General features: G+C 40.4%; 1 protein-coding gene across 1 annotated transcript; it reads right to left on the reverse strand.

Annotated features, from left to right (window-relative positions):
- Positions 1 to 23,997: 23,997 nt before the first annotated feature.
- LOC148022948 (uncharacterized) lies at positions 23,998 to 53,171 on the reverse strand. The gene is made up of 7 exons (XM_087695876.1): positions 53,000 to 53,171; positions 51,926 to 52,358; positions 51,550 to 51,827; positions 51,171 to 51,461; positions 25,756 to 26,331; positions 25,510 to 25,621; positions 23,998 to 25,417 (listed from the first exon to the last, which is right to left on the reverse strand). The coding sequence occupies exons 2-7, from the start codon at positions 52,080 to 52,082 to the stop codon at positions 24,567 to 24,569; spliced, it is 2,265 nt and encodes a 754-aa protein (XP_087552002.1). The 5' UTR covers positions 52,083 to 52,358; positions 53,000 to 53,171; the 3' UTR covers positions 23,998 to 24,566.
- Between the last annotated feature and the right edge of the window lie 18,918 nt (positions 53,172 to 72,089).

Here is a 72,089-nt window from a genome sequence, read left to right on the forward strand (position 1 = left end):
ACATGCACTAATAAGAGGAGAAAGAGGTAGGAGAGAATAAGACCAGATTCTATACAAGCGGCGATTGGGGGTGAAAATTTCAAAGATTGCATTGCTAACATCTATTGGGTGGCTTCTTTGTTGCAACCCCACCACTCCAAAATCGTGATGGGAGAGAGAATGCACTGTTTTATTGCAGTCGCAAAAAAACAGGCCTCTCCCCCCTCCAATTCATCAAAGATTTTGGGGGCCTTTGGGCCCCCCAAAGGCCCATGGCCATGACCTTTGCAATCTTGGTCAATTTTGAACCCCAAAGTGCTTGGCCTCAACTTCTCCATCCGACGACCGATTGACAATTCGCAAATCTTGCGCGTCCGGCTTCAAGTCCCAAATGGCCGAGATGTGCTTCAATAGTATGTGTGATGAAGTGGGAAAGAAGGGTGGTGGAGTGGAGAGGGAAGGAAAAATGGTATGGAAGAGAAAAATAATAGATGTAGTTAGAATAATTACAAAGTAGAGTATGTATGTCCTACCTTGAAGGCTCAAAGGGGTCTCCTTTTATAGGTACTTAGTTGGATTATATTATCTATTGAGCTTAATTAATTAAGTATAATCTTGATTAATTAGAGCTCTAAATCAAATGATGCATTAGGTGATGTAAAACAAGAGTATAGAATCTCCCTTCATAATGCATTTTGTTGTCTTGTGTATATAAGTTTTAATAGTCAAGCTTTTGAAATAGAATAATAAGAAAAGGATAGATAAACTACAAAGGTTGAAAAATATGAGGGAGAGTTTGTATGTGAGTTACTAGTATAATGTGAGATTTTACAATATGGAATGGGTAGTCTTAAAAGGGTTTGAATAGAGAATGTGAAAAGGTATATATACTTCTTACAACATGTTTCGTCCTCCAAAAGGAGTGGAAGCTTGCTTTGGAGAGAGATTTATGGAAGAAAAGGCTTTGAATAATAATTGAGAAGAGTCTCAAATCTCCACCATTGTAGATGTGGCCTTTGTTAATGAATCCTTTCATGCACAAATATATTATTGTATTTTTTCCTTTTGGTGATCCAAAGCATTTTTTATGCATATACCATTTATGAAGCTTCAAATATTAAAAAATGAGTATCAAATTTAATTTAATAATAGGCTAAGGAAAGTGACATGCATGAAATGAGTAAATATTATAGAGAAAAAAATCAGATATATACACCACATGAGAGAGTTATTGGAGTATTTTCTTAAAATACTCAAAGACGTGTGTCCAAGCTTGACCCCACCACCTCCTTTCATTTTCAAATATATTGGCTCCAAGTGGCTAACAACTTTGAATTTTTTGTAGAAGGTATCCTCATATCCCCCTTATCCTCATGTTGAGTCTCTTGTATGCTTGGCACCATTTTCTTAAATGTGAGGAGTCCTTATGTACCACTTCAAGGTTTTTTTAATGTCATGTGGCTCACCTTCAAATCCATCCAAGCCAAATGCTAGAATTATTGTAGATAAATATTCCCAAAGAGGATTATTTCTAGAAAGAAATTTCCTAAGGAAAAAATAGATCACTCTTTTTTTTTAGGAATGTACAAGCCTTTATAAATATTGGTTCCTATATAAGTCTTAAACTATGCACCCAAAATCAATGTACACCTTGTGTGATTCTAAGAGGAGGTTCACATGGAAAAATAAAAGGTTGTGAAATGCACCCATTACCACCAGCATCAACCCATCTCAATAGGCCCCCTATCTAATCCAACTATTCTGGTGATTCATGTTCTGTGCAAGGACTAGATTATCTAGATTGTCTTACTCAACAGTGGATTGGGGGTTAATATTATCACATTGACCACTTGCCAACAATTGAGATTGATGGATTAGAAAGAAACCCCCTTTCTAGTGAGGATGGCCAATCAACTAACAACATGTAAGATCTTTGGGTATCATCAAGTCTATACTTCTAGAAATTGCTACAATTGAAATTTTAGTTTCCCTAGTTGTCTTGAATATGGAGCATGCTAGTGAAGATTATTACTTGCTATTGGCAAGACTTGGCTACACCAAGTAAACATAACTAGGATAAGGACAAACTGACCATTCACATGAATCAACCCAAAGTAAGTGTCTTCTTGACCTACCCCACTTGCCTTGCATTGCTAACTAGCTGTAGTTGAAAGGCCCAATATGATCAAGGGTTTAAGTGATGATGAAGAAGAGAAAATCTTGAATGCTAATGTCAATTTGCAACCCTCATATCTTGTAAATATTTTATAGATGAGTGAATAGTACATGCAACCATAGTTTCTATAGTCCCAAGCCCCAAAAGAGGAGGAAAATTACAACAATCCAGACAATTTTGAAACTTAGCATCTAAACTACACAACCAATAATACTAACACTAATCAAATTGCTAATGCTGACATCAAAGAAATCCTAAATCAAGAGCTTGAGTTTGAAGCATTAATGTAGAAAGTCACAAGGGTAAAGGAATATGAATTAGACATAGTATCTCTTGGTTTGAACATGACCAAACTAATTAAGATCACTGCCCCTACTTCCATCAGTAGCTCATCAATTTATTGACCAAGTTCAAAGACATTTTTCTTGAGAATACTCAGAGATGAAAGAACTAGATCCTTGCTTCTATCAGCATCGAATTCTGCTAAAACCAAATGATGTCCTAGTTTGGATGCAGCACTACAGTATGAAGCCTCACATGGACAAATAAGTTAAAGAGGATTTAGATCAACTATACTGAGAGTTTGGATTCATCGCCCTAGTAGATCGAGAGGATTGAATCTCCCCAATTGTCATAGTTTTGAAAAAGAACAAGAAGCTACGGATATGTGTGGAATATAGAAAGCCGAATGCAACCACAATCTCAAATCCCTTTCCCATCCCCTATGTGGATACTATATTGGATGAAGTGGCTAACCACAAGATTTACTCCTTTCTTGATGATTTGAGTAGATACAACCAAGTTCACCTTGCTCCAAAAGATCAATCAAAAACAACCTTTATCACAACATGGGAAGTATAGATATGTACAATCATGTGGTTTTGTCTCAAGAATGCTATGGTCTCTTTTTAGAGGGATATGCAAAAGATTTTTGGGCCTTATCTCATTAATTTTATGAGAGTTTTTTTGGAAGATTTTAGTGTCTTTGGAAGGGCCACACTTCAATTATGCATCTCCAACTTTGCCTCACACAATGGTGAGAGGTAAGTTTAAGCTTTAATCCACTAAATTTTGTGTTTGCTATTCAAGGCAATATTTTACTAGGCTATATTATCTCTCAAAATGGCATTGTTATCAACCCTACCAAGGTGGCAGAAATCATGCAAGACATAGTACTAGATTCATCATTTGTGTTGATTCTTAGGCAAAATCCAATCGCACGGATGCCACGTGTGACTTTTGGCACACTTGGTTGTCCCCCTCAATAAGCTACCGCATGTGGCCAAGCATGACTATCAATGGAATACAAAAGCTAACTTGGCATTTTGATGCCTCTAAAGTCTAGCTATTACTTTCTAGGGCCCCAATCATGATCCCACTAGATTGGGGGGAAATTTCCCATATATTTGTTGATGCCTCTAGCATTGCTATTGGAAGTGTGCTTATGTTGTAGGATGCCAACAGATGATTTTGATCAGTGTTCTATGCTAGCATAAGATTGTCTAATGCGAAAAAAAACTATTCAATCACAGTAAGAGAACGTCTTGGACTGATCTACTCAATTGAGAAGTTTTGGTATTTTTTGCTCATACATGCTTTTATTTTTCATGTAGATCATTCACCTTTGGTTTACTTGGTCAAATGATAAAATATCATTGGGAGACTTGCTATATTTATTCTAATGCTATAGGAATTTAAATACATAATAGTGCATTATCCTTTAATCCATTGTAGATTTTCTATCCTCTACCTTGATTCTGGAAAATCACTAATTGGTATAAAATATGAATTTTCAGATGCCCAATTATTTTCTGCAGATGTGGATGCACCAGATCCAGAGTCAGAAGCAAATCCTTCATGGTCATAGTATGAATAAATGATGACTTTTCTAGAAACTTATATTCTCCCACCCATACATAGAAAGACCAACAAAAACAATTGGCTCTCTAAAACCAACATTTTGAAATTATCATGTGTTAGTGTATTACTGGACTCTCTCAAGAGTGCTACAAAGAGTGGTCCTCCCAATGGAGCTGACTTGTTGTCCTGAAGTCCATCAAGGAATTGTTAGTGGTCACTTCATTGCTAAATTTACAACCCATAGAATCTAGCAAGCTAGTTTATGGTGGTTGACCATGCATGGTGATATCCACAAGTGGGTCTAGCATTGTGATTCATGTCAAAGGATGAGTCTCAAAGCCAAATATCACTTACCGCTTTGGCCAATCCTTCCTCTGGAAACCTTCTAGAAGTGGGGATTTAATTAATTAGTCGTGGTTGTATGGAAAATCTAGAACGGGACACTCCACCTTATCTTCAATTTTCTCAAAAGCTTGCAAATTCAAGTGTGAAAGACCAGCACAACTTATCCGTGCTCCAAGAGTGGCTTCTTGGAGAGGTGATCCACTTGATCTTTCTACCTAGATTGATAGGAGATAGAAACTTTGAATTTGGTTCTCATCTAATTCTACCAAATTCTCTAGTCAAGAAGGGAAGGGATTCTTGTGGAAGAAGGTGATCTTCGATATCAATCTGGAGACTAGGGACTATAAATTCTAGAGGTCTAATTGCCTCAATGCTGAAGGCAAGCTGGTAGGGAGTGAGGCCTATTGCCACTTTGAAGGAAGTATGGTAAGCCCATAGTGTGGGGCTTAGAGCTTGGTATCCCAATCTTTTCTGTGATGCTCAACTAGCTTTGTAAGTATTTTGCATAGGGTTTGGTTGGTGGACTTCGCTAGGCCATTGGCTTGTGCATAATACAGAGAAGATTTCTTATGAATTACCATGAAGAAAGAAGTCATATGCTTGATGATCTTATTTACAAAATGACTCCCTTGTTCCACTGACAAATTTTACTAGACAACCATAGTGGGTGAAGATGTCTTTGAAGAGGCACTTTGCAACTACTTGTATTGAGGTATTGGGTAGGGACCATGCTTCGACCCGCTCGGTGTAGTAGTCCAATGTCATCAGAATATATTTGTTTTTGGTATATGATGTCATGGGTTTGATACAGCTGACAAAGTATAGTCAACATTTCTAAAAGGGTTAATGTGTATAGTATGGATGGCCCAAAAATATTAGATTTTTGGGCAAAACTAGCATATTTTAGATACTTTAGATATTACTTATTGTAAATATCCTAAAAAGCTATGGAGATTTCTATAACAGGATGTCATGTAAAAGAAGCAAGTGGTTTTTTCAGCTTGTTTTGGAGGTTTAATACAAAATAAGAAGGATTAGCGAAATCTCGTGCATCACGATCGCAATTTACAGGCAATAAACAACACTTCAAACAAGGAGAAGGAGTGATCTGGAAGATTTCTAATCAAGTGTCTTAGGGTTTTACCTCCCCTTTTAGAGCCAACGAAACTATCAGAATTGTGATTTGAGCATCAGATTGCTTATTTTTCCAAGATCCCCTCCACAAAGAGCTCTTCTTCTTAGCCACAACCCTTCTTCTCTTGTTTAGCTATAAATATGAGGCATTGGGAGCAGTTAGGAAAGCATAAGGAGACCCCAAGAGGCTGCGAGAGAGAGGTTGAGAGAGGAAGGTAGAAGGATACACCTCCAAGGGATTGTGAGAAGGAGCTTGAGAGAGAGAGAGAGAGAGAGAGAGAGAGAGGAGTTACCCCGAGAGGTTGCGAGGGAGAGAGTTAGCTCAATTCCCCCTATCTCGGTCTTTGACTATAGCCATCTTCTCTTACATTCTCCCATCTCAAATCCATTCCTCCTTCTTTATCTCTCGAATCCACTTGCGAACAATGGCCCCCAAGCGAAATATCTCTCCAAATGCTAAAGCTCCCACCACAACTAACAATATCACGAACCAAGGGACTACAACTACAGGAAACACATCTCTTATGAATCAAGTGCACCCCATTGTATTATGCAAGAGAATTTGGGACAAAAGAACATTTACATTAATTATCGCAACTTAATTGAGCATGTTTCGAGATAATGGCATACTAGGAAAATTTTGTTCATCGCATTCATCTTAGGTGATCAATTAAAATTGTACTTAGAAGCCGTTAAATTGCACATAAATTGCATGGAAATTTTTTGCTCATATATATATATATATATATATATATGAAAAGTTTCAAGAATACGCATTAAAATGAAGCAAATAGATTTTATGCATACGCATCCGTTTGCTTGGTTGAAATAATAGGAAATCCTATTACATCTCACAAAGCATAGATTGAACTTGTGATAGAATACATAGGGTTCCTAGGAAGTTGAAAGAATTTCAAACCCTAAAGAGTTGAAGGATTCTTCTCAAGGCCCATCTTGCTTGAAGATGAAAGGAATTCAAAGTCCTTAAGTAACTATATGAATAACATAACAAACCCTAGTTCAAATGAATATGTAGGGTTTCATTGTAGGAAAGCCAATGTTCCAAATTGCAATTAACATTGCAAGGATACTCCTTCATTCAAAATAATGAGGAAATTAAATTAGGTTATCTCTCAAAATCTCAGACGATAACAAGGATAAAGCCGAGACTAGATGTTATCGTATCAAATCGGAATTTCCTTCGGCAAAGAGAACAAGGAATTGTCTACTACATATTGTGCACTTCTACTTGTGTTTGTACTTAGGAACACCTATTTGGAAAAGGAGTCATCTAACAAAGGAATTGATAAGAAGAAAATCTTTCAAATTGGATTCAGGTTGAAACACCTGGGAAAGGCATGTTCAACACCCTCTGCTAGCCGCCAACCCTATCCAAGGGTTTGTTTTTTTATAACCACATCGGGAATGTGGACCGAACCCATCGTGAGAGGTCTCTCCATAGAAACATATGTTCGTAGGAGGATGCTCGGGTGCTAGGGGCGGCTCTAGCTATAAATCCCCTGCCTCCGGGTCCTACTCAGATGGTCTATGTGACTTGCAAAGGAATCTCGAGGCCCTGTTACTAGTGCAAGGGCGAAAACTTAGAGGAAAATAAGATGCATCCTTACATATTGCGAGAATCGTCCTATGGACGGGATTTGTATCTCACTTGAAATTTTCATATAAAGTTTACTTTCAAGGAATTTGTCTGATCTATTTTCGTGTCAATGCATAAAATTACGTAAAGGAACATGTGACTAATGGGTTAACTAAGGAAGCTGCTTGTATGTGTTACCACTAATGTGCCCTTAGGTAAGTAGGAAACTAAAGCTATCAAGGGAAGAAAGTGGGTGGAACCCCCGATGGCGGGTCCATCCTACAGCAGGATGGTCCCAAAGAACTGGGAGGCTTCTCAACATTCAAATCATGATGACATTTTGACCTTAGATAATGTAATGTAGAACCCTGGTTCATATCATTTTAGGGGACCGTAATGGGACTTTACCCTACATGTAGAGAGGTCGAGCGATGTATCCCTCTCGTTTCCCATTCTCTTTGAACCAAGTGCAAAAGAGTTCACTAGGATGCTCTACCCAAGGTAGATCACAGTGCTAGAAGGCTATAGAATGACTTGACCATTAGAAACCCATGAAGATTCAGGTCGATCATAACAGGGTTGGCCGATACTTTTTGTTGCGGAGTAGACTCAAAAGTTGCTAACCGACAAACACTATGACATTCCGTGGGAGTGCCAAGTGGCATCTTTTAGAATAGACTCCCGATGGACTACTAAAACGTGTGTCGCGACCTAGGCACATTACATCAAGGGGGGAGCTACGACCCAATCGGCTTTTCTGAATGGTTGATATGGCCACTCATTGGAACAATGTGCCTAAAGGGCTCCCCAATTTTTTTAATATTTTTTTAAAGCTCTTGGTACGCATATGTGGCCTTAAAGGCCATATGTTTTGTATGGGTCCTAGAGGTCCTGATAAGGCCATTACAACCAAATAAGGCCAGTAAGTGATACCCCTTTGTTGGCCTATCAGTCGATCATATGTTGTTTGGCCTTGATAGGCCATGGGCCAATTGTATACTCGTTGGCCTTAAAAGGACATTGTTGGTCAGTCGGTTGCATACTCTTTGGCCGTAATGGGCCATGGTTTTCAATGAGTGTGGCCTTGCAATGTCATTGCGGGCAACCTTACTGAAATTTGACTTGCAGCCTTCTTGAAATTCACCTTGCTTTTGGCATGTCGACCAATTAATTACTATCTCAACCAATTGAAAAGGGTGCATTAAGGTCTTTAAGGTCTCTATACTTGCATCAAGTTGACTTATGACTTGCATAACCTTTATGGCTTCAAGTGACGGTCCAAGTCTTACTAATAGTGAAAGACAAGGATAGGCGACAAACATGGAAAGAAAGCCCTTCCAAGAACTCTCAACATAAGGAATCAAGTACACACTCTTTGTGCATGTGCCTATCAAAGAGCAAAGGTCAATCCACATTCCTATGACTTCTTACTCTCCCTTGTGATGCAAGACTTTAACTCTCATCTCTTTCCCTTTTTCTCCCCTATAGTTCTATTTCTTCTATTACAATCCCTTCAAATACCCCTTTCCCCCATAACACAAAATCAAAAGCCAAACACTAAAGCAAAGAGTGAAAAGTGGAGGCACTACAAAAGTGGGAATCAAAAATCATCCCTTTAAAAGATAAGGATTTGTATCATCTATCCATAAATTGTCCTTAAGTCCCCTTGCTTCAATTTTTTTGTTGAAAAACCAATCTTAAAACTTTTATATAATTTAAAAATTATGTAAGGTTTTCTTCTACTTTCCTACAATTTTCACAAAAAATCCAACACACAACCACAAATAAGATACAGACACTCGCGAGAAAATCGATTGCCTTTGGATCTATCCATCCTATGCTAATCCCCACGACATTTCAGAGTACGAACTCCTATTCTATTGTACGATATAGAGAGTATGCACCTAGTTGATCAATTCTATGTGTTCTAAAAATAGAACCAAAATTTTTTCGTTCTCACAAGCTACACCACCAAGCTTCAACTTATCATTTCAAGCATTTAGACCAATGTGGCTATGGCTATCTCTCACCTAGCCATTGCAACTCTCCAAATGATTGTAATAAACTGACTAATTTACCTTCTCATCGTAGTCTATTCGTGGAAATCTCATCAATGGCTCTATGATCCTTGCAACATGCTGCCAAGTGAGCTCCACCTCCTTTGCCTCTATCGCCATACAAGCTCTATAAGGAATATTAATATTAATATTAAGCAAGAGCTTCTCCAACAATTGCTCTCTCTCTCTCTCTCTCTCTCTCTCTCTCTCTCTCTCTCTCTCTCTCTCTCTCTCTCTCTCTCTCTCTCTCTCTCTCTCTCTCTCTCTCTCTCTCTCTCTCTCTCTCTCTCTCTCTCTCTCTCTCTCTCTCTCTCTCTAGCATCAAGCAAAAAGCAAGAAGAGAGATCACAAGATTATATACCACAAGAATGAGCTTATCTATTCACTTTCCAATTTTTATACATAGCCTTAAATTTTGGGCACCCTTCCTTTGCATTTTTTGAGACTTTCCTTCTCTCAATAGCCTATATCATTTACATTCTTTTATTGATTCGCCAACTAGTTTAGTAATGGATACAATTTGCATGGGAGCAAGCCCGACACTCTTGTAAAAACATAATTCCAAGTAAGTTCTAATTTAAAATTTTACCTTTTTTTGCTTTGCTTTTCTTGCATTTTTTTGCCTTAAGTCCTTTCATAATCCAAGAGGCCAAGACTTAAGGCCATTAATATTATTCATAGTCCAATTAGTCAAAAATAGCCCAATTAATATTATTCATAGTCCAATTAGTCAAAAATAGCCTAACTTAAGGCCAAAGGGTGCTTTAATATTTTATTTGGCCAAAATACCTTGATTTGGCCTTATAGGCCTTGTTTGAGAAATTTTGGCCAAACGGCCTTTGATAAAGCCTTATACCTTCACTTTGAAAACGGTTGAATCACCCTTAAATAGCCCCACTAGGCCTTAGCTTAAACCAGAAAAGGCCACGTGGTCTTGATGTCTAGCTATCATGAAGGCTTGTAAAAGTACTTTTAGGTCTAAAGAGTTGACAATTTGGCCATATGGTATGAAAATGATTTGCAAAAGCTTTTTTGTAAGGGTCTTAAGACCTTTGGCTTTGTCAAAGGTTGGAGATTGTAGCAAATGGATGTGAATAATGCTTTCTTGCATGGTGATTTGCAGGAAGAAGTGTATATGGATCAGCCAACAGGTTATGAAGATTTAGAGCATCCCACGTATGTGTGCAGGTTGAAGAAGGCGCTCTATGGGCTCAAGCAAGCACCTAGAGCATGGTCTAACAAGATCAGAGAGTATCTTGTCAATATTGGCTTTTATGTTTCTGATGTTGATCACTCACTTTATGTGAGAAAGGGAGATGCAGGTTTGGTCATCATAGTCATCTATGTGGATGACTTGATTATTACAGGTGATAGTGATAGTGGGATTGTTGAAGTCAAGGACTTTTTGAAGAAGAAGTTTGAGATAAAGGATTTAGGTGAGCTAAGGTACTTCCTTGGCATTGAGGTGATCAGATGTGATGATGGTATATGGTTTTCTCAAAGACAGTATGGCTTGGATATGTTGTCCAAGTATGGTATGACAGCATGCAAACCACTTTCAGTCCCATTGGAGCAGAATGTAAAGTTGAGTGAGCTGATGTTGGGGATGAGATAGAAGACCCTACTATGTTCAAGAGGATAGTGGGGAGTTTGATCTACACGACCATTACAAGGCCAGACTTGAGCTACGTTGTTGGTCTTATGAGTCAGTTTATGCAAGTACCTAGAAAGCCACATTTGGATGCAGTCTGACGCATATTGAGATATGTGAAGTCCACATTACATTATGGACTTTTCTATGAGGCAGGTACAGATGTACAAGTGTTTGGATACACAAATGCAGATTGGGCTAGTAGTATGTCTGATAGAATATCTACCAGCGAATACATGTTCTCTCTTGGTAGTGCAACAGTTACTTGGAGTAGCAAAAAGCAATCTATAGTTGCTTTGTCGAGTACAGAGGCTGAGTATAGAGGTGTTGTTGTTGTAGCATGTGAGGTAGTATGGCTGCAAAAGTTATTGGATGATTTAGATGTGCAAGTGGAAGGTCCAGTTGTCATTTATTGTGACAACATGAGCAGTATAAAATTGGCTAGGAACCCTGTGTTCCATGCCAGGACAAAACATATTGAGGTATACTACCACTTTATGAGAGAGAAGATACTAGCATGTGAGATTGACTTGGTGTATGTCAGCACACAAGATCAGATAGCTAACATCTTCATGAAGGCATTGGATACAGAGAAGCTTCAAAAGTTTCGAAGCTTACTTGGAGTTGCAAAGATGCAGTTGAGCTTGAGGGGGAGTGTTGAGATGACAAGCTCAACACATGTGGACATTAATGATGGACCGCCTAGTTAGATGGGTCCACACGTCTACACTTAGCACGTTGGTGGTCATTATGACTCTCACATGGCCACTGACTCATTACTTATTATATTCAGGTTATTACACCTATTTACAGTTGGCATAGTTATAGCGCTAGTCGACTAGTGTAGTCGGTTATGCATTGTTTGACTTGGTAGACCACTTTCCTTTATGTTGTATATTATCTATACTTTGTGTACATTGTAAAGTGTGTGGAAGAAGAAGGAGAAACCAGCAAGAAAACGTTTTGGCCTCCATCTCTCTTCTTGTCTCTTGAGTGAGCTTCTCCTTGTGCATTCTGTGTGTGTTCGGCGCAGCATCTTGAGCAAGTCCCCCCACCACACGATTCGTGACAACCTATAGTTGTGGCATCTCCTAATCCCTACAAGAGGGCAACAACTTTTAATGCTAATTTATACTCCATATCCTTCAACTTGTTTCTAACATTGCTTTCTATTGTGAACATTGTAAGAGAGTGTGTGGTGGCTATAATTGGAGGGGGATAGGCTTCTAATGAGGATTTTCCCTTACTAGTTATTGTCAGTTAATAAAATGCTTCTTTCTCCTTCCTTTGTTAGAGGTGGTAAAAACTAATATATTTCTTTGCGCTCTCTGCTATTGTTGTTCTGCATAGCTAGTTGTGGGTCTTGAAACCTTTTTCTTCTCATCTTTGGTGGTTGTTTTAATGCTTGAGACTAAAAGATTTCTGCTGCTAAATGTTCTATTTGATTCACCTCCTTTTCCTTGGTTGGACTTCTCTTGGATGCTTGCCTTGATGTTCTTTTGCTAGCTTCTTGCCATGGCTTCATCTTTTGCTACATTTGTAATAGTTTCCTTGTAGCTTCCTCTGCTTCTTGCTACAATTTTCTAACTTCTCACTTCTTGCTCCTTAGATCCTCTACGGACTCTTGTTCTGACGTTCCTTCAAGTGTGGAAGATACTTGCTGCCCTGATACCTAGAAAGTTTTGGAATTATTGATTTTCACTTGCAAGCTTTTGACGGCCTCCTCTATAATTGTAGTTTGAATGCCTCAAAACACCACCAGTGCAGCCTTGGTTGTTCCCCTTTTCCTTTCAATTTCCTTGATTACCACTAGTGTGGATCCACACGTTGCCAGGTCATGTATTCCTTTGTACAGTGTCTTGGCTGAGGTAGGAATAATTTCTCTAACATAGGAAATAAGGTTTCTTTTTTCCATAGTTCATGCTGCTACACGCTCAGAGTATTCCCACCTAGATCCTTATCATTGTGGTATTATACTTGGTGCTAGGGAGAATAGTATGTGTATCAGCTTTGCTTGGCTCTTCATAGCAAGATATGGAATGTCTTCGTGCATACACCATCATTAGTGAGCACTTTTTGCTTGCTCACACACAACTTGATATACACATATATTTTGATTTTTGGTATCCTTTCCATTTTATCCGGCAAGTCCAAGGCCATGTGTACTACATTTGACCATAGTGGTACTTCAAACCATTGTTGGCCTTTGGCATCCTCCATCATGATTATTCCACAGTGCCTATCAGGGTTGTAGGATTGAGGAACTCAATACATTTTTCATAGTCAATCTGCACTTTAAACTTTTCCATTTATGTCTTCAATCCACACGTATCCACTAGTTCTTTTGATAGTGAGTCATTAGCCACTACTTCTATGAGATTGTGAATTTGATGGTGCTACAAGTGGCAATACCCTTCAAATTTCATCTTCAAATTATATTTGGTCTATTCTTCCTTCATGAATGGTAGTTGGGGATTAACAATTCTCTCATGCACAAAATTTTCACCTTGTCCTACCATTTCAAGGTACCTAAAGTAGCACATGATGGTGAGATATTGAGGAAAAAGTATTTTTCATTAACATAATAATCTAAAGCTAGCTTTTTACCCAAAAAAAATCCCCAAAAAATCATGTTTTGACTTCTATTGATTTTTAGCTTTCCTATTGAACTATCCAATTTTTTTATTTTCTTTTCAATTTTGGTTTTTTTTTTTGGCTTTGATTTTAAGGTGTTCCTCCCCCATGAATTGAATATTATACTTCCTAAGATTATGAGGGGTGACTTGCAAATATGTTAATTCCAAGGTGTGCAAGTTTTTGTCATTGTGCTTGCACATTTATTTATATACATGGAAATATGATACATTATTAATGATGCAACAACCAATTGTAGAAGTGAGAGTTACTCGAATGCCACATAATGATCTTTATCATGTGGGCAGATGCCTATATGCATCATGTAGGTCAGGATATCCATTAGGAAATCACATGAGCTTGGTCTATTTGGCAACATGAAGCTCTTCCTTACTAAGGATTTGGTATAGATAAGGGTGGGGCATAATATTATCCTCCAATGATCAATTTTGGGACAAGGTGAGTGCTCCCATGGTCATAGGTGGGATGCACGTCGAGGGGCCATATTTGGTAGTCTTGATAGCACAACATTGTTCGACATTGGTCATATATCTAACAAGCAATCGTTTTTCATTGTGCATGCAAAATGAACCATTTTTGTAAAAAAAGTAAACTCAAATTTTGCAAGAGGATCCAAGTCAGCAATATATTTTGGCATTGTTTGAATGTACTGCACACTTGAAGGAGGTTAGGAGGCATCCTGCAATACCTTTTTTTGCAATATTTGAGTAGCAATGAGTACTTTGGTGATCGAGGGGTGCTTAATGATGACGAGTTCAAATTCCTCCAACGAGCAGGGCAGAGATCTCATAACCTTAACTATATTCTTATCTAGGACGCCTAGATCGATTCTATCATAGCTACGAGCAAATAGGGTGAAGGTGTTATCGACCCATTTAATGCATGATGAGATCCTTACCTATATGCTAATTTGGTGCATATGAAAAGGTTCAAGACCTCTAAGATTCATATTCTCTTTGTGGCCTTTAATGAAATAAAGCAACACCAGGTTACCATTTTTTAAGTCTCATTGCTTAACATGTTTGTCAAACCAAGCTCTTCGTATGGCCTTCTCACAAATTAATGCATGTGTAGCTGTGATAGCTTTGATTTTTATAAGCATTCGAATTCCAACAAATGATTGGTCCAAGATTCTCTACCATCCCATCATTCTTGCACTATTACTCAAGCTAGGGATGAAGAAAACTAGTAGTATAGTGTTGGTTCCATAGGTGAGTTTAAATCGTGTTTGGTCTATTTTTTATCTTGTAGGTCATTCAATAGGCCCACAAGGTAAGGGTGTGTGTTTGCCTTACTGTGCTTTGACTGCTCATGCAAGTGAGAGTGCATTTGGGATATGGGTCAAACCCCAAGCAATCTTCGAGTGTTTTCCCAATAGCCTTGGGATGTATGTCCCTTGATGTTCTTTGAGTCTATGAAGTGGGAAAGGGCTAGGGGGTTGGGATTTGAGCTTGCACATCAATGAATGCCACAAGACATGCCAAATTGAGAGGCCCCTAGGTGATGTAATCATGGGTGCACATGTTTTATGATGGAGCTTTTACTCTCTTTTATTTCATTTCCTTTCTTTTCTTTTCTTTCTTTCTTTCTTTCTTTGTTATTTTTTCCAATTAATTTCTATGGGTAGTTTATCGTCACTCATTTTCTTTCCCTTGTGTTGGCCTAGTAAGTGGTCTCAATGATCTCACAAGAAGGCACAACCTACTCATCATGTAAGTTTTTAATACTACTCTTGTAGCTAGGGGTGTAGTCAAGAGGAAAGGGTGGTTGCAACTTGTGAGCCTATTGGCACTCATATCTTCTAGTAGCTCAAGGTAATATGCTAGTAGTAATGTGCCTTGGAGGAGAAGTAAAACCATTGCATATCTATCAACATTTGCATTTATGTCAAAGAGAGGCAAATTGCTAAGGTTGTTATGCCATTTGTAAGAGCATACAATGATTATGTGAGAGGTATCCATAGCCATATTTCTTGAAGCACTTAAATCAATGAGTGTTTAGTAAAGTCTAGCATTTAAAGCTTTGAAAAGCTATGACAAAAGGCCTATTTACTTTTTAGCCTTCTCTAGTCTATAAGGCACTAGAGGGATGATTTGTAGGCCACAAAGTAGCCTAAGGATAGCCAATATTTGATATGTATCTCAAAGAAAGTACTTGGGATCCTTGGCACAAATGCATCAAGCATGGCTTAGGGAATCAAATTGGACATTATGGTGGAATTATTATTGTTAGACAAATTATCACATTGGATACATTGATCTAGAATATCATGCTGTAACAATAAGCTTTTGTAGACGCATAATAACCCACACTCAAACCACTAGGCTATAAGAACAAACTCTTTTACTAGAATACTTGTATTCAAATATGTAGGTTTTGACAATCGAAGTTAGATGTTGTGTCTTCAAGATAGTTGTTATCAAAAGAAATAGATAAGAATGTATAATTCTCAACCATAACATTGAAGAGTACATTTTAATATATTTTTTCACGGCACTCATGATCCAATTGTTCTAATGAAATTTTTGCATATCGTGGCCATACACTTAGAATTTCTTAGTAGTGTGCATATGCCTTATAATTACATGGAAATAAACATTTTCCTAAATAAAAATTGAATGTGGTCCCAAAGTTATAGATTACATTTTCTTTTCAATATGTTCAAACTCGTACATTGGTATAATGCATGATAAATTGGTATGCTCTTTAGATATTTTTAGATGGCCAAAAAGATACACTCCATATCTAGGCTATGTCATGGTTATGGATTGTAGTGAGCCTTCATAGTTATGCTAATGCTATGGTTAGGGATGATAGTCAAAAATGGAAGAAAGCTATGCGGTTAGAGATAGATTCTTTGATTAAAAATACTACTTAGGAGTTAGTTCATTTGCCTAAGGGCAAACTTGCATTGCAATGCAAGTGGATCTACAAGTTGAAGGTATCTCTATCCAATGCATGTCTAAGTACAAGGCAATATTGGTGACCAAGGACTTCAAGCAAGAGAAGGGATTTCGCTTTAATGAGACCTTCTCACTAGTAGTTAAGATGGCCACCCTTCATACAATACTTGCATTAGTTGTCAAAGAGGATATAGAATTGGTTCATATAGATGTAAAAACAACTTTCTTGCATGAGGACATTTATGTGTAACAACTTGAAGCATTTGTTGTGAAAGAAAGAAACAATTGGTGTGTAAGCTACATAAAAGCTTATAAATTTTGAAACAATACCAAGCCAATGGTATCATAAGTTTGATGCCTTTATGCAACTCAAAGTACACTAGAAGTGAGCGTGAATATACTGCCTATATATTAGGAAGGCTAGGGATGGTAGCAAAATAATTTTGATTCTCTATGTGGATGACATATTGAGTGTCAAGAAGTCAATCACAAATGTGGATTTACTAAAGAAAATGCTGGAAAAAATATTTAATATGAAGGACTTGGGAAATACTAGTCACATCTTGGTATGCACATTATGCAAGATAGAGACAAAAAAAAAATACATTGGAAAGACATCTAAGCATTTCAATATGGAGAGAGGGAAGATAATCAATATTCCGTTACCTCCATATATGAAACTTAGCCAAGAGGACAACCCCAAGTTAGATAAGTAGAAGGCTAAAATGGTGAAGATTCCCTACACATCCACAATTGGTAGCTTGATTTACACCATGGTTAATACATGTCCAACCATTGTCTATGCAATGGAAGTGGCTAATAGAGGTATATGACAAACCCTAGCAAGAAACATTGGGAGACTATGAAGAGTATCATGAGGTACTTAAATGGCACTCAAGCTATGTGCATATGCTTTGGAAAGAAGGGTACATCTATTGTTGAATATGTAGATAGTAATTTTGCAAGGAGCGTAGACTCAAGGAGATCTACTATAGGTTTTATATTTACTTCCACATGTGGTGCAATCTCTTCAATCTCTTGATTATAGCCATGTACAACTTTATCTACCACCAAGGTTGACTATATTGCAACCATTGACTACAAGAAAGCTATATGGCTTACTCATCTAATGGGAGACTTGGGTATTTCAAATGAAGCACCTACATTGCACTATGATAGTTAAAGTGCCATTCAATTTGCATGAAACACAGCCTTTCATACAAAAGCAAAGCACATTGAGGTGAAGTATCACTTCATCAAGGAGGTGCTCACTCGAGGATAACTACATTGCTTGTCAAGGTTCATACGGATGATAACCTTGCAAATCTTCTCACAATGAGTTTACCTTCTAATCACTTTGCACATTGAATAGTATCTTTACTTTCTTTCTTTTATTCCATAAAGACTGATTAGCCTTTAAGTAAGAGGTTATTGGGGTAAAGACCAAACGCCAATAGTTAGGAGAACACCCTTATTATAAGTACACACTATATAAGCATGTATAGGTGAAGCTAACAAAGAATAAGGATACCATTCATTGTATCGGCTAACACCACTAAACTCTTGTCCCTTTCTCTCAACCCTCTTACACTCCATAGCTTTTACCTTGCATCCCACCATTGCTTTTCCCTCTTAGAGGACTAGGAGGAGCTTAGATGGGGGTTATGAGTATAAATCCCCCTAGGAGACAATTACAAATATCCTAAACAAAGTTACATGGTAGGAAGGCCCATCCAAGGTAACAATAAAATAAGCAATCGTGAATATGGTGAAATGATGCAATTCATGGATCAAAATGAATATAAGTGTATGTTGGACATCAAAGCTTTTTGTAAATTAGAGGTTTGCTTTAAAACAAAAAACTTGTGAGATATGAACAAAAATAAAGTTTAACTTAAATACACATGGTAACATAACCTAGTTAGATAACTAAACTAATTCTCATGTGTTGGGTAAAAAGTGAAAGAATTGATTCATCAACAAAACCACACTAAGAATGGGTGGATCACAACCCTTAGGCTTAGAATCTAGCCAAATCCACCTTAAGGGCCATGCTGGTGGTTGTGCCTTAGTTGCTTAAAGGGAAGGGGGGGCGGGGGCGGGGGCGGGGGGCGAGGGCGGGGGCAGGGGCAGCCAAACATCCCCCTCCTTGAACCAAGTGCATAGCTAACTTACCCCAACCATGTGTCTCCCAACCACAAATGGTACAACATATCAAAGGGGCCAAATATTTTAGATTCACAATGTTTCCCTTGCAAGGCAAAGCCTAAGGCCACCTAGTCAACTAAAATCTATACACTCCATTTAGAGTTTTTTTCATAAGACGGTTTATATTAATATAGAAAAAATATTTACATCTTCCCACTAGCATGGGGGACATTCCATAGCTAAATTAGCTATGCTTCCCTAGACCTTTAGCAATTTCTATAAACACATAAATTCTTCCCAAAACTACCTGATTTCGATGCTTCTAAATAAATCTAATGACTGCAACCTTCTTCTTCCAATAATCCATTGTCTTCATCAGGATGAGGCCTTAGAAAGGTTGGATGTCCATTCTCTTCTTGCAAACAGTTAGGTTCTTTCCTATTTCAACTTTCAAACATCTAAGCTACAAGTGGACTTAATTATATACGAGGTGGGCCAATACTCTTTTTTTTAGCAAAAACTTCTCTTAACCATTGCTTCTCCCTATCAATTAGGTTTCACTTCTAAGAAAATTGTTCTTCCTCCAACCATTAGAGGTAAGAAGGATGTTAGAGATCAATCTAGCATTGGATATGCAAGCTCTTAGAAACCTTAGCATCAGTGTTAATCGGCACAAACATATATGTCATATGCTTTGTCATATAGCCATATTGATTGCTTCAATGACATATCCCCTCTTCTATCATTTGATTGATCCCATTCAACTCCTTTGAGTATTGTTTTCCATGCTAATAGTAGGCCATTAACCATTGATGCTTTAACCTTTGTAAGGACTATAGAACTTATCAATAGATCCTACAATGTTAAGTCACACTAGCAACCTCCTTGAATTGAGCAATTTTTGAAGCATTCTATTAGCTCTAGCTTGAAGTGGCTCCACTCCAAGGCCACCTTCCTTCCTATGAGTAGCCACCACATCCCATGAAATGGAGAGCCACTTCTATCCTTCTTCTTCTTTTTCGCACAAAAAGCTCCTAAACATCCTTTCAATTTCATTTCAGGCTATCTTATTGACAGCAAATATGCTTGCCACAAAAATGGCTATTGCTATAAACATAAAGGTCAGAACTATAATTTCACCTCCTAGTGAGACCGCTTCATGACTCCATTTTTGCACCTTGGCTTAAAACCATTGAAAACATTGCAATTGAGAAATGCCCAATTGCAAAGGGTAGCCCATGAATCTAAAGCCTTCCCCTTTTTGCCAAGTACTTTGAATCCATAGGTTACAAGACTCTCTACATGATCATCATAACCAAGATATAGTAGCTCAATCTTGCTTTTGCTCACCACCAAGCTTGCAAGTTCTGAAAATAGTTGGTAAACTTCTAACAACTTATCTAGCTAGTCTTGATTGGCCTAGACAATATTGGAATTATCATTTGTGAAGCATTGAGAAGTGAAATATTTGCCATCTGGAAGAAGCAAGTTCCCTCTTTGAACCAACCAATCAAGTCTTTTGAGTAACGGAACTGTTACCACTGCAAAGAGGAGGGTGAATGGGCATCCTTGCCGAACCAACCTCCTTAAAGCAGAGGGCTTAGACAACAACCCATTAATGTAGACCCAAGCCTCCACATTGGCAAAGAGGGTTTTGATTATGGAAATAAATTTTGCCTCAAAACCTAAGTTGTCCAGAGCTAGAAGAATGAATTCCCATGAAACTCCGTTGTAGGTTTTCTCAAAATCCATTTTCACTAAAATGGACTTCTACCTACTAGCCAATGGCCAATCGAGAATTGCATCTTAAATCTTCAGCCCATAGATGAATCCATACTAATGGAGTGGATTGTATGACTGAAAAGAGTTTTGATGTGCAATGCGAAAGCTTTCGCATCCAATTTGTACGAGATGTTGAAGATGGTCAAGGGGTGCTAGTGTGTTACCTTAAGTCTTTTAGCGAGTTTCAGAATGACTTTGATTAATCTAGTATTAATCTATTTAGTTAATTCTCATTGGCTAAAGAAAAGTTAATGAAATCCATGCAATTTGCACCACGTCTCTCCCAAAGGCTCTTCAAATTTTCAATAGGCAACCCATCCAAACCAACAGACTTCCCATCTCTCATATTCAATAAAGCAAAGTGCAACTCATCTTTTGTAAAGGGTTTGCTAATCCTCTATGCCTCCTCTTTATTGATCAATGCACCATAATAAAGAGGGAGCTCGGTGCCCCTCATAATCCACCCCAAAATGGAGTTGTAGAGCGTATGAATCAGACCATACAGGATAAGGTCTGTACGATGTTGTCTCATGCTGCATTACCCCATGGCTTTTGGGTAGAGGCTGTTATGATAGCCGTTCATCTAATTAACAAGTCACCAAATAAGTCTTTGGGGGGGAAATTCCCTCAGGAAGAGTGGTCGGGCAAGCCACCTTCTTATGCTCATTTGCGAGTGTTTGGCTGCGAGGCTTTTGTGCACATACAGAAAGACGAACGCAACAAACCGGAACCATAGTCCTATAAATCCATATTCCTAGGATACGGTGACGAGGGTGAGGGTGAGATGGGTATAGACTTTGGGATCCCGAGAAAATAAAGATAGTATGCAGCAATGATGTCATCTTCCATGAAGATCGCATGTATAATCTTGAATTTTGACAAAAGAGATTAAGAAATTTCACTACTACTATAGTTTATTTTGCCTTGTTTTAGACAATAGAGATACTTCATATTCCTTTTCTACAATATCAGCCAAATGATTCTCAATGAGTATCATGATCTCCTTATCCCTATGTACGACACCTTCGGCATCCTCTATACAATTGACCATCTCCTTCATCCTTTTCTCTTTAAGGGCACTAAAGTAGAAGGTGGAAGGGGTGTCCCGATCAGCTTCCCACTAGGCTCTTGTATACAATGGGCAATTATCTGAGGCTAATATGTCAACAATAAGGCTAGTTTTGTTGTTCGGCGAGCACCACCAATCACTATGGTTTACATAGAATGTCTAAATTGGTTGCTCTCTAGTGCATCCATGTTTGGTGATTGTGCTGAGTATATGGAGGGGGGTTACCCTCTGCATGAATTAGAGCAATGTCCTAAAGGCGATGAGTCATTTGCAGAGCATTCCAATACTCTTTTTAAAGCCCACTTGAAGTTCTACCTCTTAGGGATCGATCCTCAGCCTCAATAGTCATGTTCCAACCACCTAAAAGCATGATAGGTTCAAGAGATATCTTCAATTCTAGAAACATCCACTAATTGGCTCTGCCAATTGAAACATTATCCTCATTAACAAAGAATAATAATTTTTGCTACCTACCACATTTATTGAGACAACCATTATGGAGCCATCCTCTCTTGCCCACTCAAACTTGGGTTCCGACTCTTTTTGAATCACCAATATTGTACTTCCTCTCCCAACAAACACAACCTTTCACAAAGGTAGCATATCCTAGGATGGTATAGGCATTAGCTTCTTCCTTCCCACTAACCATGATCTCTTGAAGAGCCACTATATGTGGTTTCCTCCTCATAATGTACAATAGATCCTTCCTTTCACATGAAAACACAATGCTCTGATATTCCAAGTAATGGTGTTAATCCTTTTCGACCTATAATGCATCTCAATAGTAGCACTCCATCATATCTATTTGCCCTTCTTATTCTTTGGCTTAGCAATTTTGGGGTTAGCATTTTCTTTGCCATGACCCATATTCTGCACCTAAGCATTTGGTTGGGATTTACTTCCTTGTTGGATGAGCTCGCCATTAGGGGTCACTAATCCTTCTTTTTCTTGTGGGTCCACTAGCTTCTTGACATTGCTTCCTTCTATTGCTGCTATGATATATCAATAGCAATTTGTGTTTCTTTGACAACAAGGCTAGCTTCTTTCTCCAACTCTTCCAACTTCTTTGGACAATCTTTTGCAAAATCCCCTTGTTGCTTCCATAAATATCAAGAGTTGAAAGATCCGAAGCACATGGGCATAACCAACTCAAATCCACAAATCAAAAAGCTCCAAAACATCTAGTGGTTGGGATCTCCGATCCCATAGTATACAAACCTTGTCAAGCTTGAGAGCTCCAACAGATGATGTCACTACTGGTACATAAAGCACTTTACCAACCACACTAACCAAAGTTGTCACTTCTTCATCAAGCCACACTAACAAGTTGGGAAACATAACCCATACAAGGCATTAATACTACAATGCTGAATTTGGTGAGAAAGATGTGGACCACAATATAGTAAGGACCAAGTTCCCCCTATAATGGACTATGCAACCCAAGATCCAATGACATTCAACGACAAATACGAAGCAAACCCATGGAACAACCTCTCCCACAAACCTAAACTAGACAAGCATAGCTTTGCCTTAGCAGACCACACCCAACCATCGTTTGAAGTCTTCTTCAAAGTGTGGTTTGCCCAATTATCTTTTTCCTCCAAAGTTGCCCTACATATTCCACAACTCCCTTTCACTCCCAAAAAGACATCCGAAACCTTGTCTCCACAAAATAATTTTATATGTAGTCTTTTCACAATAGTTAGACCTTGAACCAAGTGCATAACTAACTTACTGCAACTCTGTCTCCCAACCACAAATGGTACAACATATCAAAGGGACCAAATGTTTTAGATTCACCACATTTCCCTTGCAAGGCAAAGCCCAGGTCACCTAATTAATTGAACTCTATACACACTAGTTAGAGTTGAATAGACATTGACTACAGAACTAAAACTAGTCAATTACCAAAGGTTGTTCCCACACCTATGGTTCCTTTGGCCTCATTTTACACTAAAACATGACAAGATACAAAGACAAAACAAATGCATTTCAAGCTCAACAACAGGTCTCCTTTTGAAAACATATGCGCAAACCATTAAGGTAACAAAACACCTACACCAACCTATTGCACCACAAGCTACAAATGCCAATTGCCTAAGAAGTATCATATAGAACCAGAAATATCATAAAAACACACCTTTCATTCTGAAAAACCCAAATCAAATACACAATAACGAATTCATCCTTGCAAAGACCTCCATTTATAGAATCAAGATTTAGTCCAGAACAAATAAGTACTAAAAAGTATTTTGCCTTGAAGAGCTAGGTGTTTGTTTCCTTATGGATTGATGTTATACAAAAACAAGCCTTGTAACCTTGTTGGGCACAATTAACTAGATTGGAATGTTGCACTGTTTTTACCACAAATAGCCAATTATTCAACATATGGATTGATACCTCATGAGATCTCTTCACGACATCTAGTTTCTGCCAGTTAAGGATGAAATAAACAGATATTTGCACATTAGAAAATTCTATTAACCTATAAAATGCAGCTCAGAACACTTTCAGAAAAATCTATTTGCACATTAGAAAATTCTATTAATCCATAAAATGCAGTTCAGAACACTTTTAGAATGTCGCAAGGCTTGCCATTTGACATTTTCTGAAAGCCAAAAAACATCAGACCATCATCATTAAGGTGGGTTGGGTGGGTGGCTGTGAGAGAGAGAGAGAGAGAGAGAGAACAAACTAATATAAGGTCATGCAAATACACCATGAAACTCTTAAAAAGGAAGAGTGTCACTATTGCACTTCTTCAGAGCCACAGGCTGAGAAAACTACTTATGTTGGTAACTACTTAATGCATTTGAATATAGACTTAAGCTGAACTGTTTTGATGCCTACATCTGTAAAAACACTTTACAGATGTAGTATATAGAGTTAAGCTGAACTGTTTTGATGTCTACATCTGTGACTCAGTAGTATATACTTTACAAAGTAGCAGTTTTCTGTGGTGGTCAACACCAACATTAACAATGTACTGGTTGTATAAGTTAATTCCCTAAGTTTCTTTTTGAGGAAAAACTGAGCAAAATACAGAGTTCAAAAGATTTAACCGGTGTCATGGTGTTAGGTCAGCCCTGGACACGCAGTCCCATAAAAGCACCCGATGAACACCCTGGTTCTCTACCCTGCCATTTACCCCTGCTAGATGGGACCAGGTCAACATGTTTATGTACCAGAAACTACAGACATGTCCTAGTGCTAAGATATTACCAACCTGTAAATACCCCCAAAAATCTTCAATGCACCTCCAATGAAGAATAGCCAAAATAAGGCCATCATCACACCAAAAAGTGCCAGTATGCCAATATCTACAGTGGAACCTGCCATACTGTGTCTCCGACTTGAAGTCAAAGAGCGAACAATGGTTTTGCTGCTCTCCAATTCTGGAAAGGAGCAGACAATACAGGAAGATACTCTTTTGGCACAATTACATGTTAAAGTGACAGCACTGACATCTACACTAGTGGCCATGATACTTATAGAATTGACAGGAGAACGAGGATTTGGAGATAAATCAGCTGCTGAAGCTGGCAATATGGGAAGTGTTTCTAAGCAGTTAAAAAGAATGTCGTATGTCTTTACTGCTGATTTCCCTTTCAAGTCCTCGGTCCTCTCAGAATCTCTCTGAGAGTCATTGATTGCATTCTGTTTTTCTGCTCTGCCAGCTACCAGTTCATTAGCAGCCAGTATCCTTGATGACGAATAATTGACACTCCCCTTGCTCAAATCTGGGGTATTAGACACATCCTTCTCATTTGCACTGGTCTCATTCTGTGTGTAAGAAGTCTGACCAGACCCTGAAAACCCAAACCTGTCAAGCGTATGTGAAGATGAGAATGAGATGTCATAGAAGTTCCTACCCTCTGACCTAAAGCCAGGATCTTCAGACACAGGGGCGGGGGTTCCACATTCAGCATTTCCATTTAACATTTCCTTCCAGTCATACTGACTCTTTGTGTTTATGTCATTTGGCCCATCAATCTCAACCATCTCCCCTGCAATGTGGTGGGATCCATCATCCCTTATGCCAGCTGTATCCACATCATAATCTGCATTCATCAAGACAAGATTCAGTAACACAAGATCAAAATGCCACAATTCCTAACTTAAGGACATCAAAGCTAAGCGTTGTAGACTATACCTAGAAAACCCTCCACTACATCTTGGCAGTCTGTATTCAAAGTGCAGGTAATAACTGACGGTTGCATCTTCATAGCCTGTACTAGACCAATCTCTGCAGATACTTCCAGGCCCTAAAGATACATATGTATTGTGTGAGACTTTGGCTTGAGTTCACTTCTTGTGTTATGAACATGACATTTTTCAATGCAGAGAAAACCGAACTTCTCTATTATGGTAAGGAAAGCCAAGTTTAAGTGAAAATTACCTCTGAGGCCAAATCTTTGGGACTACAACCAGTAATATCAGGTTCTAATGCTTGAAGCTTCTGGTCTTTGAACACAAAATTTGACATCAATGGATTGTCATACCCAGAAGAATGTGCACACAGCTCTCTCTGTTTTGTCGCTGGATCACACTGTAACCTACTTTTAGCAAGCCGATCAGATGCTGAAATCTCCCTTTTAGTTATTTGCCTAGGCTCAATTCCTGTATTGTTATCATCAGCTTCGGTAGCGAAATGCAAGTCATTTAATTCCAAAAAGTCATCTTCTCTAGACATCTGTAAGTCAATTTGGTTCCATTCAGGGTCAACAAATGACTCAAAGCCTTTGGAACCCATTTCTGGCTCAAACTTGTAAACTCCTTCAGATAGGCCAGCGACTTCATCATAAAGCTGTAACAAAAGATCTCGTTCATCCGCAGCTGAAGAAAACCAACTGGAGCTATTGAGCATATCTGTCTCAACATAAGTAGAGGAGGCCAGATCTCCAGTATCAAAGGGATCAGTGTAAGTCGTAGGGAGCATTTCCACTGCTGAAAGTTTTTCATTTGAAGGCGACATCTGCAGACAATTTAAGACAATTATACATAATCATACATTTGATACACTATCGCCTTGATGTGATAAACTGCGAATTTTGAGAGTTAAAACGCATCTATAATCCAACAAATGGTCTCTGAAGACTTTATTATCTCAAGAAACATCACTCTGCAGTGATAATATTGTACTTGTAACAACATAAAACTAAACCTATATACAGGTTTTTGTACACAGATAAACAATTAAGAAAAGATACATACAAACTAGGATTCATGTGCATTATGAGCAATAGTTAGTCGAATGCTAAGCAATGCATCCAAATTTCACATCCCCGTGACATCCATGATTAGCCTACTAAACACTTGCATTTCAACAATAATGCTTGGTTATTCAGTACCATTTTGATTGCTGTGGATTTGTACGATTGTGATTAGTTGCATACTAGTGTACTCACTACCTTGGAAAAATGCGCATTGCCAGAACATGAAGTAATAGCAGCATGCTTGGTTACTTCAAAACATGTATGAACAACTATACATCAACAATACATGTAGTAACGATAGTATGCCTAGTCACTAGAAAACATGTATTGCTCATTTTGTATGTCATGTTGAACCTTAACTATATACATCAAGAGGGGGATATGTCATCAAAATGAGAAATACACTTGATGATTTAATTAAACTTCACAAAGACTTTCAATAAAAATAAACTCTAATCTTAGTACCCCTTACGCTTAGCATGGTGACCATTACACAAGCGGTGAAGAGTCTAACACTGGGTATGTAGTAGACAAGTGTACAAGCATGTGGTACAACAGCCAGACAAAAGTAACAAGGTGCAATGTGAAACTTAACGTTAAATTGGAAGTCTGCACCTTAGAATTACATTGAAAGTAAGAAACTCACTTAGAACACTTGAGTTATAAAGCAAACCTTGAGCTAAGTTTCATCCACTAAGCAACTCACTTATGATTAACAATTAAGTCATTTTCTAGCCCTTAATCAAGAACAAGATCCAATTAAGGAGCAAATGGCTACTCATTTTGAAGGATTATCTTGGCTATTTGGAGCTCCTTCTCTCTCATTTGGAACGGCTTGACTTTAAAGGCCACCATTCTCTCTTCTTTGCTGCAGAATTTGCAAGTTTCAACCACGGAATATGAGCTGACAGCATAGATGGAGTATGGACAACAACCAACCTCCTCTTAGCATAAGGAATCCTTGAGGTGTCAGAAGTGGTGCAACAATGGAAGCATAGAGAAGTGCTGAAATGAACTACTGAACACAAGACAAAAGAGTAAGAAAACAAAAGAACAAAAGATCACTGCAAAAGAAGAGAACTTAGAGATGTGCTCGGGAAATGGAATCCATATACCAAACAAGAGAATGGCGCATACAACAACGGTCATTGGCTACATGGGCATCGGCACTCGCTCCTCTCTCCAACAAGACGACCACCTGAAGAATGGTGATAACTGAGAGGAGGAGCCACTGAATAAATAGGCCCAAAATATGCCAAATATGGTAGCTGGTCGACCAGCATAAAGGCCTAAAAAATCACTACGATGACCACCATAACATGCCTAAAATACCTAGTAATGTCAAGCATAGCCCGGACTCACACATGAACTAACTAGGTTGATAACACCCTCTCTTAGATCATGATTGATGATACAATAGAATGATACAATGATAATCATATATAACAAAGAACCGCCAGAGTAGAACCATGGATACCCAAGTACTAGGTGATCAAGCCACCACCAAGGTGCCTCGAAGAGAACCTAAGGTCAATGTCGATCGTACTAGTGCCTGGAAATAGAGAAGAGTCATAATAGATCTCTATGTTTGTCAACAATGTCTCATAGTAGCATATAAGACCATCCTATCAAAAATGCCTCTGAACATGTGTGGCCATGGATTCCCCGCCTTTAGCCAAGACTACTAAAGTGTCTCCTCACGTGAGCTCAAAACTAGGAGCCAATCTTGTTCTCTGTCAAAGAAACGTCGCATCATGAACCTTGATGTCAATCCCAACCCCACGATTTGAACTTGCCAAACTTCGATTGATGTGTCAGGAATGTCCCTCTGTGGAACCTATACACCTATATATCTGTATAGATGAGACTTGACTACCTCATCTCACCATCCTCTCACACTCCCTCTCTGACACTGAAGAGTTGTGAGGGATAGCTACATCACCTGGACTAGAAAGCAGCTGAGGAAGGGGCAATCAAGCCCTTTCCGCAGTCTAAAGAAGTGGATCCCTTTCGCACTGCAGACTTTCCCTTGGTCGAAGGATCAAAGTCGGAGTCTGAGGAAGGGAATGACACATCGGAGGAGTCTGCATCCCACTTCTTATGCTTCTCCTTCTTATTCCCTGAGGCGGCTAACTCCTTACAATCCTTCTGCAAGTGGCCCTTCTTACCAGAGTGATAACACTGGACCTTCGACTTCTTCTTCCTGTCACCCCCCTCTAATGCTGTAAATGCCTCATTGGAACCTCCATAATGAGAGCACAGGGGATATAGCTCAGTTGGTAGAACGCCGCCGCGGATATCAACCGTGTCTGTCGTTCCATCCCCCCGAGGAAAGCCTCCCTTGTAAACACAAAGATGTCTCATACTCAAGTAGCATTGAGGACATATGTATAAAGCTCACAATTGTAGAGGATGTTTGCACCCTCAAAGCATTTGCCACTCCATCAAACTCGAGGGGAAACTTATAGAGTACCGTGCCCACTAGATAGGCCTCTAGAGAATCAAACATCATGTGCCAAAGCTAGTCTTGTACCTGTGTAACACGAAGTAAAAATGATTGAATGGTGTCCTTCAACTCATACTTCATCTGCTGAAGTTGTCCATAAAGGGTTACAAATACGCATGCTTGCTTCAGTGGTTTTTATTCTGCCTTGATTGCTTCAGGACAATCTAAGACTCTTCAATGGGAAGATTGGTTCCTATGGTCTTGGACCAAGAGGAGCAACTGAAAGGAACCGATGCTTCAAAATTTGAGGCCTTGGTTGTCAATCCTCTCAAAAGAAGGGGAAGGACCAAAAGAAGGAGGAGGACAAATCTAAGAAGGGCAAAGACAAAGAGTCTACTTGTCACATTTGTGGCAAAACAGATCACTAGAAGAAGGATTGCCTCAACAAGGAGAAGAAGGAGAAATCTTCAAAGGATTCCGAAGCGATGGTTGTTTCCTCATCATCTGCTTTCCTCCATTTGGAAGTGGTTGAGGATTCAACCCTGATGGCTTCTGATGTTGCATCGACGGTCCCATACACTCGAGAGTGGATCGTTAACAGTGGTGCCTCCCTGCACTTGACTCCTTCTTCAAGAGGTGTTGCTCATTTGCAGCCTTCCCATGGTCAAATTCTCATTGGTGATAGTTTATCTATTCTTATTCAAGGACAGGGGAAAATGCATCTTATTCCACATCGACGTGGTGGTGCCCATGCATCCGAGGTACTTTATGTGCCGGCTTTGGGGTATTATCTTCGAGACAGGTTCTTTCTTCACATTACGAGGAGAATGGAGTCTACAAGTTGCGGTCTTCTTCTGCCTTCACTTCTCTTCTTCTTACGGTCTAAGACTCTTCACTGGGAAGAGTTGGTTCCTATGGTCTTGGACCAAGAGGAGCAACTGAAAGGAACCAATGCTTCAAAATTCGAGGCCTTGGTTGTCAATCCTCTCAAAAGAAGGGGAAGGACCAAAAGAAGGAGGAGGACAAATCTAAGAAGGACAAAGACAAGGAGTCTACTTGTCACATTTGTGGCAAATCAGGTCACTAGAAGAAGGATTGCCTCGACAAGGAGAAGAAGGAGAAATCTTCAAAGGATTCCAAAGCGATGGTTGTTCCCTCATCATCTGTTTTCCTCCATTTGGAGGTGGTTGAGGATTCGACCCTGACGGCTTCTGATGCTGCATCGACGATCCCATACACTCGAGAGTGGATCGTTAACAGTGGTGCCTCCCGATACTTGACTCCTTCTTCAAGAGGTGTTGCTCATTTGCAACCTTCCCATGGTCAAATTCTCATTGGTGATAGTTCATCTATTCTTATTCAAGGACAGGGAAAAATGCATCTTATTCCAGATCGACGTGGCGGTGCCCATGCATCCGAGGTACTTTATGTGCCGGCTTTGGGGTATTATCTTCGAGACAGGTTCTTTCTTCACATTACGAGGAGAATGGAGTCTACAAGTTGCGGTCTTCTTCTGCCTTCACTTCTCTTCTTCTTACGGTCTAAGACTCTTCACTGGGAAGAGTTGGTTCCTATGGTCTTGGACCAAGAGGAGCAACTGAAAGGAACCAATGCTTCAAAATCCGAGGCCTTGGTTGTCAATCCTCTCAAAAGAAGGGGAAGGACCAAAAGAAGGAGGACAAATCTAAGAAGGGCAAAGACAAGGAGTCTACTTGTCACATTTGTGGCAAAACAGGTCACTAGAAGAAGGATTGCCTCGACAAGGAGAAGAAGGAGAAATCTTCAAAGGATTCCAAAGCGATGGTTGTTCCCTCATCATCTGCTTTCCTCCATTTGGAGGTGGTTGAGGATTCGACCTTGACGGCTTCTGATGCTGCATCGACGGCCCCATACACTCGAGAGTGGATCGTTAATAGTGGTGCCTCCCGACACTTGACTCCTTCAAGAGGTGTTGCTCATTTGCAGCCTTCCCATGATCAAATTCTCATTGGTGATAGTTCATCTATTCTTATTCAAGGACGGGGAAAAATGCATCTTATTCCAGATCAACGTGGTGGTGCCCATGCATCCGAGGTACTTTATGTGCCGGCTTTGGGGTATTATCTTCGAGACAGGTTCTTTCTTCACATTACGAGGAGAATGGAGTCTACAAGTTGCGGTCTTCTTCTGCCTTCGCTTCGCTTCTTCTTACCTCCCAAACTCAATCTGAGCTTTGGCATGCTCATTTTGGCCATCTCAATTATGATTACCTTCACAAGGCATCTAAGAGCCACGTTTACCGAATATTGTGGTGAGCCAACAGCCTTGTGTATCCTGCATCCATGGGAAGCAAACTCTTGTTGTTGTTCCTAGCAAGGCTTCAAGGTGGTCTTCAGCACCTTTGGAGCTTGTTTCTACCTATCTTTGTGGACCGATGAGGATGGAGTCCCTTAGAGGGAGCTTGTATTTCATGCTAATTGTGGATGAGTACAGTAGGATGACATGGGTCTATTTCTTGAAGCTGAAGTCGGAGGCTTTCTCCAACTTTTAGAATTGGTTGCTCTTTGAGGAGAACCAATTGGGGTGGAAGCAGAAGACCTTTCAATCAGATAAGGGCAAAGAGTTTGTTTCTAATGAGTTTGCTCGTTTTTTGACAGACTGTGGTATTCACGAGGATTTTGCCAATACAAACACCCCTCAAGAGAATGGCATTTTGGAGCAAAAGAATCACAAAGCGATCAAGATGGCCCCGTACCATGCTGGAACATCGTCAAACACCTCAGTGTCTAAGGACTGAGGCTGCAACTACTACTGCTCACATCCTTAATCGTTCCCCTACTTCTGTTGTTGTTGGTACGACTCCTTATGAGGCATACTTTGAGTCGAAGCCAAATGTTTCTTATTTCAAGGTCTTTGGATGTGATGCCTATATTCACATCCCAAAGACACAACATGACAAATTTGAAGCGGCTTCCAAAAGACAGGTGTTTGTGGGCTATAGCTTGCAATCTCAAGGCTACCAATTGTATGATCTTGTTAAGTGGGATGTCTACACAAGCCCTGACATTTGGTTCATGGATGTTTCAATCCCAAAGGGGAGTGAGGACTACCCAGTTCTTGGAGATCCCAGTGATAGCTGGGCCTCGACAATTGTTCCTCTAGGACTCTTCTTCAGATGAGGAGCTTAGTCCTCAACCACTGGATTCACCAATTGCTCCTACACCGTCGGTGGACCTTCCAAAAACTTCAACAAATGGCGAGCGACAAGGTGAGATTCGGCCTCCTCGTTGGGCATGTGACACGCTTCGAGATTCAGGGATCGAAGGGGTCCTTGAGAAGTGGCAACAGAAAGATGGACTGCGGAGGTCACGAAGGCACCAGGCACATTCTACAGAGCTTGTTTGCTCTAACTACTTATTATGTCTTGTGTTATGCAGGATAGAGAGCATACCTCCGTGAAGAAGGCTTTGTTGGGATATAAAGGCCCGATAACCTCCAAATTTTCCCATCCCAACTCCAATAGAAAAAGTATCCCAGACATACAATGATCAACACCTCATTGCACACACATACAGAACACCCCCTGGTGGCCGATTGTTGTGGCTCCTACTACGACTCTCCTACACCCTCGGGATTAGCCCCATGATGTGTTTTCTTAAATATAAAACATGTGTAAAACTGTACACTCTTTTGATAAAATATTTCAAGGGATATTTTCGTTTCCTTACTATAGTACACGCACATTGTATATGTGAACGCACCCTTTACGTGCCCTAAGTATAAATACATTTTATTCTTTGTGTACCAACACATTGTTGGTACTCTTATCGTCTCATACTTTCACTCTGCTCATACTCTCTCAACCCGTCACACTCACTCGTTCACTCCTGCTCGAGCTGCGTCCCTATCACTTCCAACAACTGGTATCAGAGCCAAGACTCTGCACACTTTCCAAGATTGAGGCGACGGCTGCTGGGCTTGCGGCAATAGGCGTGTAGCAGCAGTCAGCAGGCGACTGTAGTAGAGAACCAACAGACCAGCGTGACGAAGTGCAAGCGACAGCTGTGCAGTGCAACGACTAACTGGTGGACGGAACCAACGTTGGCGGATAACAGCTGTGCAGTGCGACGACTGACTCGCGACAAAACCAACGTTGGTGGACGGAACCAACATAAAGGCGGGCGCAGAGATCGCGTGACGGGCGACAGGCAGGCGGCGCTGACGGGCAAGCGTCTGACGTGATGGGGCAGGGTCAAAATCTATGCAAATCTGGCCACTGAATTTGGGGCTTTTCCTAGATTTGGCATCATTCATGCCTGTAAATGACTTTTGAGTCAAAAATTGCAAACATCACGAGCGGTGACCTCAATTAAAGTGGGGATTTTGCCGATTTTGTCGAAATTTTGCATTTTTTGGTCAAATTACCTGACATTGGATCCTTGAAATTTAGGGCTTTTTATGTATTGGCAAAGCTTTACTCAACTGGGTCAGATTGACTGACATTCATGCAATTTTGGGACTTGGAATTTTGGGGATTTGCGTAGAATTTTGGTAAATTTCTGCATCTTTTGCCCGTGCATTGGCTGGTTAATGTATAAACAGCAGAGATTTATTTCTGGTTGAGAAAAAACAGCAGAGTATTTTACTGGTTCAGCTTGTGCTTCCGCAGATTAGTGCATTTACTCGTGTTCGTGATAAAATGGCTGCAACTTCTTCCAATTCAGACATCAAGAGTTTGATGGAGATTAAACGGTTTGATGGTCATGGATTTAACCTTTGGAAAGACCGTATGCAAGGCATTTTGTTTCTCAAGGATTGTGAGGATGCTTTGCAAGAAGATAAACCCGCACTAATGTTTGATGCACATTGGGTCAGAGTGAATAAAAAGGCTGTGGCTTACATAAATATGGGTGTCACTAATGACATTCTGCCAGACATTAAGGGTTTAGACACAGGTTATGCAATATGGGAGAGGCTGAAAACTACTTATGAGATCACCACACCTGTTAATCAGGTGCATTTAATGCTCAAGTTGGTGAATATACGACTGGATGTGTCAAAGCCTGCAGCTGAGTACTTGAGTTCATTTACAGGGATTCTAAATCATCTCAAAGATGCAAACTTGGACTTTGATGATAAGCTGAGGGCGATCTTTTTTATCATGACACTACCGGACTCCTGGGAAACCTTGGTGGTTTCACTCAACAATAACCCCAATCTCTCATATGATGGGGTGAGGGGTTCTATCTTGAATGAAGAAATTAGACGTATGTCTAGTGGAGAAGGCAGCAACTCAGCTTATAATGTACGAGGCAGGGCTGAAAAGAAAAATGCAAATGCAGGGCAGAGAAACAGGAGCAAGAGCAAAGGAAATGATAAGAGTGACATTACTTGCTATCACTGTGATCGGAAGGTCCACAAGAAACCTAATTGCAGATATTATAAGAAGGAACAAGAGAGAAAGAAGAATGCATGAGATTAAAAAAAGAAGGAAGAAAAGACAAATGCATCGGAGACAACCAAAGGCAAAGAGAAGGCCAATGTGGCCTCCAGTGTGGTCATAGAAGAGCTTTCAGATACAGAGGCTGATGTATTATGTGTAATTTATTATGATGCCCTTGTATGTCGCATGCAGGATATGCAGATTACCAAGGCTGATATGATTGATGCACTCTTGTCAATTGATGATGGTGTCACTCAAACTTGGATTGTAGACTCCGGTGCCTCTTTCCATGTAACTCCTTGCTTGGAGTGTTTTGCTATGTTCAATGCAGGCAATTATGGAAAAGTGTATCTTGGAAATAATCGTGCTTGTAGCATTGATGGGATTGACACAATACACTTTTCTTTAGACAATGGTCAAGAGCTTGTGTTGAAAGATGTCAAATATGTGCCTGACATTAAAAAGAGTTTACTATTTGTTGGTCAGCTTGACTTACATGGCTACACCACATTGTTTGGTGGTGGTTTGTGGAAAGTGAAAAAAGGGTTCCATACTAATTGCAAAAGGAACCAAGAAGGGCACATTGTATTGTTTGCACTGTAAAGCCTTAAATGGCAAGTTTCTTGCAGTTGCTGAAATTTGCAGCCACTTCCAGTTATGGCATAAGAGATTAGGCCATATGAGCCAAAAAGGACTTGATGTCCATACCTCTCTGAAGAGGGTTGATGGAAAAGGCTCTAAACTTGATTTTTGTAATGAGTGTCAGTTTGGAAAGCAAATAAAAATTTCCTTTTACTCTGGTGTCTCTCGTAAGTCCAATGTCTTGGACTTAGTCCATTCTAATGTATGTAGTATGCCTGTGAAATCCTTGGGTGGTGCTGCATATTTTGTCTCCTTTATTGATGATTGTTCCAAGAAGATGTGGGTGTATTTGCTGAAAAAGAAAAGTGAAGTGTTTGCTGTTTTTAAAACTTTTCATGCATTTATGACCACTCAGACAGATAGAAAGCTGAAATGCTTAAGAACTGATAATGGGGGTGAGTTCACATCGACTGAATTCAAGTCATTTTGTGACTTACATGGTATTAACAGGGAGCTTACAGCCCCTTACAGCCCTTCTTCAAATGGGGTGGCTGAAAGATAAAACAGGCCTTGATGTGAAAGAGTGCGGTGCATGCTATCCACTGCTAATCTCCCTCATGCATTTTGGGGAGAGGCACTCAAAACCGCGGTTCACATTTGCAACCGCTCTCCAAACAAGTCCTTAAATAATGGCATCCCTGAGGAGCTTTGGTCTGGCAAATCTGCCTCATATGACCATTTACGCATATTTGGCTGTGATGCTTTTGTGCATGTTAGGGATGAGTTGAGGAATAAACTTAACCCAAAATCCACCAAAGGCATTTTCATGGGCTATGGTGATGAGGGTGAATTTGGCTACAGAGTGTGGTTACCTCAGTCCAAGAAAATTATACGCAGCCGTAATGTTGTGTTCAATGAGGCAAAATTGCTGAAAGCCACTTTAGCCTCTAATGAAGATCTGAAAAAGGTGAAATTTCAGAGTTTGCAGCCACCCATTACTTCAAAAAATGAGCCTCAAGGTGTTGTACCACAGGCTGAAATTGATGATGAGTCGGTTATTTTTGAGCCAGATGACGATGGACAGCAAATAGAAGCACAAGGAGGTCATGGACTGCAAGATAGGCTTGCTGATTATGAAAATGCAGGTGCTGGAAATGAAAATGAAGGTGCTGTACAGCATGAACAGCATGCTGAAAATGGTTTACAGCAGCAAATGAATGCTGAAAATAATATACCTCCAGATGTAGACCCAATTCCTGAAAATGTTGATCATTGGGTACGCAGGTCTACACGCGTAAGAAGGCAACCACATAGGTTTGACCCCTCCTTGCATTATGTGATGCTTACAGATGAGGGTGAGCCTCTTACATACAAAGAGACCAAGTCATGTGAGTTCAGCAATAAGTGGGAGCTAGCTATGCAGGAAGAGATTAAATCTCTATATGCAAATGATACTTGGGATCTTGTGTCATTGCCAAAGGGAAGGAAGCCACTTCCAAACAAATGGGTGTACAAAGTCAAGACAATTGATGGGAAACCCAAGTACAAGGCAAGGCTAGTTGCCAAAGGTTATGCAGAAAAGGAAGGGATTGACTTCCAAGAGGTCTTCTCACCTGTTGTGAAAATGACCACTTTACATGTGCTTTTTGCTCTTACTGTTGTTTTGGATTTAGAGCTGTATCAAAAGGATGTAAAAACAGCTTTCTTGCATGGTACAAAAAGTTTGATACTTTTATGCTATCTCATGAGTTTACACGCAGCCATGCAGATCATTGCTTGTACATGAAAAAGGATACAGATGGCAGCCCCATGATACTTGTTTTGTATGTGGATGATATGTTACTAGCTAGGAAAAGAAAGACTAGCTTGGATGCTCTCAAAAATCAGCTGAAATCAGCTTTCTCCATGAAAGATTTGGGGAATGCAGAGCATATTTTGGGCATGAGGATTCGTAGAGATAGAATGCAGAAATTGTTGTTTTTATCTCAAGAAAAGTACATTGGAAAGGTATTGGACAGATTTAACATGGCTGAAGCTAAGCCTATTGGGGTACCATTACCTCCTTATCTCAAGCTTAGCAAAGCCAACAGCCCGAAAGATGACGTGGAAGCAAATGCTATGAAGGGAGTTCCTTATGCATCAGCTTGTGGCTCTCTTATGTATGCTATGGTTGCCACTCGTCCAGACATTGCTCATGCAGTGGGAGTTGTTAGCAGGTTTATGTCAAATCCTAGCAAAGCACATTGGGAGGCTGTCAAGTGTATTCTTCGATACGTTAAGGGTACACAAAGAAAAAATATTTGCTATGGGCAAGGTGCACTTAGTTTGTAGGGTTATTGTGATGCAGACATGGCAGGTGACTTGGACACTCGTAGGTCCACCAGCGGGTATGTCTTTACAGTTGCTGGTGGGGCTATTTCTTGGTGTTCCAGGTTGCAGAACATTGTTGCACTGAGTACCACTGAAGCTGAATACATATCAGCTACTGAAGCTTCTAAGGAAGCTATATGGTTGAGCAGACTTGCAGATGATCTTGGCATGTCTATGGGTACTGCAGTTTTGGGAAGTGATAGCCCGAGTGTTGTGTATCTGGCTAAGAATGCCATGTATCATTCACGCACAAAGCATATAGATGTGCGATATCACTTCATCATGCAGATTCTGAAAGATGGTCAAATCACACTGACCAAGATTAAAACACAAGATAACCCTGCAGATGTTCTCACTAAAAGTCTAGGCAGAGATCAGCACGAGCATTGCATTCGACTAGTGGGAGTTGGTTAGCTAGAGGTTAATATCGAACCTTTAAGTGGGAGGTTGTTGGGATATAAAGGCCCGGTAACCTCCGTGTATATAGTACATGCACATTGTACATGTGAACGCACCCTTTACGTGCCCTAAGTATAAATACATTTTATTCTTTGTGTACCAACACATTGTTGGTACACTCTTATCGTCTCGTACTTTCACTCTGCTCATACTCTCTCAAGCCGTCACACTCACTCGTTCACTGATGCTCGAGCTGTGTCCCTATCGCTTCCAACAAGCTTTACAGTCTGACCATTGGCGAATAGCGATGGAAGTGGAGTTGGAGGCTATTGAGCGGAATGGCACTTGGTACCTTGTGCCCAATCCCTCTCATAAGAAGGTCATTGGTGTCAAATGGGTCTTCAAGACCGAGTACCATAGTGATGGCTCTTTGGACAAGCACAAGGCCTGCCTTGTTGCTAAAGGTTTTGCTCAACGCCCAAGCATTGATTTCCATGATACTTTTGGCCCCACTGCTCATATGGTGACGATCCGTGTTGTTCTTGCCTTGGCTGGTCATAGACAATGGTCCATCTTTCAATTGTATGTAAAGTCGGCCTTTTTGGACGATGATTTGGAGGAGATCTATGTAGAGCAACCTCCTTGCTTTGGTTACTCAGATGGGCATGTTTACAAGATGAAGAAGGCCTTGTATGGCCTGAAGCAAGCTTCGCGTACTTGGAACAAGAAGATTGACTCATTTCTTCAAGCAAAGTTGGGATATCGACGCTCTAAGGCCGATCCGCAACTTTATGTGCACACTTCTAATGGTGGTCGTGTATTGTTTGTTTTGTATGTTGATGACTTGATTGTTACAGGTGACTGTGCCTAGAGGGTCGCAGCAATGAAGGCAACCTTACATCAGAAGTTCGAGATGATAGATTTAGGACGTCTCCATTTCTTTTTGGGCCACAAGATTTCTCAAACTCACAAGGGAATTTTCATCTCTCAACATAGATATGTACAAGAGCTCTTGGTGACTTTTGATATGGAGGATTGTTGGTCCATTTCTACTCCTATGGATCTGAACTGGAAGGCCACTTCACACTCAGATTCTCCTTTGGCAAATGCTACCTACTACTATCAACTGATTGGATCGCTGATTTGGCTCCTCCACATGCGGATTGATCTATATTTTGTTGTAGGTCTCTTGGTTGGGTTCATGAATGCACCTCAATAGGTGCATTGGCAAGCTGTTCAAAGGATACTACAATTTCTGAGGGGGAACCTCCGACCTAGGGATTTACTAACCAACCGGTACAGGTGCTTCCGATCTTGTCCTTGAAGGTCGGAGTGATTCGGATTGGGCTAGCGATGTGGACCATATGCAGTCTACTACAGACTATTGTTTTACCTTGGGTGTAGATATTCTCTTGGAGTAGCAAGAAGCAGCCTACAGTAGCCCTATCTTCGACTAAGGTGGAGTATCGGGCCGCATCTTCTACCACATGTGAGACTGTGTGGCTTTGGCAATTGTTGAAGGAGCTTGGTTGCCTCCAAACTCGTCCTACTATTTTGCGGTGCGACAATGAGAGTTGCATTGCCTTGGCACGAAATCCTGTATTCCATGTCCGGATGAAGCACATAGAGATCCAATACCACTTCACACATATTTCAGGCTGCAAACTGTGGAGACTACCCTTGAGGCTAACAAAGACCGAGATCTTTGAGGTGAAGACATACGCAGATATTCTCTCTGCACCTGTATATAATTTTGCATCCTTATACAGCATTTTTCAGTGCAGATTTTTTGTGTCTCACTGTCTCTTTCTCTCCCTTCTCCCTCTGTTCACTCTTTGTCTTGGTCATTCACTTCCACATTGCTTCACTCTGACACCTATACCAACGCAATTATTGCATTTATCAATTGCACCCAAAGCATTGCATTTGTATCATCTTCTTTCAATAACTCGAGTTCCACTAGAAAGAGATACGTTCACTTATGTAGTATCAATTGTATTAGTGTGTTGATATTCAACATTGAGATATCCTTCAATTCCACCTACCCTATGCAACGCACAATCGAATGATTCAAAAACAGCTAATTCATATAAATTCATTGAAACTACTACTCAACAAAGGATAATGAGTTGTCATCAATTGCATCTCATTCCCTGTGAGACATCTTTGCTAAATTTCCAAAAATTCACTATTGTACACTGAATTACAACAAGCCAAAACTTGTATGTGAACCTCTAGACAAATAGAGCACGCCCCCTTAGGAAAGATGATGATATCCCAACGATGGCACCATGAAACCACCCTATAGATTTGATCTATAGGGCACTGGGCATAAACTTATAGCGTAGACACTATTCAATTGAGTAAAGAAAATAAGTGACACAAAGAACCTGCAAGGTAGAGAGCTCTTGCATAGTAGACTACACCTAATTGATCCTCAAGGTAAGCATCCCTTATAGTATTTCTTTAATATTGAAATGAGCCTATACATAAACCACTTGCAATCTATCCATGTGATCAACACAATTGTCACAAATCAGCACTCTTTCTGCTAATGATTCCTCATATACCTAGCTCTTCAATGGACCAAGTTTGCTCCAACTACTATGCCCTTAATTGCTCTCACCAACTTTAACAACAAGCTTTGAATGTGGCTCAATTGCAAACTCAAACTAGTGTGTCTTCAAGCATACATAGTTACAATCACTCCAAGGTTGACCAACATGACATTGAGAAATGCATCCCTACACTCTCACTACTGCTACTCTGCAATCAATGCAGAATTCACGCAAATCTCAATTCAAAACTGATCCAATTGGTGGAATGAGACCTTATCCATTATTGTCCAACAATCTTAGAGCTTTACCCTAACCAATGCACCTTTGATTCACTATCAAATTCAAGTAATTCAAACCTGTTAACCTACTATCCATAAACCGTAATCTCTTGCATGCATTTGTCTGAAATGTCTTCAACAAGCAATTCCACACCCAAAATGATTGATTTTTCTAAACCCTAGCCACTGATCTACTATAAACAACACACATTAATTTACAGCAAAACAAAGCTTACACAAACTAAGAGAGGAAAAAGAAGAAATAGATTGATTCCCAATTGTCCAGCACCTTGGGATAGCTACAAAACACTCTCCTCTTACTGTTCATCGCAAGAAATCAACAAGCATGCATCTCCTTCTGCTACTATAGCTCTCCAAACTTGGGATGCTTCAAAAATATGAGAGAGAGAGAGAGCCTCAAATTGTTAGCCAGTCATTTCCTGGACAGTACAGACATCAGTGCCACGTCAGTAGGTGCCACATCAGCGCCTGAAATCGGACAAGTTACTGCGCTCGGACAGTTTTACTGCAGGGGGCTGCATTTAATGCAGCCGACCTGCTGCAGTTATTTCCTATTTTTCGGCTATTTATAGCCGGTTTTGTGGCACACTCCAGCACACATTATTCAGTGATTTCAGATTCTGATCTTGAGATCTATTGGCTGAGACAAACTGTGCTCGGGCTGATGGAGATCGAGGTCATCAAGTCGGAGACATACGCAGATATTTCCTCTGTCCCCTTGTGTATTTCCATTGCAGATTTTACATTTTCATCGCCTCCGGCGGGTGAAGAAGATATTGCAGGTTAACATGTCTACAGAGACCGATTTGGAGTTCCAGGCGATCATGGATAGGAAGGTGCCTGTCCTACCGGCTCTTCCATCAGATCAAAAGCTTGATGGTGACAATTACCGCATCTAGCGGGTGATGATGTTGGCCATTTTAGAGTCTTATGATTTGGCGGAACTGGTGATGGAGGAGATTAACAAGCCCTCGGTGAGGGATGAGTCCAAACTCTCTTCCAATGCTCTTGCGGAGTTGACCAAGGCCCAGTCTCATTGGAACAAACTGAATGCCAGGATTCGATCTTTTCTATTTCTGTCTTGCACCACAGCCGTGATAGCTCACAACGAGCACTTGACGGTGGCTCGTGAGATATGGTTGGAGCTCGATCAAATATACAACCGGATGACCCTGATGAAGAGGGTTTCTTTGGAGGTGCAGATGCGGACTATGTCCATGAATAAGTCTTCTTCGCTTTGGGAACACATCAACAAGCTTCGCCAGCTTCACATTCAAGTTCAAAAATGTGGGAAGCCTATTTCCTCTGAAGACATGGCAATCACTTTACTATCCTAGTTACCGCCACGATTCGGTACTTTTTATTCCGCTCTTATTGCTTCACGGCAAGAGTCGACTCTTTGGTGGGAAGAGTTGGTTCCTATGGTCTTAGACCAGGAGGAACAATTAAACGGACAGATGCTTCCAAATCGGAGGCATTGGTTGGTCAAGCCTCTCAGAAGAAGGGGAAGGACCAAAAGAAGAAGAAGGAGGACAACAAATCCAAGAAGGACAAGGAGCAGGAATCGACTTGCCATATTTGTGAAAAGACCGATCACTAGAAGAAGGATAGCCCTGACAAAGACAAGAAGGATACCAAGAAGAAGGACACGAAGGACTCTGGAGCGGTGGCTCCACCCTCCTCAGCTGTTTTCTACACTTAGCAGTCATTGAGGACTCTACACCAACAACTTTTGATGCTACGATGACAGCTCCCCAAGCTCGAGAGTAGATTGTGGACAGTGGTTCCTCACGGTACATGACTCCTTCCGTTCGTGTTGCCCATTTGCGACCTTCGCGTGGGCAGATTCTTATTGGAGACAGCTCTTTTGTGTCTATTGCTGCGCGGGGTGAGATGTAGCTTATTCCAAATGGACGTGGTGGTGCCCACACCTCTGAGGTGTTGCATGTGCCAAGATTGGGGTATCATTTACTTTCGGTTCATAAGATTTGAGCTCTTGGCCTCTTGGTGGAGTTTGACAGTGATACTGTTCGAGTCCTTGATCATGGATCGAGGAAGGTTCTCTCTGCAGGGTATGAGGAGAATGGAGTCTACAAATTGAAATCATCTTCAACTTTTACTTCTCTTCTTCTTACTTCTCAGACATAGTCTGAGCTATGGCATGCTCGGTTTGGTCACCTGAACTACGAGTACCTTTGGAAGGCGTCGCGAGGGTCGTTTGTCCCAGGCTTGCCGGACATAGTGGTGAGCCATCAGCCATGTGTCTCCTGCATTCGTGGAAAACTGCATCGGGATGCGATTCCCGACAAAGCTTCTAGGCGGTCTACTTCACCCATGGAGCTTGTATCTACGGATCTTTGTGGCCCAATGAGAACTGAGTCCCTGAAGGGGAGCTTGTACTTCATGTTGATCGTAGATGACTACAACATGATGACTTGGGCCTATTTCTTGACTTTGAAGTCGGAGGCTTTCTCTCATTTCAAGGATTGGCTTCTCTTTGAGGAGAACCGTTCTGGCGGACAACTGAAGACCTTGTGTTCAGACAAGGGAGGTGAATTTATGTCTAATGAGTTTACTCGTTTTTGTGTAGATAGGGAAATTCGCCAAGAGTTTGCTAACGCCAACACTCCCCAAGAACATGGCATTTTGGAGCGGAAGAACCAAAGTGTGATCGAGATGGCATACACCATGATGGAGCATCGACAGACACCTAAATTTCTGTGGCCCAGGCAGTGGCTACCGCAGTTCATATCCTTAATCGATCTCCCACTTCGGCTGTTGACAGGATGACACCTTTTGAGGCTTACTTCGAGACTAAGCCTGATGTCTCTTATTTCAGGATCTTTGGGTGTGACGCTTATGTGCACATTCCGAAGACGCAATGTGATAAGTTCGAGGCGGCTTCTCGACGACAGGTTTTTGATAGCTATAGCTCCCAGTCCCAAGATTATTGTTTGTTTGATCCTGTCAAACAGGATGTCTACACGGGCCGAGATGTGCGGTTTGTGGAAGTATCGGCCACAAAGGGGGGTGAGGAGCACCCCGTCCTTAGAGATCCAAGGGAGAGTTGGGCTCCCGAGACAGTTTCTTTGGAGCCAAAGCCTCTTGATGGAGATTCTTCTTCTAATTCAAAGTTTTCCACCAACAACCCTCGAGGAGCTTCCACCGGTGGATGTTCCTGAGTCTTCAACAGATGGAGAGCGACAGGGAGAGGTTCGTCCTCCTCGTTGAGACCGTGACACCCTCCGAGATTCAGGGATCGAGGGGGTCCCTGAGGAGTGGAAACTGCAGGATGGACCGCAGAGGTCACAGAGGAACCAAGCACATTCTTCGAAGCTTGTATGCTCTAACTATTGTTTACTGACTCATGTTATGCAAGATCGAGAGCCCACTTCAATGAAGGAGGCTTTGCAGTCTGATCATTGGCGGAAGGCCATGAAAGCCGAGTTGGAGGCTATTGAGAGAAATGGCACTTGGTCTCTTGTGCCTCATCCCTCTCACAAGAAGGTGATTGGTGTCAAGTGGGTCTTCAAGACCAAGTACCTTAGCGATGATTCTTTGGACAAGCACAAGGCTCGCCTTGTTGCTAAAGGTTTTGCTCAACGCCCAAGCATTGATTTCCATTATACTTTTGCCCCCACTACTCGTATGGCGACTATTCGAGCTGTTCTTACCTTGGCTGGCCATAGGAGATAGCTTGTTTATCAGTTGGATGTGAAGTCGGCCTTTCTGAATGGTGACTTGCAGGAGGAGATCTATGTTGAGCAGCCTCTAGGCTTTGGATCCTCGAATGGGAAAGTGTATAGGTTGAAGGAGGCCTTGTATGGCCTTAAGCAAGCTCCGCATGTATGTAACGAGAAGATTGACTCATTTCTTCAGTCAAAGTTGGGATATCGGCACTCCAAGGCCAATCCGCAGCTTTATGTACACACTTCCGAGGTTGGTCGTGTGTTGTTCGTGTTATATGTTGATGATTTGATTTTGACAGGGGATCATACCCAGAAGGCTTGAGAGACCAAGCCAGCTTTACATCAAGCATTCGAGATGACGGATTTGGGGCTTTTTCATTTCTTCTTGGGTCACGAGATTTATCAATCTCGGAGGGGGTTTTTCATCTCTTAGCAGAGATACATTCAAGAGCTCTTGGTGACTTTTGAGATGGAGACTTGTCGGCCCATTACTACTCCTATGGATCCGAATTGGAAGGCCACTTCACACTCAGATTCTCCCGTGATGGATACTTCATGCTACCGTCAGTTGATTGGATCCTTGATTTGGCTTCTCAACACTCGTGTTGATCTTTGTTTTGCTGTGGGTCTTTTGGCAAGGTTCATGTTGACAGAACCCAAACAGGTGCATTGGCAAGCTCCCCTGAGGATTCTTCGGAATTCGAGGGGGACCTCTGACTTAGGGATTTCTTATCCTGCATGTACAAATGCTTCAAATCTGGTTCTTGTAGGTTGGAGTGACTCGGATTGGGCTCGCGATGTGGACCACCGACGATCTACTACAGGCTACTGTTTTTTCTTGGGTACAGGTGTTATCTCTTGGAGTAGCAATAAGCAGCCCACAATAGCCCTTTCTTCTACTGAGGCGGAGTATCGGGCTGCATCTTCCACCACGTGAGGTTGTGTGGCTTCGGAGATTGTTGTAGGAGCTTGCTACCTCCAGACTCGTCCTACTCTTCTGCGGAGCGACAATGAGAGTTGCATTGCCTTGGTACAAAATCCAGTATTCCATGCCTAGACGAAGCACATTGAGATCCAATATCACTTCATTCGGGAGAAGTTTTTGGATGGGACCATTGATGTGGAGTATTGCAAGATGGAGGATAATCTTGCAGTTTTGTTCACGAAGGAGCTTCCCCAGGCTCTTCTTCGGTAGCATTCCCAATCCCTCAATCTTTTGACTCGTCCAGGATCTGAGAGGGGGTGATAGCCAATCATTTCTTGGACAGTACGGACGTCAGTGCCACGTCAGCACGTGCCACATCAGCACCTGCAGTCGAACACGTTACTATAGTCGGATTACTGCAGTCGGCTACATTTAATGCAGCCGACCTGCCGCAGTTATTTTCTATTTTTCCGCTATTTATAGCCAATTTTATGGTACACTCCAGCACACATTATTCAATGATTTCAGATTCTCATCTTGAGATCTGTTGGCTGAGACAGACTGTGCTCAAACTGACGGAGATCGAGGTCAAGTCGGAGACATACGCAGATATTTTCTCTGCCCCCTTGTGTATTTCTGCACTCTTATACAACATACTACACCGCAGATTTTCTGCATTTACACTCTTTTTCTCTCTCTCTTCTCTCTGTATTCACTCTCTCTCAGTCGTTGTCCTACGCTTCCGCATCGCTGCACTCTGACACTAATAGCCAAGATCAAGTTTCCAAGCGAATAAACAGTTGCTTCTTAATCATATCACATTTTTTACTAAGGGCTAATTGATAACTTGATCGTTAATCATAAGTCAGCTGCTCACTGAACGAAACTTTAGCTCACTGCTTGCTTAATAACTTGAGTGCCCTAAATGAGATACTTATCAAGCAAAGCTTTCAATGTAACTCAATTCTAAGCTACAAACTTGTAATTTAATGAAAATTTCACATTGCACATTGTTTCTTTTACCCTCGCCTTATACCACATAGCCTACTCACTTGTCCACCACATGCTCAATGTCAAATTCTCCACTACATACCCAATGTCAAATCCTTCACTACATGTATATCAATCACCATGCCAAGTGCTAGGACTATCAAAATTAAAGTTTATTTTAATTTAAAACCTTCGTGAAGTCTAATTAAATCATTAAGTTCATTTATTATTCTAGTGACAATTACCTCATATAGAATAGCTTCAAAAGTGTAGAAGAAGCTACAAATGTTATACCAGGCTCCATCAATCATGCGAGTTGTAATACACTATGGTCAAATCCAACAAATGAAGTTCAATCAAAGGATACTATCTAGTATTTTTCTACTTTGTGTTACACAAGTCAAGAATCAACTTTGGTACACGTAATCCTCTTTCTAGAGGCTCATCTTGTTGGGATTATACTCTATAATCTCCCTTGAGGATTTAATAGACTAGCCAATGCTCTTCAAGCCTAGATATCATCAACACCAGTGAGTTTAACACATATGTCCTCAATGTTGAGCATGAAGCATCCTTGAAGTAACAAGAGGGGGCTCTATCTTGATATGGTGGTCATGCGAAGATATTTGCAGCTTTAGAGAGGAGTGACAAGAAGCAGCTAAAGATGTAGTGTTTTCACAATGAAAAGAAGGGGCGTCTCTGTAAGGACTGCAAGGATCTAGTAGCACCACGAAACATGAAGAAAAAACAAAAGAAGCAAAATACAAACTCGTTTGATTAAACATGCTCCTCAAACTCTAACTCCAATTCACATCCTCCAACCAAAGGCGAAACTCAAGGCACAAGACTCATCTTCTGCCGAGAAGAAGGACACGGTTGCGCCTCCTTCTACTACTTTCTAGTGCTAGTGATATGGTCATTCCTTACAATTGTCCAATGCTAGAGCGGGAGTGTGAGAGGGTAGTGAGGTGGAACAGTCAAGCCTTTCAACCAAAGTCTAGCAATTTCAAAATCCTAGCGTTGGAATTGGCACCCAAGTCCATGCTGACTTAATATAATATTTGTCGATACATTTATCAAGGCTAATTTATGGCCAACATGGCATTTTGTAGCTAGCCGACTTTATTTCGACTCTTGTAGCTAGCCGACCTAATCATGATCATCTGGTTGTTTATGGACTGAGCTCCCTCCTCAATCATCATCGTCAAAATACTCACATCTATAGGAACTATTGAAAAGAATGAACTAGTGACAATGCTTTCTCAACCAATGATTCTTCATTATACTACTATCGTATCTTTATAGGGATTCCATTTCTTGAGAATTCTTCTGAGGTCTCTTTGTAGTGTGAACAAAACACAATGCACGGAGGTAGAGCTTGCTCCCTCTGACCACCTCTCTCTCTATTCTCATAAGAAATGCTTTGCATGATGGATTGATTCCATCGAAGGTACAATTCTGTGTTTTCTCTGTTAATGTTGAATAAGAACAGTGAACTCTGCACATCCAGAATCGTAAGAACAGTGAACTCTGTTCATGCTGAATAAGAACACTGAACTCTGCACATGCTGAGTAAGAATAGTGGACTTTGCACATGCTGAATCGTAAGAACAATGAACTTTGTTCATGCTAAATAAAAACTCTGCACATGCTGAAACGTAAGAACAATGAACTCTGTTCATGCTGAATAAGAATAGTGAACTCTGCACATGCTAAATAAGAATAGTGAGCTCTGCTCGTGCTGAGTAAAAACAGTGAACTCTGCACATGCTGAATCGTAAGAACATTGAACTCTGTTTGTGCTGAATAAGAACAGTGAACTCTACAATGCTGAATCGTAAGAACAGTGAAGTATGCTTATGCTAAATAAGAATAGTGAACTCTGCACATGTTGAACAGTAAAAACAGTGTGCTCGGCAATAAGAACAGTGAATTCTACACATGCTGGACAGTAAGGGATGTTGATCCGGACATACTGTACTGTTACTATGCAGCTGGGATTTACTTAGAAGAGATGAAAACCAACTGTTCACAAGTTATGTATTTTGGAACATTACCATTTTTGTAATTTTCTATCTTTTAATTGATAAAGAAATACCGAGAGGGGCGCTGGTCTTCAAGGCCAATCTGGTGTTGAGCGAGGGAGAGAGGTCTCTGTTTATATGTGTGTATGTAAAGTCCAGGTGTTAATTGAAGAAACTACCGCTTTATATGAGTCATAGACCGGTTGCACTAACATCATCTTTGACTCAACCAAATCTATGTTTTCCATAGTTACCTGGAATGGAAAATGGAAACGGGAACGAGACCTTCTAGAATAAGGGGAATGTCCAAGGCCTAGGAAAGAGAACGGGGGGAATGGCACATGTCTTAAGTGCCCCAAATATGCCCTGCATGACCCAAGTTGCCCCAAAGAATATCCCTCTAGTTACCCCAATATCCCTCAATGCTCCAAATTAACCCAAATGTCCCAAAATTGACTCGATTATCCCCATAGCTCCAAATTGCTTTGAATTGCCCCAATTATCCCAATTTCCCTTGAAATTAGACAATATAAATGGATGATTACCTTGGAATTGAGAATAGGCTGAAATTTGATTGTGATTTGCAAGAGTTCAGAATACATCAAATTTGAACTTTGCATGGACTCTTGGTTGGTTTGTGGGATGTCTTGACACTTCGAATCTTCAATGAGAGAGAAAGAGAGAGATTAGGGTCTACACATTAGGTGATGGAGATGGGTGAACATGTGGTAGGAGTGTGATACAAGCAAAAAGAAAAAACGTAAATTTTTTGTCAACAAGCTTGGAATGGCCGTTCCAAACAAGTAACGGCAAGGAACGGCAAGGAACGGTAAGGAACGGCCTTGGAAACAACAAGGAATGTTCCCTAGCCGTTTCACCTCCTTCGAGGGTTTGGAACACGCTAGGCCATTCTTACAGGTCGGAACGACCGTTCCCCATTTCTATGACGTTTTCAAAGTATAGAATGAAACTCAACTAATGTTGCCTTCATTCAAACATCATCAAAGACTCCCTACTATGTTTCAAGAACCATTTGGAGTACCACACACTCTTGGAGCTGTCATCGGTGTAACCTCACTTCTAATCCACCCCAAACACAAAGGTCTAAGTCCCATTCTATCATGCCAACATACCAAACTTCAAAACCTACCAAACTTCAATCGTTGCGAAAAAAAAGTCCCTTTCTCAATTCTTTGCATCTGTATTCCTATATAAATGGGGCACACCTGCCCACCTCAGCACCCTCACACTCCCTCTCATGCTAGAGAGAGAGAGAGAGAGAGAGAGAGAGTAGTCAAGCACAAACTGCACTATTCATGAGTTCATGCATCGTATACAGAGGAGTTGATCACAAAACAGCTACTGAGTACAAGAAAATCTAATCAAAATCAGCCAAGAAAGACTAGTAAGTCAGTCGTCCAGCTGGCAAGAGGTAGAAAAACTGAAAACGCTGATGTTGGACAGCAAAATGCAGATAGTAGGAGCATTAAATGCAATAGGACAAATAGAATAATGCAAAAAATACAAACACAAGCATTTGAGAACAAAGCACAAGCTACAGAGGAAGAGAAACAAGCCATTCTGGAGTGCTTCTCCAAAATGAGGTCGCCATGACAGCAGCTGGCAGGTAAAAGGTTGACGAACACCAAGAAAGTGTGAGGGCAAACTGGCCACAGCAGAAAACAGCACCCAAAGCGATGCCATGTCAAAAGTGGGTACGGCAATGGAAGCATTAAAAACTGCCGTAGTAGATTGCACAACACAAGAAAATAGAATGCGAGAAAACAAAACACTGCAAAGAGATAACTCGAAGATATGCTCAAGAAATGGAATCCATAAGCCAAAAATGAGATAGTCATGTACAACAATGAGTCAATGGCTGTACAGGCACTGGCACTAGCTCCCTCTCTCCAACAAGACCTGCTCTAGAAGACTTCAAGTAATGAATGCCTTTGGAGAGAGAGCCAAGCAATAAGTAGACCAAAACCAACAGAAAGTTGGCCAACATGTATAATAATAAAAAATGCAGGTCAGGGAGCTAAAATGCACAATCGACCATAAATCAGGCTCCAATAAATCAGGCACCTACAAAAAATAAAGCACAATAATGTGCCCACCCGACAATGCATGCAGAGGGTCTCTCATGAGCTGACTAATCTGCTAACAAATCGCACCTTTCATGTCATCCATTATCTTGCAAAAATATTCCTTTAAAATTGTGAGCTCAAGTTATGTAATGCCTACATAACAAGGATGATCTAGCACTAGTAACTCCCCTTGTTTCCCTCTAAATTCGAGGACTCTCAAGATCTTGGAGTGAAATGAAAATTTACCTTCGACATTTTTGTTTTTGTATCAAACATTAAAACACTTCTCTCTAACATACCTGCCATTCACACTTCCCTTCTCCTTCCTGCCCTCTTGCGAGCAGCATTACTGCTTGCACGTTTAGTGTACACCAACAATCTATGACAAAATATCAAGCAACACATTCAATTGGAGTTCATAGGTTTGAATTCTGGACTTTGAAAGTATGGTACAAACCACTCTTTTACATCTCATGTATGCACATAAAAGCATACACTTCTTTGGAACGCAGATACATCTCGAGAGAGACTCCGAAAGTATCTACGATCAGCTAGTGCAGTTGTCAAATATGCATGGGAAAAGAATTCACACATCTTCTACCAATAAATACATATGGAAACAAAAAACCAGCAAATCTACTACCTAGACACAGGTACCTCAGTTATTAATTAAGCATGAATGAAAATTGGTAATTAAAACCGAAAAATCTGGTAACCTTATCCAGCATCCTACCTCTTCTGGCAACTAACTGATAGTAAGAGAAAATAGAAAACACTTTAGAATGCCAGCATGTGGAGGTAGTAAACCTTGATGTCTTCTGGCTCAACCTTCACAGAGAGCAGCTTTGAGCTTGGTGGCCTTTGTTCCTCCATAAAATCACTTCCACATGCTGCAACCTGCTTTGATTGAGAATGTGACGGTGAGGTTATAACAGGCTTCAGCTCTATCATGTCAGGCCTTGATTTTGAAAGGTCCTGAGTGGAGTCATCGTCTTCAGCTGTCTCCCAACCATCATCTTCTACGGGGGCACCATACTGTTCTCCATTTTTTGGGCCTGGCCCACTTTTTTTATAAATTCGACAGAGCACAAATCCATTCTACAAAACCCAAAGTAACATCTTAACTTTTAGGTTTACCTGATGAGATAGACGTAATTGGAAGACACAAACTGACAAGAAAACGCACCTGAAACCCAGGAACTTTGTCACACTCTGCATCCTCAATCCGATACTCATGCATAACCCAATTCGTTCTCTCTCCTCTTGGTGCTCGCCCTTTGTAATAGACCAATGTTTTCTTCATTCCCACACTTCTACTCCCTGATGATACTGATCTATCTTTTCCTGTAGCTTTCCAGTACCCAAGATCTGTTGCCCTATTGGTGCGAGTTCCATTAGCATATTTCTTATCCCTTGGACTGAAAAAATACCATTCCAGATCCTCTGTCCGAATGCGAGACTTATCTGCACAATTTAGCAAAATAGGCTTTGATCAGAAGTGTTTGGTATACAGACTTGGTGAAGCGGAAAGTTTTTTATTGTATCTTACCGAATCGGCGTACCTGGAAGATCCCATGGCTCATGTCTGTACAAATCAACCTCTGATATGGCATCAAATTTAAATTTTTTCCCATGAACTTTACGCTTCAAATAATAACTTACAAGCTCCTCATCAGTAGGATGAAACCTGAAGCCTGGAGGCAGTGAAAGTTTACCCATAGTAGTAAACACCCTACCAGCAGTCTTGACTATAGCAATTAAGAATACTTGCAGGCTGTCACTAATATCTAGCTCCACCAGGGGTAAAAGCACTGAACGCTTTTCATTCTTACTGAATGCATCCACCCTTGAGGGCTGATATAACCATCACTCAGGCCTGCCTTCAATTGCCCAATAAGTTTTTGGAGCTTAAGGTGCACCGCTATTGCGCAGCAAAATTCAAGCTACGTTCTGCATTTGAATGTGTCGGCATGGACAATATGGATTCTGCATTACCTGAGCACAGCAGAACAATCAATGGCCGGAAATAAAGTGACCAAGTTAGCTGTGAGACAAGTTATATACAGGCCCCAATAAAAACAACCAGAATAACACGGGCATTGCAATCATATTCAAATGTCTAATCGAGCCAACTGGTCCAGAATTCTGAAAGTGAATATCTGAACTATCGTGCAGCTCTGTAACAAATGGGTCAAGGGCTTGATGGCAATATCAAGTGCAGACTACAGTAGTAGTAAGCGATGACCACATATGGTGCCTTCGATCAAACCCTGTAAAGGAAGAACGAATATAGTGCATATTGTAGTATATCAAACACTGTATGCGACAAACTTATGTAGTGCCTTTAATCAAAACCTGTAAACCAAAAACGTGCGTAGTGCCTTTGATCAGACCCTGGCAGCACGGCCAGACTGATACCTCGACAAATTGATTGGGACCTTATAAAGACCTCCCTATGTCAAAGTAAAGTAAGCAGACGCTCTCCTGCAGAGGCTGAGAGCCTCTGACATTGCGTTTCAGTGACCTTAGACGGTGTTCAGACTATGAATGAACCCTTACACGCACAAAAACGTCGGCATCGCCTGATCTTGCCTGGACTGAGATGCAAGGATAGCGCGAGGGTTTTGATAGCGCACCTGATGTTTCTTCTTCCTGTATGCGACAAGAAACTTAATCTCCTGTCGTCTCTGTGGCGGTTATGGCTGCAAGGAGTAGGAGTACTCTTTCCTCTTCGTGGACTATTGTGGTGTATCTCTCTGGGCCATGGCTGCAGCGAAAGGGGGGGAATAATAAGAGTCTCTGCGAAGCTTCGGAACTCGCAGTCAAGATTCTAACCCGAGTTCCAACCTTTGGTAAAACCTTGTGGTGTGCCCACCTACCGCCCCCTTCTCAAGGGCACGGTCATGTGGGCCTAAGAGTCAGCTCCACACAGTTTCAGCATCTAGAGTCCTTGGAGGGGCTCGCCAGGAAACCTGTTGGTAATCCAAGAATCTGCGCGCATGAAGGGTTGGGTTCAATCCCAATAATATGCCAACCTTGATTGTGGCCGAAGAGTCAGTTCCACACACGGTTTCAGCATCTAGAGTCCTCAAAGGGGCACGTATGATGAGTAAATCTATTGGTAATCCAACAATATGCATGCATGAAGGGTTGGGATCAATCCCAAGGATATACCAACCTTGATTTGCCTTGCCTTTATCTAGGGATTTGGCACCTTACTAAAATGTTTCATTATTTTGCTTACACAAGCATTACAACCATCGGAACAACAAATTGGTTATGATGACAAGATTGTGAAGCTATTTCCATGAGAGGGATTTTTTTTGGAAACTAGTTTTCTAAGTTGTTTCTAGTTTCCCAAATATGTATTCTATTCAAAAAAGTGAGACCTTTCCTCAAAATAAGGTTTGACTATGGTCATGGTTTGGGATCTTTCCTAGGATAAGTTGTGGTTTTCTAATTAAAAAACCACCCAAGGTTTGTTCTCAAAGGAGCAGGGAGGTTTCACCAAGAACCAAAACCCACTCCATGTGACTTGGAGGGGTTTCTAGTTTTTGGTGAAAAACATCGAAAATGGTTTTCAAGAAGCAACTATGTTGACAGGTATAACAACGTAGTTGGGTTTGAATGTTTTGGAGGAGGAGAGGAGGATTGGACTTTAATTTTTGTTGTTCAAAAAAGACGGTTGATCATAAAACACTCTTTTTGAAAAGTTGTGAATCTTCTATGAAGCAATTAATATGAAACGAATGTAATATATTCTATTCATAGATATTAAAGAAATAGCAATTTTGTTGAAGATTATTGAATATTTGACTAGAGTTTAGCAAATGATGAATGTACTAAAATTTGAAATCTTTGAAGCGCATGTATCATGCAAAAAGCTGAAGAATTGTACTTATTTATTCAATGTCAAGAAGCATGAAATAGATTATTTACAATGTATTCTTATGCTAAATCAAGTTTCTTCTCTTTTAAAAACTTATTTTTTACATCTCACTGGGTGTCCATATAGGTTGTTGTAGCCTACAGTAGTTGTGCTCTTTTTCAAGATCGTGTTGTCCTACTCCAAGTTCTAGGTCTTGTGTATGCTATCAGTTGTCATGATAATGTTAAGCTCAAATTTTTCTTCAAATAGCTAGTAGGTTTGAATATATTTTCTCATTTTTTCAACGAGTTTTCTTTTGTGTTGCTAAAGTTTTTTTTCAATGTTCGTAGTATAGCCTACGTAGACTTTTTTGTTTTGTTTGCATTTGATGTTGTAGACAAAGTGCTTGGTCTTGTTTCTCTTTATTGCTGCTTTTGAATTGGTTGGTAGGTGTTGCTTGGAGTTGGTATTGGATGATATAGCTATGCTTGAGCTAGTGGCAATATTCATAATGGATGAGGTTGGTGTTCTACTATTGGTAGCAATGTGATTTATTGTTTGCTTTGGGTACCATGGATTAGGTTGTAGACCTCTTGGTTGAGTAAGTAGGTGACCTTTTCAATGCTCACACGACAAGCTTTTCATGGCCATGAGTGTAGTCATTATTTTGCATGTATATTTTCTATGGTTTTTTCAACTTCTTTTTTTTATTACTTTCGCCAATGCTTGGAGTGAGATGTCTACTTGTTCTTTAACATCTCATGCATACAATGTTCAATTTTTGACTTTGGCTTTTCTAATTATTATTGTTGTTGTTTGTAAAACTTTTAGTACCATGAGTTTCTTTGCTTTCAAAAATATATTTGTAGTATGATTTGCAAACCAACGATCTATATTCATTAGTTCCCATTTTGTTTTTGTGACATATGAAATCTCTTTTGTGTTGTCATTATATCGCTATACATTATTGAATAATATTGGATAATTTAGCTGTAAAATTTATATTGGAAAAATCCTAGTGGAATTTGTCCTTCTAAAGGTGCAACTATTGTGATTTCGTTTATAAGATCATGGCATTCTTGAGCACTACAAAATCCATGCAACATCGCCTCAACTTTGTCTTCTAATGTTTTTGAAATATTAGTTTGATTGTGATATCTTATTAAAGATATATAGTTAAGTGAATTCATGTGATTGTTGATGTCATTGTTTTTGTATGTAGTTTCTGGATTCAATATATTATTATCTTTCCAAGTTGTTGATACTTTGATTTTAAATCTCTTATAAAGTTCTGTGTCTTTTAATATATCTACTATACTTGTTATGATTTGTGGCCTTATTGTTTACTTGTGTAAACTTATTTGTATGCTAATTTTCATTTAATTGCATGGTTGTTTTCAAAATCTATTGGTAGAACTTGTTGTATGATATCAATGTTTAAAGGTATATTGATTATTCCACCTTTTAAGATTTCTTAGCCATAGTTTAGGTATTGATGAATTTGTGCAAACATTACTCTTGGAGCAACAAGAAGTAGTTCTATTTTGTTTATTTTGTTACACATATAGACTTAAAGTATTTAGTATTATATTCATTTGAGAAGCTGGCTCTGGAATTTTCTTATTTTTCAAGTATTTATTACAAGGTCTACATAGCAGTTAATCTTGTTTTTTGTAATTCTTATTTAGTAGTTTAGTTTGCATCTAAGATTTGTTTTGTTCTTTTTGTTATGTTTCACGTGTTTTGAAAAAAGTTCTTTTACAAACTTGATAGAGGGGCGTTGGAATTTCTGTATTTGTTTCCAAATATTGTTGTGTTGTCTTCATGGATGTGTATTGTGATTTTTTCCCCTTCTTTTTGCTTTTGAGTTTGAGTCAATAGTGATGAAGTTCTTATTTATGAACTATTGCCATTTTTTTCTCTATTTTTTTGCATTTGTTTTATCGTACTTGCTCTAGGTGCCTAAAATTTTTAGCAATTTTAGATGTTTGAGTAGTTTATTTGTTATCAATGATTTCTAATAATTGTTTATATTGCTCTTTTGTAAATCTTGGTTTTTATATAGTAGATTGATTCTTTTTCTTGGTCACGGTGTTATTTTCATGTGCTCAAGATGTTTTATTTCTATAATATTTGTTTGATCAAGAATTAGCATTATAATTTGTACATGGTTTTCATAATCTTGTATGTTTTTGTTTGTTGATTGAATATTCAGTAGTAGTAGCATTAGAATTTGTTCATGGTTTTCATAATCTTGTATGTTTTTGTTTGTTGATTGAATGTCCAGTAGTAGTTCGAAATGGGTTGATAGAGGAATGTTAACATGGAAAAGAATATTGCATATCTTATTACTATTACTGGAAGGGTGTGTACAGTACACTTTCTTATAATTGATAGACCAAGTATTTACAATTGAACCAAAAAATTGTGATGTTAGGTATATCCAAAAATGATCTCCCCTAAGGTCACCTTTTGAAGCTAGTTGACTCGTTCTTTGCAAATATTTGTTTACTGAGCTTACATTATGTAAATAGCTTAAGAAATCTAAAGAAATATATGTGTATTATCATTTTTACACATTTCTATAAAAGCATCTATTAAAGTTTCTTGTAATCGAGTCGCCTTCATATTCAAGTTCAAAACTTTTAATAGGCAATAAACAATCACCAGCATTGTAACTAAACGTAGTATCACATACAAGTCCTGTAGTGACCAAGATATGGTCTAGGTTGTGGAACTCTATATTAAACTGGTATTGTAATAGCGACATTTATATGTGCATGTTATGATTTTAAAAGTTAGAAAAAATAAAATTTGAATTGAATCTAAAACAATGATAAACACTACAAGATACATGCCTCGTATCGATGTTCAAAGTGACACTAATACTCATTTTAAAAAAATGCCCCATTGTCACTAAAAGTGTTGGTATAAGCATCTCTACAAATTCATCATAGAGGGCATCGATATTTGCGTTGTATTTGCGACGCTAATAGTGAAATGCGATGCAAATAGCGATGTGTGCAATAAATTTGCAACACAAATAGTGATGGTTACATAGGGGAAAAATTTTGTGCATGGCAGCTATTTTGCAAAGCAATTACATATTGAATACACAATCGTCGTCAAGATGAGCGCAAAAACTACTTAAAACCACAAGAGTAACAACTCATAAAATTCGCACAAGACTAGCGATGACAACTCATGAAATTACATGGAACCATGGAGATGAGAGCCAAAACAAACAGGAAAATCTGCATTTAAATATCGTAAAGTGTAAATTTATACAAAGGATGATAAGTACATCAAAGGAATGCTGCTTCGTAAATCCAAGAGAAAGAGTTATCTTAGTGGATTATCATAGCTTCTCCATGATTACATTCAACATACAATGGATTAAAGTGGTGTTGGAATGAGATAGGGCAATCATTCGGCGAGGTCCATTTGGATTTTTGAAAATAGATTCAAAGAAAAGATAGATGGATTTGTGCGACACGTTTATCCTACCATGTCATTGTAAATAGGTGCATGTCCTATTTTTTTAAATTTTTCATGACACGAAACAATCTCAAATTTTGATTCACTCTTTTACATCATACTAAACATGCAATCTTCTATCCAAATCCCTGACAACCTCAATGGTGGTATGTTGTGTCGTTAACTCCTCTGAGTGCACAAGTGTATGATGAAAGCAATGTTCCCAATGTAGACGAGGAGAGTATGCAGATGGAGGAGTTGATATTGCAGGGGGTGGAGGGCGAAGAGGGCTTGGAGTGTGCAAGGGAGGCACACATGGGTAATGTAGATGAAGAGACAGGAGGCCAATAATTTTTTGAGAATGAAGTAGACTCCTCTTTTTGTGGTGACCTATCTATAGACCTTGCAGTGTATGCCGAGTTGTGCCAAGAGATTGACATGGGGCCATAGGCCAAGTCATATTTACATTCACTTACTCAATTTGTTGATGATTCGCTTTTAAGGATACTTTAGTATATGCGCTTTGATCAGTAGTATTTTTAAGAGTTATATTGTCGTGCTTAACCTGAATCTTTATATTGATTATGCTAACATCATTTTCTATTTACACAAGTTACCTCTAATGATACCCATAGAGTAGAATGGACGAGGAGGAGTTGCAGGAGATATTCACGCGTATGTCTCCAGATTAGATGGTCCGATTTAGAGATATTGATACCAAGAGGCATATTCCACAGTGGATTCTATGAGGTTTTGTGGTGGATTTCGTAAAACATATTTATTTGCCAAGGCTCGTACACAAGGTGGATTCCTTGTGCGAAAAGTTGATGGGGACGCTTGTCCTTTTTGGGCGTCACGTTAATTTAATATGCAAGTGGGTAATTCTATAGCGGGTGATTCTGCAAAAATACATATTTAAATTAATGGACGTTTACGAGTTTAGAGTGTGCACTCGTATTAAATTAAGGTTAGGACAGAGTTCCAACCTATTTATTTATTTTGTAGCTAAAGGATGCTAGGTATTCGCTTTTGTCAATTTAATTTTATTATTTTCTAACAATTGTGACTGCTTCAGTTGATGTGTAGAGCAGGCGGCGGTGGCACTGGGAAGCACTGGGCGATAGCGTGTATTCAAGCTATTTAGAAGAAATTATCATTTTTTATGGGCGCGCATCTTAGGCGTGGTGCCAAAATCTATTTTTGATATGCTTATTTATTGAAGTGCTTGATATATATTTATTATTTTGTATGCACATGGGTGCACGATTTAAATATTCATTATTGGTCATTGTGTATGGGCATAGCTTGACTCTTGGGGCGCCCAACCAATTTATTATTTATTTGGACAAAAGCAAACACAAAAGCTAAAGCATGCTCATTGTAAATTTGGGTTATTTTTGAGCTTAGAGATGAATAAAATATTAAATACATGCTTTGTGGAGTGCTCACACAAGGCATGGGGGGAGATTGTACCCAATTAGTCTTTTTGATTCATGTCATACAAGTCTATTCTCTTGGATTTTGAGCTTAAAGTAGAGTTCTTTGTTATTGGAAACTTTCCAGCACTCACTACGTACGCATATGGCATCTGATTTGCGCACTAGATATGGCGAACTAGGAGCTATCACGGACATCATCAAGCCGTTTTGTGAGATCTACTTCGGCACGCTTTTGATGCTTCAATTTCCAGTAGACAAGGTTGATACTCTAGACTAGCCCTGGATGGAGGGAGTGGTTTTGGGGGGTGTTGCGAAGATGTGCATGCAGTGAGCCCATGGTTGGCGGTTCCAGAGAGGGTCGCTACTCCACTCTTTTGTACCGATTCCAGAGAGCAATATCTACTCCCGTGACTTTGGGTTTTGTTCAACCGTCCGCACAGGTGGCACCCTTATAAGTGCTACTGAGGGATACTATCCATGCAGGCAGACCAGATATACAGGGGTCTCCTGGTTATGCCTAAGAGCATGGTCACATGTGGGAGAGGCCACACCTTAGACATATCCCAATAGGGTACGACTACCTCGTAGATGATAGGATAGTGTATTGTAATCATGAATGATGAGGGGAGAAGGGTGATGTCTCGCATGAGGGAGTTGTGCCAACAAGTATTTAGGCACAATGTTCTGGACCACTAGAAGAATATACCAGAGGGGCGTAAGGACTATGTAGTGGTATCCTTGCACGAGGAGTTTCTGGTATCTACAACGGCATAGAGGTTCTCCACTAGGTGGATGATGGAGTGTACGCATGGGACACTGATGATCAAATGCATACAAGGTAATTAAGAGTGGCGCCTTAAAGCCCGAGTGGCTAGATGCATAGGATTCGCAAAGACTCAGGGAGGAGGCCACATATTCTTCGGGATGATGGTGGCAACAGCGAGAGGCAACGAGGGCACAATTAGAGGCAGGGGTCATGCATTATTTGGGGAGTGGTGGTTACAAGACTTATCTAGAGAATTTTGTAAGTTTTCTTTTGGTTCTTCTTGCTTTCTTATTTGGAATGTCACTTGTACTAACAATTGTGTTTCTAACAATGCTATTATATTTTATTTGTAGCACTCCATCAAAAAACCGCGATCCCACAGATTTGGAGACTCACTACACTTATCGATAGATTGCATGTGCATGACGGCCTAGTAAGTCAATTCTCTTTCTTGTCAAGAGTGACTAGTTTTTTTCGTGATGCATTATGTATAGGGAACTAATTGTCTTGTTGTTCGTTTTGCAAAGTATATTCAATGCTCATTTGCATCGTGATGAGATTTCAAATGGTGAGGATCTGTACATGGTCACTCAAGGTGGCATTGCATGTGGTTTTGGTAACTAAATCCAACAATTTCCAGCATAAAACCCGTTAGCACGTTGTCGTGATGTTATGAGGACACGGTGTGAAAAACTATGGAATGCATCATCATCCGACTTCTTTATTGATCTAGAGAGTCAATGTGAAGTGAGCCATTAGTACTAATGTGAGTTGCATGGATTATCTGAAAATACTAGATTTTTGGATAATTTTAGTCTATTTTTTATATTATTTATTATAAATATCCACATAATTTAGAAAAAGCTTCTAGATTAGTATGGCATGTAAAAAGCTAGTTGTTTTTTCAGCCAGTTAGGAGATTTTTCATAAGAAAGACAGATGGACAAAATTGCACGCGTTGCGATCGCTGAAAGCACGCTGTAAACTACAGATTGAACTGAAAGAAGAAGAAGGAGTGATCTGGGAGATCCATAAGCAGGTGCCCTGCAATTTTACCCCCCTTTGGAAGCCAACGAAGACATCAGATTTGGGTTCCGGACAATAGAGAAGGAGCTGGTTTTTCTGATCCACGTTTTTGGTCTACGAAGGAGCTTCACGAGAACTAATGCCTGGAGATTGCTTCTGAGTAGTGCAAAGATTCCAGATTCTTTCAATACATATTGATTCAATTCATTGTGATTTGTTTTTGTTGTGTTTACCACTTGTATATTCTCTTTCTTCTCTTCCATCTCCTATCTCTACTTCCTTCTACTTCTGAAAGTCAGCGGAAGGCGGGTAGACATGGGTGACTTATCACGAGGCACAATTCCAGCTGTGAGTTCTATGGCAGATTTGAAGCAGTTTATTGACATGTGTTCTTGGATAATTGAATTTGGAGATGCTGATATTGGTTTCAAAAAGTTTTTATTGGACACATGTAGACAGCTGTATGAGCAACAGATGCAAATAGAGGAGTAAGGACAAAGCATGCTGGAAGAGGTGAAGACTGAAAAAGAGGACTTGATCAGGGATTATTTTTAGTGGATGACACAAGAATTGGGTTTCTTTGATGGGTCATATGCAACAACATATCTCAACTATTTTGACATAGCGATGCAAAAGCGTGATGTGCTTGAGGTACAAAGTGTTGTCTATTTTCTCCAACTGGTGCAGCAAAATCTTAAGGACCGAATTGAGGGTATACAGCGAAGGCATGGTGCAACTTGGAAAGGGTTCAAGGATGCCTTGAAAGAAGAATTCTTTGAGTCTCACATTGTTGATACGCATGTGCATGATAGCAGTGATGGAGATGTCTTGCCTACTGTAGTTTCTGTTGATGTAGATGATACTGGGAGTTTATCCAGTGATACTTCTTTACAAGTGAATGACCATGTGCATGAGGCACATTCCTTACTTGAGGCTCTGGTTGATGAGCATTTGCAAGAAGATGTTACCCAGTGGAAGGCTTCTGATGAAGCTATAGTCGAGGTTGTCTATTCAAAGTTGGTGGTTGAATTGTTTGCTCTAGAAGTGAAAGTGAATGCAGCTTGTGATTCTATGACAGGTTTCCAAGAGACTACTGAAGATATAGAGATCCACAAGGAAGAGACAGAAGTGTTAGACCAAAGGACTATGCAAGAAACATGAGACTCTCTGGCTGCTTGTTTGCATGCAGATGACAAAGAGAATGTTCGCAACATTGAGGTATTTTATGAAGAGGCAAAGGAATCCACGTGTGGTTCATGTGAAACTCACTTGATTTCTAATGCAGATGATGACTTTGATACTCTTGATATGGATGAGGCTTCTGCTCAAGAGGTTCCACCATATTTGGAGCAGGGTAGTCAACAAGATGAGAAGGATGCACTAGATGATTGGACAAATGCATTGGAGGATGCACTGGTAAGGGATGATGAGGACGCACAAGAAATTATGAAAATTTTTATTGATGTGCAAGAGGCAGAATCATTGTTTGCTATTGAGCAGTCAGTTCTTGATGCTTTATGTGTTACAGGTAACACAGGAAAAGATGGTTTGGAAAAGGAAGTATCAAAGCCAGGGGATGCCGAGGAGAGTATGCTTCAAGGAACCATGCCTATGGCTCTTACGTAGTCAGAAGACCTTGCTAATGAATGCAGGATGCCATTTGATGCTTTGCCAGGAACTACAGTGGATACCTTATTTCTGGATGCTCATGATGCTATGGATGGCTTGGATATGGATGATGTTCTGAAGATCTTGGATGTGAAAAATCAAGAAGTAAAGTATCAACATGGGTTGCTTCCAAAGCAATGGATTCAAAAGGAGCAAGGGTATTGTTATGCCTATGAAGATGGGCACATTGTGAGTATGTTTATGGTATCTAGAGGGTTGACAAAAGCGAAGCTATGTGGCTTGAATACTTTGATAAAACCTTATGATCCAGGAGGGGCGAGTTTGGATGGTGAGATGTTCCTATGTTGGATGGAAGAGCATTGGATTTTTTATCCTAGAGGTGGTTTGTCTATGCGGCAGTTACTTTGGAAGATAATGTTGTGGCCCTTCGATGCACGAGGACTATTTTGTGGCGCATACCGGAGGATGCGCAGGTTCAGAGGGGGTGGATGTCCTGATGTTATGAGGACACGGTGTGAAAAAGTATGGAATGCATCATCATCCGACTTCTTTATTGATCTAGAGAGTCAATGTGAAGTGAGCCATTAGTACTAGTGTGAGTTGCATGGATTACCTGAAAATACTAGATTTTTGGATAATTTTAGTCTATTTTTTATATTATTTATTATAAAAATCCCAAAAATTTAGAAAAAGCTTCTAGATTAGGATGGCATGCAAAAAGCTAGTTGTTTTTTCAGCCAGTTAGGAGATTTTTCATAAGAAAGACAGATGGACAAAATCGTGCGCGTTGCGATCACTGAGAGCAGGCTGTAAACTGCAGATTGAACTGAAAGAATAAGGAGGAGTGATCTGGGAGATCCGTGAGCAGGTGCCCTACAGTTTTACCCCCCTTTGGAAGCCAACGAAGCCATCAGATTTGGGTTCCCGACAGCAGACAAGGAGCTGGTTTTTCTTATCCACGTTTTTGGTCTACGAAGGAGCTTCAGGAGAACTAATGCCTGGAGATTGCTTCTAAGTAGTGCAAAGATTCGAGATTCTTTCAATACATATTGATTCAATTCATTGTGATTTGTTTTTGTTGTGTTTACCACTTGTATATTCTCTTTCTTCTCTTCCATCTCCTATCTCTACTTCCTTCTGCTTCTGATCCCTGGTGGGTTCGACCTTTCGACAAAAACCCCTCCCAAGTTGGTGAACCCGACATGAAAGTCGGCGGAAGGTGGGTAGACATGGGTGACTTATCACGAGGCACAGTTCCAGCTGTGAGTTCTATGGCGGATTTGAAGCAGTTTATTGACATGTGTTCTTGGATAATTGAATTTGGAGATGTTGATATTGGTTTCAAAAAGTTTTTATTGGACACATGTAGACAGTTGTATGAGCAACAGATGCAGATAGAAGAGTAAGGACAAAGGATGCTGGAAGAGGTGAAGACTGAAAAAGAGGACTTGATCAAAGATTATTTTCAGTGGATGACACAAGAATTGGGTTTCTTTGATGGGTCATATGCAGCAACATGAAACATGAGACTCTCTGGCTGCTTGTTTGGATGTAGATGGTAGACATGGGTGACTTATCACGAGGCACAGTTGCAGCTGTGAGTTCTATGGCGGATTTGAAGCAGTTTATTGACATGTGTTCTTGGATAATTGAATTTGGAGATGCTGATATTGGTTTCAAAAAGTTTTTATTGGACACATGTAGACAGTTGTATGAGCAACAGATGCAGATAGAAGAGTAAGGACAAAGCATGCTGGAAGAGGTGAAGACTGAAAAAGAGGACTTGATCAGGGATTATTTTCAGTGGATGACACAAGAATTGGGTTTCTTTGATGGGTCATATGCAGCAACATATCTCAACTATTTTGACATAGCGATGCAAAGGCGCGATTTGCCTGAGGTACAAAGGGTTGTCTATTTTCTCCAACTGGTGCAGCAAAATCTTAAGGACCAAATTGAGGATATACAGCGAAGGCATGGTGCAACTTGGAAAGGGTTCAAGAATGCCTTGAAAGAAGAATTCTCTGAGTCTCACATTGTTGATACGCATGTGCATAATAGCAGTGATGGAGATGTCTTGCCTACTGTAGTTTATGTTGATGTAGATGGTACTGGGAGTTTATCCAGTGATACTTCTTTACAGGTGAATGACCATGTGCGTGAGGCACATTCCTTACTTGAGGCTCTGGTTGATGAGCGTTTGCAAGAAGATGTTACCCTGTGGAAGGCTTCTAATGAAGCTATAGTCGAGGTTGTCTATTCAAAGTTGGTGGTTGAATTGTTTGCTCTAGAAGTGAAAGTGAATGCAGCTTGTGATTCTATGACAGGTTTCCAAGAGACTACTGAAGATATAGAGATCCACAAGGAAGAGATAGAAGTGTTAGACCAAAGGACTATGCAAGAAACATAAGACTCTCTAGCTACTTGTTTGCATGCAGATGACAAAGAGCATGTTCGCAACATTGAGGTATTTTATGAAGAGGCAAAGGGATCCACGTGTGGTTCATGTGAGACTCACTTGATTTCTAATGCAGATGATGACTTTGGTACTCTTGCTATGGATGAGGCTTCTGCTCAAGAGGTTCCACAATATTTGGAGCAGGGTAGTCAACAAGATGAGAAGGATGCACTAGATGATTGGACAAATGCATTGGAGGATGCACTGGTAAGGGATGATGAGGACGCACAAGAAATTATGAAAACTTTTATTAATGTGCAAGAGGCAGAATCATTGTTTGCTATTGAGCAGTCAGTTCTTGATGCTTTATGTGTTACAGGTAACACAGGAAAAGATGGTTTGGAAAAGGAAGTATCAAAGCCAGGGGATGCCGAGGAGAGTATGCTTCAAGGAACCATGCCTATGGCTCTTACGTAGTCAGAAGACCTTGCTAATGAATGCAGGATGCCATTTGATGCTTTGCCAGGAACTACAGTGGATACCTTATTTCTGGATGCTCATGATGCTATGGATGTCTTGGATATGGATGATGTTCTGAAGATCTTGGATGTGAAAAATCAAGAAGTAAAGTATCAACATGGGTTGCTTCCAAAGCAATGGATTCAGAAGGAGCAAGGGTATTGTTATGCCTATGAAGATGGGCACATTGTGAGTATGTTTATGGTATCTAGAGGGTTGAGAAAAGCGAAGCTATGTGGCTTGAATACGTTGATAAAACCTTATGATCCAGGAGGGGCGAGTTTGGATGGTGAGATGTTCCTATGTTGGATGGAAGAGCATTGGATTTTTTATCCTAGAGGTGGTTTGTCTATGCGGCAGTTACTTTGGAAGATAATATTGTGGCCCTTCGATCCAAGAGGACTATTTTGTGGCGCATACCGGAGGATGCGCAGGTTTAGAGGGGGTGGATGTCCTGATGTTATGAGGACACGGTGTGAAAAAGTATGGAATGCATCATCATCCGACTTCTTTATTGATCTAGAGAGTCAATGTGAAGTGAGCCATTAGTACTAGTGTGAGTTGCATGGATTACCTGAAAATACTAGATTTTTGGATAATTTTAGTCTATTTTTTATATTATTTATTGTAAAAATCCCAAAAATTTAGAAAAAGCTTCTAGATTAGGATGGCATGCAAAAAGCTAGTTGTTTTTTCAGCCAGTTAGGAGATTTTTCATAAGAAAGACAGATGGACAAAATTGCGCGCGTTGCGATCACTGAGAGCAGGCTGTAAACTGCATATTGAACTAAAAGAATAAGAAGGAGTGATCTGGGAGATCCGTGAGCAGGTGCCCTATAGTTTTACCCCCCTTTGGAAGCCAACGAAGCCATCAGATTTGGGTTCCTGGCAGCAGAGAAGGAGCTGGTTTTTCAGATCCACGTTTTTGGTCTACGAAGGAGCTTCAGGAGAACTAATGCCTGGAGATTGCTTCTGAGTAGTGCAAAGATTCGAGATTCTTTCAATACATATTGATTCAATTCATTGTGATTTGTTTTTGTTGTGTTTACCACTTGTATATTCTCTTTCTTCTCTTCCATCTCCTATCTCTACTTCCTTCTACTTCTGATCCCTGGTGGGTTCGACCTTTCGACAAAAACCCTCCCACGTTGGTGAACCCGACGTGAAAGTCCGCGGAAGGGGGGTAGACATGGGTGAGTTATCATGAGGCACAGTTCCAGCTTTGAGTTCTATGGCGGATTTGAAGCAGTTTATTGACATGTGTTCTTGGATAATTGAATTTGGAGATGCTGATATTGGTTTCAAAAAGTTTTTATTGGACACATGTAGACAGTTGTATGAGCAACAGATGCAGATAGAAGAGTAAGGACAAAGGATGCTGGAAGAGGTGAAGACTGAAAAAGAGGACTTGATCAGGGATTATTTTCAGTGGATGACACAAGAATTGGGTTTCTTTGATGGGTCATATGCAGCAACATATCTCAACTATTTTGACATAGCGATGCAAAGGCGCGATGTGCCTGAGGTACAAAGGGTTGTCTATTTTCTCCAACTGGTGCAGCAAAATCTTAAGGACCGAATTGAGGATATACAGCGAAGGCATGGTGCAACTTGGAAAGGGTTCAAGGATGCCTTGAAAGAAGAATTCTCTGAGTCTCACATTGTTGATACGCATGTGCATGATAGCAGTGATGGAGATGTCTTGCCTACTGTAGTTTCTGTTGATGTAGATGATACTGGGAGTTTATCCAGTGATACTTCTTTACAGGTGAATGACCATGTGCGTGAGGCACATTCCTTACTTGAGGCTCTGGTTGATGAGTGTTTGAAAGAAGATATTACCCTGTGGAAGGCTTCTGATGAAGCTATAGTCGAGGTTGTCTATTCAAAGTTGGTGGTTGAATTGTTTGCTCCAGAAGTGAAAGTGAATGCAGCTTGTGATTCTACGACAGGTTTCCAAGAGAGTACTGAAGATATAGAGATCCACAAGGAAGAGACAGAAGTGTTAGACCAAAGGACTATGCAGGAAACATGAGACTCTCTGGCTGCTTGTTTGCATGCAGATGGTAGACATGGGTGACTTATCATGAGGCACAGTTGCAACTGTGAGTTCTATGGCGGATTTGAAGCAGTTTATTGACATGTGTTCTTGGATAATTGAATTTGGAGATGCTGATATTGGTTTCAAAAAGTTTTTATTGGACACATGTAGACAGTTGTATGAGCAACAGATGCAGATAGAAGAGTAAGGACAAAGCATGCTGGAAGAGGTGAAGACTGAAAAAGAGGACTTGATCAGGGATTATTTTCAGTGGATGACACAAGAATTGGGTTTCTTTGATGGGTCATATGCAGCAACATATCTCAACTATTTTGACATAGCGATGCAAAGGCGCGATTTGCCTGAGGTACAAAGGGTTGTCTATTTTCTCCAACTGGTGCAGCAAAATCTTAAGGACCAAATTGAGGATATACAGCGAAGGCATGGTGCAACTTGGAAAGGGTTCAAGAATGCCTTGAAAGAAGAATTCTCTGAGTCTCACATTGTTGATACGCATGTGCATGATAGCAGTGATGGAGATGTCTTGCCTATTGTAGTTTCTGTTGATGTAGATGGTACTGGGAGTTTATCCAGTGATACTTCTTTACAGGTGAATGACCATGTGCGTGAGGCACATTCCTTACTTGAGGCTCTGGTTGATGAGTGTTTGCAAGAAGATGTTGCCCTGTGGAAGGCTTCTGATGAAGCTATAGTCGAGGTTGTCTATTCAAAGTTGGTGGTTGAATTGTTTGCTCTAGAAGTGAAAGTGAATGCAGCTTGTGATTCTATGACAGGTTTCCAAGAGACTACTGAAGATATAGAGATCCACAAGGAAGAGATAGAAGTGTTAGACCAAAGGACTATGCAAGAAACATAAGACTCTCTAGCTACTTGTTTGCATGCAGATGACAAAGAGCATGTTCGCAACATTGAGGTATTTTATGAAGAGGCAAAGGGATCCACGTGTGGTTCATGTGAGACTCACTTGATTTCTAATGCAGATGATGACTTTGATACTCTTGCTATGGATGAGGCTTCTGCTCAAGAGGTTCCACAATATTTGGAGCAAGGTAGTCAACAAGATGAGAAGGATGCACTAGATGATTGGACAAATGCATTGGAGGATGCACTGGTAAGGGATGATGAGGACACACAAGAAATTATGAAAATTTTTATTGATGTGCAAGAGGCAGAATCATTGTTTGCTATTGAGCAGTCAGTTCTTGATGCTTTATGTGTTACAGGTAACACAGGAAAAGATGGTTTGGAAAAGGAAGTATCAAAGCCAGGGGATGCCGAGGAGAGTATGCTTCAAGGAACGATGCCTATGGCTCTTACGCAGTCAGAAGACCTTGCTAATGAATGCAGGATGCCATTTGATGCTTTGCCAGGAACTACAGCGGATACCTTATTTTTGGATGCTCATGATGCTATGGATGGCTTGGATATGGATGATGTTCTAAAGATCTTGGATGTGAAAAATCAAGAAGTAAAGTATCAACATGGGTTGCTTCCAAAGCAATGGATTCAGAAGGAGCAAGGGTATTGTTATGCCTATGAAGATGGGCACATTGTGAGTATGTTTATGGTATCTAGAGGGTTGACAAAAGCGAAGCTATGTGGCTTGAATACGTTGATAAAACCTTATGATCCAGGAGGGGCGAGTTTGGATGGTGAGATGTTCCTATGTTGGATGGAAGAGCATTGGATTTTTTATCCTAGAGGTGGTTTGTCTATGCTGCAGTTACTTTGGAAGATAATATTGTGGCCCTTCGATCCAAGAGGACTATTTTGTGGCGCATACTGGAGGATGCGCAGGTTCAGAGGGGGTGGATGTCCTGATGTTATGAGGACACGGTGTGAAAAAGTATGGAATGCATCATCATCCGACTTCTTTATTGATCTAGAGAGTCAATGTGAAGTGAGCCATTAGTACTAGTGTGAGTTGCATGGATTACCTGAAAATACTAGATTTTTGGATAATTTTAGTCTATTTTTTATATTATTTATTGTAAAAATCCCAAAAATTTAGAAAAAGCTTCTAGATTAGGATGGCATGCAAAAAGCTAGTTGTTTTTTCAGCCAGTTAGGAGATTTTTCATAAGAAAGACAGATGGAAGAAATCGTGTGCGTCGATATCGTCGAAAACAGCCTGAAAAGTGCAGATTGAACTGAAGGAAGAAGGAGTGACCTGGGAGATTCGTGACCAGGTGTCCTTGGGTTTTACCCCCCTTTAGAAGCCAACGGAGCCATCAAATTTGGGTTTCGGGCAGTAGAGAAGAAGCTGATTTTTCATATCCACGTTTTTGGTCTAGGAAGGAGCTTCAAGAGAACTAATGCCTAGAGATTGCTTTTGAGTAGTTCAAAGATTGCAGGTTCTTTCAACACATATCGATTCAATTCATTGTGATTTGTTTTTGTTGTGTTTACCACTTGTGTATTCTCTTTCTTCTCTTCCATCTCCTATCTCTACTTCCTTCTGCTTCTGATCCCCGGTGGATTCAACCTTTCGACAAAACCCTCTCCGACAACGTAGCAATGCTTTGGCGCCCATCATGGCCCTGCACTAGCTCTCCATTGACACTTCTAATTACTTGCCCTAAATCTATTCTCCCTTCTAGATGCAATTCTATTCCCAACAACTTGAGAAGTTATGGTAGTGTTTCTAGTAGCTGCGGTCTTTCCTTTGCTTGCAGGAGGGTTCATACAGAGCGTTTCTCTCTTATTCTCGTGTGGCTTGAGTAGCTCATTAAGAACTCTCTGGTTGTCCTCTCCAGGAAATTGATCTAACTTTGAGACAAGCTTCTTGCCCTTCTCTGGAGAAGAAGAGACAAGGTCCCCTATGCTGAAAGTAGTGACTATCTCCACGTCTGGTAAGATTAGGTGGATACGATGTGTTTCGTAGTCTAGAATGCATGTGGTTGTATGTTTGAAAGGTCTTCCAATAAATACTTCCTTTCCCATATCTCAATTTGGAAGCACATAAAACACTATGGGCTTGATGGGCTTGATAACTGCATTGGTTGGGAGGAGTTCATGTTATCGAATCTCAGTCCATACCTCATACTGCCTCAGCCTAAAAGCTCTGTGTGGTAGGCCTGCATGGCTAAGCATATTGCATACACGCTCCTGGATGGTTCTATTCATCCGCTCAGCCAAACCATTCTGGGGGGGGTGTAGGGGGTGGTCAACTGACGCTTAATACCCCTCTCATCACATAACTGCTCAAAAGCACGTGAGACATACTCACCCCCATTATCTGTCCTTAGGCATTTTAGCCATACCTAGACTGGTTCTCAACCAATGCAAGCCATCTCTGAAACACAGCCAAGACATCGGATTTCAGCTTAATGGGATAAGCCCAAACTTTTCGTGAAAAATCATCTATGAACATAACAAAATACTTTGCACCACCCATAGACTGACAAGGCATGGGCCCATAGACATCCAAATGTACCAATGCCAAGGGCTCACTCATGCGTGGCCTACCATACTTCTTATGCATAGACCTAGTCTGCGTGCCATAAAGACAATGCTCACATGAATCAAAACATGCATAATCAAAGGGCGGTAAGTACTGCAAACCAGAAAGCATTTTCATTCCCCAAACGGGCATGCCAAAGAGATACATGTGGGATAGAACCCACAGACAAAACATGATCAAGGGAAGAAGCTGATACAATCAAGGGGTAGAGACTGCCAGCCTTGGTACCTCTCACAATCACAAGTCTACCACGAGTGATCTTCCATGCAGAGTCTCCAAAACATACATGATATCCTGCGTCATGAAGCTGTCCAGCTGACATGAGGCTGCATGTCAAAGTAGGTACATGGCGTACATCCTGCATAACAAAACTCCTGCCAGAAGGAAACTGCAGCCTAACATCACCAATGCCCACAATATTAAGAAAGCTGTCATCACCCAAGCGCACAGAACCCGAAATAGTATGGTATGAATGAAACCACTCAGGGCAAGGTGTCACATGAAAGGACATATCTGAGTCCAAGAGCCAACACTGTGCATACATGGAGTGTATCTCTATCATCTGTGAAGCACTAGAAGAAGCTACTAGGATATAATCATCATCATCAACATTCTCAGGCTGCATAACATTGATCTCTTCAATTTTAACATTGGACTTTGCATGTACTATGCTGCGATCAGAAGACTTATCCTGCACTTTGTCTTTTCCCTTATCTTTGCGCCTTTCATTGTGCAATTCATGGCATTGTGGCCTAATATGGCCCTTTTTCCCACAATGGTGACAAGTAACATCTGCATTCCTGCCACGGGATTTGCTACGTGACTTCCCACGAGACTTGGACCAAGATTTCTGAGAATCCCATCCACGGCCACTACCACTGCCATGCTTTCCATATCCATCATTCCTGCCTCTAGCTGTCATAGCATGAGACACACGAGAGGCATCCAAATTCTTACGGTTAACCTCTTCCTGCAGAAGAGCACTCTCAATATCATATAATTTCAAGGTAGTAGTAGAGGCACATAATGCAGTGCGGAATACATCCCATGACTCATTAAGAGTACCAAGCAAGAAAAGA

The sequence above is a fragment of the Lygodium microphyllum genome, chromosome 16 (genome assembly GCF_053477565.2).
Source record: "Lygodium microphyllum isolate KBCC chromosome 16, Lygodium_microphyllum_v1.1.10, whole genome shotgun sequence".
In the NCBI taxonomy this organism is placed as follows: Eukaryota; Viridiplantae; Streptophyta; class Polypodiopsida; order Schizaeales; family Lygodiaceae; genus Lygodium; species Lygodium microphyllum.

What these genes read in the sequence shown, in the direction of transcription:
- LOC148022948 (XM_087695876.1), bottom strand. Translation starts at nt 52,082, where the DNA reads ATGGGTAAACTTTCACTGCCTCCAGGCTTCAGGTTTCATCCTACTGAT. An exon ending in ACAAAGTTCCTGGGTTTCAG is followed by an intron (nt 51,462 to 51,549) that starts GTGCGTTTTCTT and finishes TGGGTTTTGTAG; the next exon opens with AATGGATTTGTGCTCTGTCG. An exon ending in CCAAAGATTTGGCCTCAGAG is followed by an intron (nt 25,622 to 25,755) that starts GTAATTTTCACT and finishes ATGTATCTTTAG; the next exon opens with GGCCTGGAAGTATCTGCAGA.